Below are 68343 nucleotides of genomic sequence, written 5' to 3'. Positions count from 1 at the left end.
GGGGGTGGGCAGGTTCACAACTAGCTGTGGGGGTGATTCTGAGGCTAGAGTGCCCCAACCTCCAATTCTCTCAGATCCCTCTGACTCCCCCAAACCACACCCTTGCCTTTGGCTTAGTGTCTGTCTTCACTCTGCCTTCTCCCCCTGAAGTAGGAGCAGCCCTCACAGCCCCCTTCTCCGTCCCCCACTCACCCTCAGGACTCTTGGAAATTAGGGTGCTTCCAAGAGGTATTAATATATTTGCATATGTGTCCAGAGAATTCCTGAAAGAAGAAACTGGGGTCAGGTCTATACCAGGAACCCCACAGTGAACACAGTTTAGGGAAAAGCAGAGATGAAAGCAGCCCAGCTTTGGGACCCAGAGCTGAGAAAAATCCAGTGAATGGCCATAACCATACTAGAAGCCCCCATCTGTGAACAGCAAGCTAAGTGCTGGTACTTCTTCCCCCTCCCCTAACCACCCAGACAAGCCCATGCCGTTGCTATCTCTGTGCCCTTGGTAGTGCAGGGAACATTACATCCCAGAGGACCCGCAGCCAGTGCTCTGCAGAGCTGGAAATCAGACCAAGGCCACTCAAAGTGAAAGCCAAACCCCTTGCTGGACCTCTCTGGAAATGCTTCTCAGCTCTGAGGACTGTTTTCATGGACAGGCAGCAGCCCCGGGGCTGTGCCCCTCCCTCAGATTCACAGTGGGGGCTCAAGCCAGACTGTGAGCCAGGTCAAGCTCAAACTTCATGTGTCTCCTGGGACCAGTACATTTTGAAGGCCCTATGTGACCTTGAGCACCTCTCCTTGCCTGGTCCTCAGTCCCCCCACCTCTATTGGGGAGGGGTTAGGGATCTAGTTAATTGATTGCCAGGGTCCCAGCTCTGACAATGTGCAGGATTCTATAAGTCTAATGTTGGGTTCCACAGTTTGCCCTGCTCAGCACCTAATAAGCCCATAACCTTCTCTCTGGGGTGACAGCAGGGACAGAAAACAACAGAGATAAGACCTCTTGGCAACACAGAGCTTGACTCAGGGTCTCTGGGGACAGGCCTTCCCTCTTGCCGGGGAGGCCATCCCAGGAGGCTGACTGCTCACAAAGGGCAACACTGCCTGCTCCTCCCCTCCTGCTTGGGTCCTGGCTCTGTCCACCACCCCCAAGCACACCATCAGAAGGTCAGTTAAGGAGGCCCTTGTCACGGGCTTAAATGCAGGGGTTGGGGGAAGGTGGGAAGCGGGAGAGGGAGGTGGAGTACTAATCAGGTGCTGAGTCATCATCACCCACCCAATATCCTGGGAATCCTGAAGCACAAAAGTGGATGATGAGAAGCAGAGCGGGACCAGAGAGAGAGAGGGAGAGAGAGAGAGGGGGGGGGGAGAGGAGGAGAGAGAGAAGAGAGGAGAGAGAAGGGAGAGAGAGAGAAGAAGAGAGGGGGAGAGGGAGAAAGAGAGAGACAGGGAAAGAGTGGGGAGAGGAGGAGAGAGAAAAGGAATGAGAGAGAAGAGAGGGGGAGAGGGGGAGAGAGAACGGAGAGGGAGAGAGAGGGAGCAAGGGACAGAGAAAGGGAGAGAAGGGTGAGGAGTGGGAGAGAGACACAGTCAGGAGATGCAACCTCCAAAAAAATAGATAGCAGGAGGGGAAATACTTGTATTTTGAAATATGCTCATTTTTCTTTGTTTTGTTTTTCTATCTTGATGAAAATTACGTTGTTGGGTTTTTTTTTTAACACTAGATACAGAGTAGAACAGTCTTCTCTTGGCTTTCAAAATTTCAGCAGTCCTGTCAGATTTCTGACTGTTACAAAACGCTCCCCACTCACCCTAGGAATTGGATGATGTAGCGGAAGGCTGGGGCTTTGGAGAAGAGGCCCAGGGGCTTCCCATCCTGACGTGAAGACAAGGAAGGATCAGAGGCTGGAGTCACAGGCACAGAACCCCAGGTCCTGGTGAGCTCCCCAGAACTGTGATCAAGTATGAATGCTGGCAGGACCTGGGGGATCCTCAGCCCAACCCGAAGTCCAGAGAGGGTTAGCTTCTAGCTCCAGGCCACACAGCACACCGCAGAGCTGAGGCCAGAACTCAGTTGTCCTGGTTCTCAGCCACATGCGGGCAGGTGGGGGAGACTGGCCAGGTGAGAGGAACCCGGCTCAGAGGAGCACCGGCAGGGTGGAAGGGACAGGGGCAGGCTGAGGACGGGGGTGGTCAGAGGAAAAGGGCCTCGCATCTAGGAAGGCATGCGGGATACAGAGGTTCCTATCAGCATTGGGGACTGCAGCTCCTCAGAGTCGGGGAGGAGGGGACAAAGTGGTGATAGAATCAGGCAGTTTTCTCTAGAATGGAGACAGCCTAGCCAGGCATGCTGGTCAGCATCACAGAGCTCAGCTGAGAGACCACTGATCTCAACCCCACTGCAGACCCAGAAGAAAACTGAGACCCAGATGTGAAGATACCAGGCCGTGGGTCCTAGTCAAGCCCAGACCCAGGTCTCCGGACTCCCAGCCACTGGTTCTCTTCATGTAACCTAGAATCCCCCCTTGTGGATTTCAGTGCCTCCTCCTTCCCCCTGGGACCTGGAGCCTGAGCAGAAGGAGAAGAAGATTGAGGACCCCACAGCTCCAGCACCAAGAGGTGGGAGCCTTCCTCTGCCCTCCCCTCCCCACCCACCCCAACCCCGGGGAACTGGAAAGAGCCTGCTTGGACCCCAGCTGCCCTTCCTCCAGGACACAGCCAGGTTGTGCCTGTGTACACCTGCCCCTCCCTTGCTGGTAACAGGGTTCGGAGGCAGCACCAGCCACAGCAAGAACACAGCCCAGCCTCGGCAGCTGCTGGAGCTGCAGGCATTCTCAGGCAAGTGAGAGCATTGAGACTGAGGGCCCTAATCTCTTGGCACTAGAGTGAGCCCTGGGACCTCAGGTGGCTTGGAGGTTTTAGAGTCATTCTTCCCAGAAAAGGGACTTCTGCCACCTTCATTCTCTGCAGGCTAAGCCCCTGGGCCTGCCTCTCCTGCCCATTGCATTTCACAGGGCAAGCCCCTCCCTGACCAAGATGCCAGAGCTACCAACCAGGAGCAGGGGCCCAGCAGCTCTTTTCCTGCTAGTGAGAGACAGGGAGAAACAGATAAAGGAAGGCTCCAGAAAAAGCACAGACAGGCTGAAGGTGTGTCATCTCACTGGTGTGGGGCTGTGGGTAGAGGTGTAGAGCGGCGGGTATAGACGTGGGCAAGCCTGGCTGAACCTGGAGTGGGCCCTGGCTCCATCTCCCACTCACTGATGACCCTGGACAGCTCCCTTCATTGCCACTTTAAGGGTCCTGCTCCTCATTGGCTCAGCAAGAGCAGATAGGCTAAGGTGCTAGTGTGAGGCAACTTCCCCAATACCCACCCTGCTTCCCTCTTCCTCTCTGGGGACCTTCCCTCCACCACACTCCCGGAAAGCCCTTTCCCACTTCCTTCATTCCATCATCAAAATCTACCCTCCTGTGTTTCTCAGTCACTGGCCTATGGTTTGAGATGCCTCTCCCTCCTGACCTATCCCCATTCATAACAGGCACCACTCTCAAAAGAGTAGCCTATGGTGGGTTTGCAGGCACCCCAACAAGCAATGAGGGAAAGGTTATGGGAGGATAGGAAGGGAGAGGGGACTTCTTACAACCCCATGTGGGCTGCACTACAGCTGTGACTGTGGGCACAGACCAGACCAGACATGGCAGTGGTTCCTGTTTACCAGGAAGGTCTGTCCTACTCTCGGGCCAGCCCTCACCAGCACCCCAGCATGGGCAAATAATGGCCACACACCATAGCCTTTCTGTTTGCAGGGCTTCCTCTGCAGGAGACAAAAAACAGCCCATAGAATGTCAGATTCAGAGCACGTGGACTACTGGGCTCCCCCATGGAGCAAGGTAAGCATGGATTTTGTTTTTTGGGTTTTTTTTTGCAGTTTTTGGCCGGGGCTGGGTTTGAACCCGCCGCCTCTGGCATATGGGGCTGGCGCCGTACTCCTTTGAGCCACAGGTGCCTCCCCGTGGATTTTGTTCTTAACACATCTTTTGGAATATTCTTCTCCCTGCCTCGAGCCCTCCTTTTCCTTCCTTCTGAAATCTTACCCATCCATCACATTCCACTCAAGGTAGGCTGTGCCAGTCATCTGGGTCCAACAGAATTCATTGCTCCTGTGCTTTCAAAGAAGGATGTTGGGTCTCCCACCACCACCAAGCATCTTCAGGCAGGGATCATGTCCTACCGTTCTTCCCACTGGGTGTACAAAGGGCCTCAGAAAATGTTTCCTGCCTGAAACTGGCTAATGTCAAGCTGGAATCATGAAACCATCCCTTCTCCAAGTCAGGAAGAATCTTAGAGACCAGACATAACTCCTCTCTAAAGACATTCAGATGAAAGCTGAGCCCTGCAAGACGAAACTGGCTGACCATCCCCGTAGGCAGATTTTGTGCAGGGAGAAACAGCAGAGACTGGAAGTCAGCAGCTGTTACTAGTTGGTGTAAGTCCTTCAGGCATTTTTGTTTACACGTAAACAAAATTTCTTTTTTTTTTTTTTGTAGAGACAGAGTCTCACTGTACCGCCCTTGGGTAGAGTGCTGTGGCGTCACACGGCTCACAGCAACCTCCAACTCTTGGGCTTAAGCGATTCTCTTGCCTCAGCCTCCCGAGCAGCTGGGACTACAGGCGCCCGCCACAATGCCCGGCTATTTTTTTGTTGCAGTTTGGCCGGGGCTGGGTTTGAACCCGCCACCCTCGGCATATGGGGCCGGCGCCCTACTCACTGAGCCACAGGCGCCGCCCAACAAAATTTCTTTTACAAAATATGATTTTTCCTTCAAATACTGTTTGTTCTTCATCTTTCTATGCATTCTATGGAGTAAATTCCTACGCGTGGAATTGTTTGTCAAAGGGTTTGCTCATTGGAAATGCATTGCTTTCCTAAATAAATTTTTTCTTCTAACATGTCATTGTGGAAAATATGTGAAATACAGTCAAGACATACAAAGTAAAAATCAGTCATCAGCCACTGTCCAGAGATCACCACTGCCAGCATTTTGGTGATGAGGTTTATAGTCTTTTTTCCACATGAGTGTATTTTACAAAAAAACAAAACACTCTACTATTTCTTGTTCCATAGCCTGTTTATTCCCCTCACTTCATAAAAGACTGTGAGCATTTCCCCACATTGTTAAATACTTTTCTACATCACCCATTTAATACGGCGTTTGACTTCAAGGTCCCCTAGAGCCTACTTTTTCTGACCCCCATTCTGAGTCTGGAACCTGCTGCCACAGGTGCCCAGAACTTGTTGCTCCAGGGTGTAACTTCTGCTGGCCACTTCCTTTCAGGAATAAACATCCTCCAAAAGGCCTTGAGCACCTGCCACCTTCACCCTTACTGAGCCAAAGTCCCAGTACCCCATGAAGGGTATGCAACCCCCCTGCAACTTCTCCAGTGCAGCCCACCGGTGCAGTAAGTAGACAGCCGCCCCTCTCCTCTGCTACTTCTCGGGACCCCTGAGTTGGGGGGGCGGTGCTTGGATGGTCCTGTGAGAAGGGGAGGGCCTCAAACTGGCCAGGGGGCAATGCCACCGGCCCTTCTACCTGAGTCAGCTTTCCTTGAGACGGCTGGGACTGGAGAAGGGGCAAGGCAGATGGGTATCAAGGGTGAGATAGGGAGCGGGCTGAGCCACTTTAATATTTTCTGGTTCCCAAAGCAAATACCCAACTTCTTGGCCCAAGCCCAGGCTCTGCCCAAGGTATTTACTAGCCAAAAAGTGTGCAGTTAAGTGAGATCTTGGGCAAGATCCCTGCTTATCTAGGGAGCACAGTCTCTTCATTGATTAGATTAGATTATGATTTTTTTTTTGGGGGGGGTGAGATTTATATATTACATAATCATATTACAGTAAATATTTTTATTTTATTTTATAGTAAATATGATTATATTATAGAATAGAATAGAATAGAAAGTATGGACCATGTGGTTCGTAAGATATCTTTGCAGCTCTGGGCTCTATAGCCCAAATGGAACCCACGTCTTCAAATGCTCTCTTTTCTCTCAAAGTCCCTGCACACCTGATTTGTTGAATCCAGTTATGGATCATATTTTGTTTAAGACATCATTAACATAAAAGTTATTAGCTGTCATCTCATTTAACCCTCACAGTAAGCCTAAGAGGAGATATCATTTTTATTCCCATTTCTTTCTTTCATTCTTTTTTTTTTTGGAGACAGAGTCTCACTATGTCACCCTGGGTAAAGCGCTGTGAAGTCATAGCTCACAGCAACCTCAAACTCTTGGGCTTAAGCTATTCTCTCGCCTCAGCCTCCTGAGTAGCTAGGACTACAGGTGCCCGCCACAACGCCTGGCTATTTTTGGTTGCAGTTGTCATTGTTTAGCAGGCCCAGGCTGGGCTCGAACCCACCATCCTTGGTGTATGGGCTGGCACCCTACTCACTGAGCTATAGGCACCAAGCCTTTATCCCCATTTTATAGATGAGAACACAAAGTCCAGAGAGTTAAAATGACTTTCCAATTAAGTGGTAGAACTCAAATTTGAACCCAGGGCTTTGTGATGCCCAAACCCATGCCTCTTCCAGTCCCCATACTACCCTGTGATGGATGTAGGAATAATGTTCCCCTTGCTATGGTTGAAGAAATCAAGGCCAGAGAGGAGAGATGACTGCCTCAAGGTCATACAGCAAGTTTGCAGCACAGCTGAGTGAATCCAGATTCTGTACCTCATGGCACTGGTTAGATTTCACATGGGGACACAGGTGAACCAGAAGCAGCACCTGGACTGGACAGGGTTGGGTGGTCAGGTGGGGGAGGCCATGTTTGTGCAGCCTAGCCCAGGGCTACCATCCCCCAGCTCAGTATGGAGAAGTGCTGGCTTTGAACAAGTCCCAAGAAAGAAAAGGTGACATTACCTACAGGGCTGGGGAGGGCTAGGGTATGGACCCTTATTCTCCACTTTCCTCTAAGATAGGCCCACTATGCTCTTTACACCCTCACCCCCTCATGCAATCACTTGCCAAAAAAACCTCTATTGAGTGCCTACTGTATGCCAGGAGTTAATGGTGACCAAGCAATCACAGTATGTATGCTGAATGCTCAGACAGGAGAAGAGGAGGGTCACAGGAACTCAGAGAGGACGGGGGGCACTCAGAACCTCCTAGAGGAGGTGCTACCGAACCTGAGACCTTAGGCTAAGTGATGGGCAAAGTGTCCCACGAAGAGGGGACGGAAGCCAGAAATGAGATCATGTGGCTGAGGGTGGCATATGAGGCAAAGGGGCAGAGTGATGAGGTTGGGGAGGAAAGCAGGCCGGGTCAGGCCATGCAGTGAGCCATCCCGAGGACAATGGGGAGCCACGGCAGGTTCTCAGCAGGAAGGAGAGCATGGTCATATTTGTGCAAAGCAGAGCAAAGCTGGAAACAGGTTGTCCAGAGTGAAAGCTATGAGGCTAGTGAGGCTGAAGCATGGGAGGGGGTGGAGGAAATGAAAGATGGAAGAGGTGAGGAGCTGGGAATTTCTCCCAGGAGCACTGGAGGCTGTTTCAAAGCTCCTCCTCACACCCCTATGAACAGGTACAGCAAGCTGATAGCTGCTGTGGGACAAGAACCCAGCGCCCCCACATGTGTTCCTGGAAGTTGATTCTTGGAATCCCTTAAACTAGTCTCCCTGGGTAAGCACATCTGTGGACAGGGAGCTCACCACCTGTGCAGCAGCCCATCCTGCTAGGTGACAGTAATTATTAGGATGTCTCTCCCTACATCTGTCCTCTGAGCACTCCCTCCACCAGATAAGAGTGGTCTCCTTTCTGGAGGACAGCCCTTTAAAGGTCTTCTGTTCACTCTTTTCCCAAGGGCTCCTTACTATTCAACTGAATAAATGGAGGCAGTAATATTGCAAACCTCTGCTCCCTAAGCACCTTAGCTGGCATGAGAACAGGGATTCAGCCTGTGTTTGAATCTTGGTCTTGCCACTTACCAGCCAAGTGACTTTAGGCAAGACACTTCGCCTTACTAGCCTCAGTTTTCCTATCTGGAAAATAGGAATAAAAATATCTACCCTTGCTGGGTTGCTGTGACCACCACATGAGTCAAAATAATAGTAATGCCTAATGACAGCCAGAATTTATTAAAGGCCTATCACACGCCAGGTGTTGTCCTCCTGGGCTGGCCACATGCCTAGCTCATGGTAAATGTTTGGGACATGCTCGTGGGGAAACACATGCATAGTGTAAAGCCCTGGCGCTTGCAGACTTAGGTCCAAATCCTGCCTCTGCCCCTTAGAAAAGTCTTAACCCCTGGGGCAGCGCCTGTGGCTCAAAGGGGTAGGGCGCTGACCCCATAACCCAGCCCTGGCCAAAACTGCAAAAAAAAAGAAAGAAAAGTCTTAACCCCAGAGAAGCCAGCCTCTGCCTCACAGCTTGCCTGGCTGGTAAGTGGTAACAGCAGAGGGAGTTTGCGGGGTTGAATAGGTGTGGACTATAATGCACCTGGTGTCGTCAGTATCCACAGACGTGTACTAAGAGCCTGCTAAGTTCCAGAAATGAAAGGACAACTGGCCACTTGCTCAAGGGCTCTCACTCTTTGCTCCTGCTCTCTTGCACCATGCCCCCGCTATGTGTGGCAGCCCAATGTCAGGTGGGCCACAGCTGAGGGCAGGGGCACGCCTGCCCCAGGGGAGTTCACTACCCCTGCCCTAACGCCCTATCCCTTTGGCCAGATATGGGTAGCCTGCAAGCTGCGGTGATCACCATCCCGGCCCTGCTCTCCTCATCCACTCTGCTGGTTGTCAGCTGCATCGTATGGAAGACGTACCGCCGGTGGTCGAGGGTCACCTGGCCCAGCCCTCCGTCCCCATGAGGGGCTCAGGTAAGCCACTGAAGCCAAAGTCAGAGAGGATCCATTTCTCTTTTAGTCTTTGTCTCCTCGTGCAAAATATTCAGGAAAAGCCCTGGGACATCTGTGTTGCCCAAAGGCGTGGCATTGCGGTGTAACATTAAGAGGGTAAACTCTCTTTTCTCTCTTGAACCAACAAAGATGATGAGCTCCACTGGGTAAAGCCACACAGAGGCCACAATTACAGTGCATGAACTCATAGCCGCCCCACCCTGGCCTGAGTTCTGTCAGATATTACTCACTAACTCCTTGGGTCAAGGAAGTTCATTCTGCTGCCCCTGCCCCATAACTATGGCCTTGAGTGTGGGCCAAGGCTGCCCTTGGCCACATGATGCCTCCTCCCCACCCCCCTGGGGTCTCCTGGGTCTAGGTGCAGAAATATCCTCCAGGCACTGGATGATCAAACTCCAGGTTTTAACCCAGCTGGGGTGAGGCTCTCACCTTATCTAGGGCTTGCAGTGCTTAGAATTTTCTACTTCTATCTTAAAGCATTACCTCTGCTTTACTGAAGGTTTCCGGAGGAGGCTCTCACACAGCTAATTAAAAGAAAAAAAAAACCCCAGAATTCTCACCACTCCCTAAGATCTTAGGATGTTAGTTCTTTCTAATTGTTGGCCAGCCACAAGGCTCATGACTTCTTCTGCTCATCTAATAACACCAAAGTGCGTACCAGGTGCCAGGCATGGCAGGTGCTGAGTTTGTAGCAATCGAGACCCAGAACTAGCACGCTAATGTTTAGAACGGAACAATGATGTCAGAGTATGAGATGTGCCTGGATGGGGTGCCGGGATTACTGGGAGCATAGAGAAGGGACAACTGGTTATGAGAGAAAGGTTAGAGAAAGCTTCTGATAGATGCCTAGGAGCCTGCTGGAAGGAAGGAGTAAAAGGATAGTCCAGCGCGAAGAAGAGGAGGCGAGAACGATTCCCGGACCGACCAAAGCTCGCGCGTCGCTGCATCCCCGCGTACAGCGCCTACGTCCCGCCGCCACTGCCACCATGCCCAAGAGAAAGGCTGAAGGGGAAGCTAAAGGAGATAAAGCCAAGGCCAAGGACGAGCCACAGAGAAGATCCGCAAGGTTGTCTGCTAAACCTGCTCCTCCAAAGCCAGAGCCCAAGCCTAAAAAGGCCCCTGCAAAGAAGGGAGAGAAGGTACCCAAAGGGAAAAAGGGAAAAGCTGACGCTGGCAAGGAGGGGAATATCCTGAAGAAAACGGAGATGCCAACACAGACCAGGCACAGAAAGCTGCAGGTGCTGGAGATGCCAAGTGAAGTGTGTGCATTTGTGATAACTGTGTACTTCTGGTGACTGTACAGTTTGAAATACTATTTTTTATCAAGTTTTATAAAAATGCAGAATTTTGTTTTACTTTTTTTTTTTTTAAGCTATGTTGTTAGCACACAGAACACTTCATTGTTTGGGGGGAAAGGGGCATATGTCACTAATAGAATGTCTCCAAAGCTAGATTGATGAGGGAAAATGTTTTTTCCCTCTAGTTTTGAGACTTCCTCTTGGCTCCCAAGAGGAGGGATTCCCTGATGTTGACACACAGCTACCTTGGCACAAATGCCTTGTGGCATGGAAAAACTAATTTGTTTTTATGTCCTATTCTCCCTCAGTCTTCAGCATAGTCTTAACTCCCTTAAACCCAGTCACCTCTTGGGACCTGACCCCCAATAATTGGTTACCAGTATATCAAGGAATCTGGACTTTTTCAGTAATACCATTGAGATGGCATCCCTCAAAAGAGCAGCGGTTCCCTTTGTAGATTGTTGGATCTTCAGATAAATTCTGCCATTTTCATTCCATTTCCTGAAAGTCCGGGTCAGCTTGTGAAAAGTTGTTAAACAACATGCTAAATGTGAAATGTCAACCCTCACTCTAAACTTCCCTGTTCAGAGCATCAAATGAAGACTTCATTGGGTTTTATAGTGGCTTTCTGATTTTTGGTAGAACATTGAAGAAGGGAGTTTGAAAGTTGTTGTATACTGTTAACGATCGTCTGCCCATGTCCTGCCTGAAATACCATGATTGTTTATGAAAAGTATCTTTAATAAAGCTGGATACAGTTTGGCTTGGAAAAAAAAGAAAGGATAGTCCAGGAACAGAGGAAACAGAAAATAGTGTAGGGGTTGGCAACCAATGGCCCCCTGCCTGATTTTGTAAATAAAGTTTTATTGAAATAGACCCATGTCCAATAATTCATGTATTGTCTCTGGCTGCTTTTCTTCTGCACAGCAGTTTACAGTAGTTGCAAGGGAAACACTACGGATTATAAAGGAAAAAAAAAAATGAATACAGTATTGACTATCCAGCCCTTGACAGAACAGGTCTGCTGACCCCTAGAGGTTAGAGAGCCACGCTGCCTTTTAGGAAACAGTGGATGGAGGGTAGGGGTGGGAAATAAGCAGGAGGCAGCTGGCAATGAGCTTTTCCTATAGCCAGAGTGGCTGATATGGAGTAGATGCACCTGATTTAAACTGAGTGGGGATGTCAGACCCAGAAATGGAGCTGAGTCACCTCAATGTCTGTGAACCCCTGTTGCCCAGGCCCCTTGAGCTGCCCTGCTCCTTCCCTTGACTGATGAGTCAACAATTCTTTTGATTCAGAAGACCCTTGCAACCAGTCCCTCTAACTTTTAATTTCCAATTCCCCTCAAAGTAATTTTCAGTTACGTTTAATTAGCTAAAATTAAAGGAATGAAGAGAGATGAAAGTAGAGGAATACAGGCTTAGTCAGCAAGGCCCAATATAAATACAATGCGAGATATGTATCATTTTAAACTTTCTACCCTGTTTCCCTGAAAATAAGACATCCTCCGAAAATAAGACCTACTTACAGGAAAGATAAGACGTCCCCTGAAAATAAGACCTAGTGCATCTTTGGGAGCACACCTTAAAATAAGACACTGTCATATTTTCGAGGAAACATGGTAGTAGCCACATTAAAAAGTAAAAAGAAATGAGTGAATGGGCAGTGCCTGTGGCTCAAAGGAGTAGGGCACCAGTCCCATATGAGGGAGGTGGTGGGTTCAAACCTAGCCCTGAACAAAAAAAAAAAGAAATGAGTGAAAATAATCCTAACGAAACTGGATAAAGGACTTAAATTTAAGGCATGAAACAATAAAAATCCTCAAAGAAAGCATAGGAAAAACACTGGAAGATATTGGCCTGGGGAAAGACTTCATGAAGAAGACTGCCATGGCAATTGCAACAACAACAAAAATAAACAAATGGGACCTCATTAAACTGAAAAGCTTCTGTACAGCTAAGGAGACAATAACCAAAGCAAAGAGACAACCTACACAATGGGAAAGGATATTTGCATATTTTCAATCAGACAAAAGCTTGATAACTAGGACCTATAGAGAACTCAAATTAATCCACATGAAAAAAGCCAACAATCCCATATATCAATGGGCAAGAGACACGAATAGAACTTTCTCTAAAGATGACAGACGAATGGCTAACAAACACATGAAAAAATGTTCATCATCTCTATATATTAGAGAAATGCAAATCAAAACAACCCTGAGATATCATCTAACCCCAGTGAGAATGGCCCACATCACAAAATCTCAAAACTGCAGATGCTGGCGTGGATGTGGAGAGAAGGGAACACTTTTACACTGCTGGTGGGACTGTAAACTAGTACAACCTTTCTGGAAGGAAGTATGGAGAAACCTCAAAGCATTCAAGCTAGACCTCCCATTTGATCCTGCAATCCCATTACTGGGCATCTACCCAGAAGGAAAAAAATCCTTTTATCATAAGGACACTTGTACTAGACTGTTTATTGCAGCTCAATTTACAATCACCAAAATGTGGAAGCAGCCTAAATGCCCACAAACCCAGGAATGGATTAACTGTACATATACCATAGCTGTGGTATATGTACACCATGGAATACTATTCAGCTATTAAAAAAAATGGAGACTTCACATCCTTTGTATTAACCTGGATGGAAGTGGAAGACATTATTCTTAGTAAAGCATCACAAGAATGGAGAAGCATGAATCCTATTTTGATATGAGGACAATTAATGACAATTAAGGTTATGGGGGGGAGGAAAAGCAGAAAGAGGGATGGAGGGAGGGGGGCTGGGGCCTTGGTGTGTGTCACACTTTATGGGGGCAAGACATGATTGCAAGAGAGACTTTACCTAACAATTGCAATCAGTGTAACCTGGCTTATTGTACCCTCAATGAATCCCCAACAATAAAAAAAAAAAAAGAAAGAAAACAACGGAAAAAAAAGAAAAAAGAAAAGAATCCTAACAATCCCCAGCAAGAAGTATCATTCCAGTCTTAGCAACAGTTTCTAATAAAAGAGAGATTCAATGCCGGAGGTGGCGGGTTCAAACCCAGCCCCGGCCAAATTAAAGAGAGATTCAACTAAAAAAAAAAAATCCTAACAATATATTATTTAAACTAATATATACAAAATATTATCATTTGGGTATGTAGTCAGCATTTGTAAAAATTTTTGATGAGATATTTTACGATATTTTGGGGGGAGTTACATCTTTGAAATCAGGGGTGTCTCTACAAAAAAAAAAAACTTAATTATTTAATCCTTAGAATAATGGTATAAGGTAGGTACTTATTAGCTCATTTTACAGGCGCAGAAACTGTGGTAGAGTAACCCGGTCCAGGATACACAGCTAATAAATGGAGAACCAGCATTCCAATATGGGTAGTGCAGGGTCGGAGTCTGTGTGGTAATATTCACCTCACAGGCCTGCGTGGATTCGATGAATGACGCGCGAAAGGGCGATGGCAGGGCCCGGCGGACAGCAGGCACTCTTGATCATCTCGAAAGCTAAAACTCCATGGCCTGATAATCAAGAATTCACTCGAGGGCACCTCATTTTCTACCTGAACTCAGCAGGTGTCTTCTCTTGGGTATGAAAGACGATTGAGAAGAACACAGAAGACAAGCCTTCCTTCATCCGTACAGCTCTCCGCTTCTTTTAGTACTTGGAACTTCCCTAAATAGAAGCGGAAGTAGCAGAAAGGCAAAGAAGCCCACTTCTGGCGTTACACTGAGCCTTTCTAGCCAGCAGAGGCCGGGCAGCTCACTTTCCAAGCAACCCGGGTCCGGGCTTCACCCGGAGGACGCCCCCAAGCCGCCTTAGTCCGGAGGGAGCCCCACCCCCGGTGAAGGTTCGGTTTTCTATTGGTGGAGTTTGGGGAGGTGGAGCTGCGTCTTTCCGTCTTTCAGCCAATGGACTCCACTGTTTCTTGTCACGGTTCGGTAAAGTCGGTACCTCCTCCGAGCCGGCAGAGGGTGTGAGAGTTCATGGCTCGTGCATGCGGAAGTGACGTCACGCCGCCGGAAGTCCACTGCCTCCGCGGCTAGGGGTTATGGTCGGAAATTCCGGAGGCTGGGAGCTGAGAAATCGTAGTTCCGCCAAGAAGTAGCTAAGAGCCTGGTTGCCACCTCTGACGGTCTCATATGCTCGGATGAGAAAACCGAGGCTCCCGGAGGAAGGGATTTCTCATCTTTGCTCATCGAGAAACAACCCCAGACCAGCGCGTTTCTCACACGACTTCCACAAAGCGGAAGAACGACCCTTTGGTGGGGGTTGCTCCTCTTGAAGAGTCCCTGGCAAGTCTCAGAAATATCTCCATTCCGGCTGGGCGCGGTGGCTCTCGCCTGTAATCCTAGCACTCTGGGAGGCCGAGGCGGGTGGATTGCTTGAGGTCACGAGTTCCAGACGAGCCTGAGCAAGAGTGAGACCCCACATCTCTACTAAAAAATGAAAAACTGAGGCACGAGGATCGCTTGAACCGAGGAGTTTGAGGTTGCTGTGAGCGGTGACGGCAGAGCACTCTACCAAGGACAACAAAGACATCTCCATTACACAGCTGGGGAAAATGAAACCCAGAGAGGGATATTCAGCTACAGGGACTTGCCAGAATAGGGCTGCTGGGTTTGGCAAGTAAAATGTAGAATGCCCAGTTAAAGTTGAATTTCAGATAAATAATGATTAACGTTTTAGTATAACAACATCCCAAATACTGGCTTGGCTCCCGTAGCACAGTGGTTACGGCGCCAGCCACATAACACTGAGGCTGGTGGGTTTGAACCCAGCCTGGGCCAGCTAAAATAACAATGACAACTGCAACAAAAAAAAAGCTGGGCGTTGTGGCGGGTGCCTGTAGTCCTAGCTACTGGGAAGGATGAGGCAAGAGAATAACTTAAGCCCAAGAGTTTAAGGTTGCTGTGAGCTGTGACAGCATAGCACTCTACCGAGGGCGACATAATAAGACTCTGGTCTCCAAAAAAAAAAATGTATATATATTCCAAATTAGGGAACATACGTATTCCAAAAAATTATCCTTTGTTTAAAATCAAATATAACTGGGTGTATTTTATCTGGCCATGGGACTCCAAGACCACCTAGTTGAGTGGAAGAGCAGAAAGAGCTATTGAGGCATCTTGTAGGCCTATATTTTTCCCCACCTAGGGCAAACTAGTGTTTCCCAAGTGCATCCCAGAGGTTATTTTCAAACACCGGTGAGTGATTTCTTTTCGGCAGGATCTAGGCCTGTTGATTTGAGAAGGGGCCAGATGTCCCCCACCCTCAAAGCTTAATTTATGCTAAAGACTGTTCCAAGCACAGACCCAGGCTCCAGATCACAGTAGAGCAGTGGTTCTCAACCTGTGGGTCACAACCTACAGGAACTGTATTAAAGGGTCGTGGCATTGGGAAGGTTGAAAACGACTGCACTACAGGGTAGGAAAAACACTCCCTGTCTTAGTGGAATTAACAGGATTAGATATGCAGAAAGATAAGTTTGTAGATAGAAAAATGACAGTGTACTTGGCCAGGCACAGTGGCTCTCATCTGCAATCCCAGCACTGTTGGAGGCCAAGGTGGGAGGATCACTTGACTCTGGAGTTTGAGAACAGCCTGAGTAAGAGTGAAACCTCATCTCTACTAAACAATAGAAAAATCAGCAGCGTGTTTGTGGCAGGAGCCTGTGGACCCAGCTCCTGGGGAGGTTGAGGCAAGAGGATCACTTGAACCCAGGAGTTTGAGGTTGCTGTGAGCTACAGTGATGCCACTGCACTCTACACAGGATGGCAGGATGAGACTCTGCCTCAAAAAAAAAAAAAATACAGTAATTATAATCAGTACTTATTTGAATAGGGGTAAATATGAGATGCATGGAATCACAGAGAAGGATGGGGGAAATCCCAGCAGAGCAATACCTAACCAAGGCATAGAGACATAGAAAGTAAGAGAAAAGGAAAAGACACTCTAGCTGAGACCTGAAAGATTCATTCTTTCATTCAACAATTTTTTTTTTTTTTTTTTTTTACTGGGCCTTGCTCTTTCGCCCACCCTGGAGTGCAGCAGCACAGTCATTGCTCACTGTAGCCTAAAACTGATGGGCCAAGTGATCCTTCTGTCTCAGTATAATAGGTGGTAATCTATGGAGGAAAAAAGTAAGGCTACAAAAGTGACTGTGGGATGCTGGGTGGGAATGGAAGGCCTGACTGAGAAGGTGACATTTGAGCAAAGATGAAGAGGTGAGAGAAGAGATCCATGTGGATATTTAGGATTCTAAGGAAGTGTGCCAGGTTATGGAAACAGAAAGGGGGTGTGGTACTAGCCTCCAATAGCTTTCTAAGAGGTTTTCAATGGTTGTTTTGACCATGTATTTGTTGCCTTAAATATTGTCTTTGGAACCTGTTCCTGAAATGTGACTCCACAGAACTAGGTGGGGGCTACTTTGAATAGGCTTTTCCGAAAAGGTCTTCATGAGAAGGCGACATTCAAGCTGAGGCCTTTAAGATGAGAATGAGCCAGTCCTGGAGAAGCTAAGGGAAAAGCAAGGGCAAAGGCTTGGGGGCAGGAGGCAAGTCAGGAAATGTGAGAACCTGAACCATGAGAGAAGAGTGGCACAAGATGAGGTCAGAGAGGTGGGCAGGGGTCTTAGGCCATTTGGCTTTTATTGGCATCCCAGTTGGTAATCAGCTGAAAGGTTTTCAGCAGGGGACTGACAGGCTTGGATTCATGTTTCAAAAAGATCCCTCTGACCACTAGCAGGCATATCGGATTATTTTACTGGTTGCATTGACGCAGACTTAGCTGTTTATCCCAGAGGAGCCAGGGACAGTTTAAAACGAAGCAAAAGAATAAATGAAACCTCTATCCTACTGTTTTCCCCTGAAGACTCTTTACAAGTGGAATGAGTTGTCTTGGGCATGTGGGTTTCCTAGGTGAGGGATGACTCCCACCCAGAAAGCCACTGTCTCCCTCCTGAATGGGTGGACAGAGATGACAATCTGTGTCTCTATGGCCCCCACTAGGCTCTCTGGCTTGCCCTGCCTTTCCCAGCTTGGAAGCAAAAGAAAATATGCAACCACGAGATCACCAGGTCTCCTTCTGCCCCTTTGGATATTCTTTTATTTATCTGCCCAAAGGTTCTGTCATGCTCTCTGTTCCTGAAGTATACAGGGCTCCCTACTGCCTATAGAATTTAGTTCAGACTCCTGGTTTTGTCATTAAGGCCCCTCTATGACCACACTGCACCATGAGCTCGTTAAGGACTCACCTCTGCATCATCACCAGCTACCACAGGGCATAGCCACAGTAAGTGCTCAAGAAATGCTCAAGGAATTCAAGGAATTACATTTGTGTCACTCATTGAGCATTTAATGATATGCAAGGCTCTGGACTGAGCCCTTTATACCCATTCTCTTCATAGTAACCCTCTGTAGGAAATATATTTAGTAGCCATATTTTACAAATGAGTAAACAGATGGAGACAAGTTAGGAGCTTGGTTTATTTATTTGCCCATTTTGCATATACTTTTTTGAGCACCAGCACCAACTTTGTTCTAGATGATGAAGACACAGCAGTGGAAAAATAAATAATAAGGTTCCTGATGCCAGAGAGCTCACATTCTAGAAGGGCTGACAGGTGATACACAGACAAACACTTATGGGAGTATGTTGAGTGGCGATTGGTACTATAAAGAAAAAGAAACCTAGTTAAGGGCAAAGTGATTGGGAAGTGCTGTTTTCCGAAGGGTGATGGGGAAGCCTTCATCTAAGGAAAACTTTTCTTTTTTGGAAACAGAGTTTCACTCGGTTGCCCAGACTAGAGTGTAGTGGCATCATTGTAGCTCATATAGCAACCTCAACTTCCCGGGTTCAAGGAGATCATCCTGCCTTAGCCTCCCAAGTAACTGGGACTATAGGCATATGCCACCACACCTGGTTATTTTTTCTATTTTTTTAGTAGAGACGGACGTCACGCTCTTGCTCAGGCTTTTCTCAAACTCCTGACCTCAAGCAATTCTCCCACCTTGGCCTCCCAGAGTACTAGGATTACAGGCATAAGCTCCTGCATCAGTCTTAAAGAAAACATTTGAGCAGAGCCTTAATGAAATTAGTGAGCCCCACAGATAACCTGGGAAGATCATTCTAGAGAGCAATGAAATATCCAGAATAAGCGAATTCATAGAGATGGAAAATAGATTAGTGTTGCCGGGAGCTGGGGAAAAGGGAAAGTGGAGAGTGACTGCTAATGGGCATGGGGTTTCTGGGGTCACAAATATGTTCTAGAATTGATAGTTGCACAATTCTGTGAATATACTAAAGGCCACACTTTACAAATGTTAATTGTATAGTGTGTGAGTTATATATCTTAAATTTTCTAAGTGCAGAAGAAAAATCTTTAGGGTTCCCTACAGCAGCTGGGAGAACTCTAAAATCTGACTTCTTTTGCTCAGCAGTTGACACATGATAGATCCATAGCTGGGGACCCAGTCAGTGTGAAGAAGCTTTTGTCCTGTCAAGCACTGGTGTCTGAGGGGACATCAGGACTGTCAACACTGGACACAGCAGTACTCTTCGGCCATCCCTTTCCAAAGGTCTCTGCCCATGTAAGCAAAACAGACCACCATGTGTTCACGTTACTCTTACCGTCTTGCCAACCTGAAGGACAGCCAAGATCCAGGATCTACTCAAAACCTCCCAGGCACCCTTCTCTTGGCCTTGGTGTGAATTTCCACATCTGTATCAAATATGCCATCGTCCTTCCTTTGGGCCACATCTTAGGTTGGGTGTTGGGTTCACACAGAGGCCACTCACCATGGTGAGCTACATGTAAAGAGGCAACTCTGCCCAGCTCAGCCCCTGAGAGCTCCCCCTTCCTGGTGGCTCCAGGCTGGAGGCCCATGAGGAGGAGAGATGAGTCTGAGAAGGCAGGTTCCATTGAGGGAAATTGGCACTACAATTAGGCAGTCAGGACTGAGGTGAGGATGCTGGCTCATTGTGCAGGACAGGGAAGTTCTGCCCCAGGCCTAGCCCAGGCTGCTTTGTATGGAACTGCTAGATGCCACTGGAGTATTAAAAAACCTAAATATTTATTTGCTTCATATTTACAAAGGTGGGAAGGAGACAGAGGGAGACCCCAAGAACACCCCCACACCTGGCTGGCCAGGCCCCTTGCGCTGCAGAGGAGGCAGACACGGCTGGAAGGGACAGGATTTATGTTGCATACTTGAACTACAGTGAGTGTAAGACTGGTCCTATTTACAGGGCAGAAACACTACAGGTGGAGCGTGGGAGCGGCAAGCCGGCACCGAAGTCCTGGCCAGAGGGTGCCCTTGCCTGCCGTCTTCCCCACCTCTCCCAGAGGCATCTCTGCGGCCCCGCTGGGGTTTTCCATGGGGGGACAGGGCACGCTCACATGATGCTCGCCGGGGTGAAGACAGGGCCCACGCACAGGGTGTCCGTGATCTCCCAGCCACAGGACAGAGGCTTGCACACGCCCTCAGCATCCTCATCCTGTTCTGCAGGCAGCAGCTGCCCTCGCAGTGCCTCCCTAGGGTGAGAGAGGGGTGCTGGAGGCAGCTGGATGGATCCTGCAGGCCTGGGCTTCTTGACGGCTCCTCTATCTGGACTGGCCCCAATCTTGCATAGGACTGTCACCTGAGCCTGAGCCCAGCGGAGGGCAGGAGCAGGGACAGGGCTGCTGACCCCCTTCCCCACTGCTCCCTGCATTGTGGTCCCCACCTCCATGAGGGAAAGGAACCCACATTTGTCGAGCACTTAACTACATCCCAGACATCACACTAGGCACTTTGCTTACATTATCTAATTGTATCCTCCCAAAAACACTATGAGAGAGGCATTATCATCCCCATTTCACTGATGAACAACAAGTTGAGACTCAGAAGTGTCCCTCCCAAGATTATACCCCTAGTGAGTGGTAAACCTAGGACTGATCCCAATTTTTGCACTCCATAGCCCACATTCTTCATACCCCAGGCTTCGGACTTTTAAAAATTCATGTCCTGCCCCTTCAAACAGTCCCACAAACTGTTTCTTCTCCTCTGTACCCATGTTTTTGTTTTTTGGATTTTTTTTTTTTTATTGTTTGGGATTCACCAAGGGTACAGAGGATTAGGTTACACTGATTGCATTTGTTAGGTAAAGTCCCCCTTATAATTGTGTCCTGCCCCCAAGAGGTGTGCCATACCTGTGCACCCATGTTGATAAATGGCTCCACCATCAGAGCAGCTGTTGTCATCACAGCTGGGAATCTTGTTCCTGTACCAGTCAATTCCTGCAGAGCCTGGCTCCTGGACATCCTTACGGAACCCACTTGTCTCCACTCCCACGTTCACCACCATCTCTTGCCAGGTGCCCTCCATCTCCCTGATATACTCTCACCTCTCCACATAGTTCTCAGCGCTGGCCCAGGTTCATCTTTCCAAAAGGCAAATCTCTGCTCTTGAGCTGCCAGCAGAGTCCCTCCCTCTCAGGCCCCACAAGATCTGGCCCTGCCTGCGTCTCCCACCAAGAGCCCAGCCTCACTCACCCACACCGGCTGGGTGCCAGCCACAAGGGCCATCTTTCAGGCTCTTACAGGCCTGTACACAGGCTTGCCTCTGCGTGTGTCCTCAACCCTGAGTAATTCCTCCTCAGTCTTCAGTTCTTGGCTTCAGTGATAAACTCAGGGAAGCCAGGACACAGCAGCATCAAGTGCACAGTGTAGCTCTCCTTGGTAACAATAAAGATTCCATATCTGCACCCTGAAGTTCCTTCAACAGCAGCAGAGCAGGGAATACATCTGAGCCCCTCGCTGCTGGTACTCTGCAGGAGGCAGCAGCTGGCAAGCACTTCCTTGGTGGGAAGGGAGGACACCGGGCAGGAGCACGGAGAAGGAGCACAGGACCCAGTATCCAGAGGCCTGCAGGGGCCATGCCAGCTTCTGCTCTGATTTTGTTGGAATCTGCTTCCCTACAAGACCCTTCCTCTCCTTCTATCCTTCTGGTGCCTTCCAGTCCCCCTCACTCCCTGCCTGTAGGAAGGCCTCCCTCTTTACTGATGTGAACAATTCAGTAGTCAGCATCTTATACAGAGCCAACCAGACTGGGCCCTTCCTTGGAGGAGTCTCTCTGGGGCAAGCACCCTCTAGCTAAGCCTCTGTCTCCTTGTTCTTAAAAATGGGTTGACCAGTTTCTTGAAAGACCTCAGTGGCTCTCACCTGCCTCAAGTTGAAGTCCAATGTGGACCTCCAATATCCTTCTGCATCTTGTAATCCCCACAGGCCACTCCTTGCACACAGAGCTATTTGCAGTTCTTTGAATAAGCCAGATTCATCTAAGCCTCTTCTCTGGGACAGACCACTGTCCTCTCAGCTTGCTTGGCCTTCCTGTGCCTGACTGACTCCTTGCCAGTCAGGCGGTGCTTCCTGAGAAACTGCCCTGACTGCCCCCCCCACCCCAGTTCCCTATCCTTCCCTCCCCAGTGGCCTTTTCACTCTGTGCTGGTGTCTGTGTACACATGTCTGCACCTCTGCCCACCGCACTGTCTCCTGTGCTCCTGTGGCCCCCCCCCTCCAGGAACTTGCATAGAACCAGGTGCTAAAGCAGAACACTCTGATGAGGGCTCTTGGAAATGGGGAATTTCTTGGCATGTCCATTTCCACACATCAGAATTTTTTATTCCTGGGGATAAGGGCAGCTGACTTTGCAAGCTTATCCACCTGTGCTTGTTGATGACAGAGCCAGGGATGGGGTGAAGAGGCCTGCATGGAGATGGGTTTTTTAAAGTTTGCTTTTCAGGCCTTGTCAAAACACCCCTGATGGCAAAATGGCTATATCAGCCTATTCCATGTCCCTGCATGGGGCATAAACAACAAATGTTTGTTGGATAGACAAGGGAAATATGACTTTCTGATACCCCATTGAGTCTGTGGCTTGGTGGCATTGTTCCTGGGGGCCCTCAAGCACCCAGCAGGTCCCTCAGGACAGAGGCTGCACTCACTCCTCAGGGCCCAGCATAACAGCCTTCCAAATGCCTGGTTTCTGCAGCTGTCTCCCCTCCCCCAGAGGGGGCCCTTGCCACTGACCAGCTATGTGACCTCAGAAGAATGGCCTCTTTCTTGGTGATAATACTGATCCTCACAGAGTTTTGTGTGTGTGAAAAGAAATAATTGCAAACTGCCTAAGGTCAAAGTCTGATGTCAGAGTTCAACAAGCATGGCTTTCTCCCCGTCTTGCACACCTCTTGCCTAACTGGGTGCCAGCCCTAGCCTGCTGAGGTAGGCAGGGCTACTGTCGCACCCATATTCTAGATGGGAAGACTGAGTCTCAGGAAGCAGGCAGACCCAAGTCTTTCCCAGAGCAGCCATTTGACTGGTCAGTAGTCTGCATCTGCCCTTGTCCTTCCTGATCCACACAGTAGTTAGAATGGTCTTTCCAAAGCACAAATCAGACCACACTACTCCCCTGCTCCAAACTGGTCCATGCTTCCCTCTGTTCTCCAAGTCCTTCACTCAGCCTTCAAGGCCTTCCCAGACCTAGCCCTGCCTCCCTCTACAGTCACAGCCAACCTCCACAGTGCCTTGAACACACATTACTCTCTATTCCTTCTGCCTTTTGCATCCTGCCCTGATTCCCACTTCCTCAAGGAGGCAGACCTGGTCTCAGGGAGGGCTCTGAGCTTCACTAGCCCAGTGTTATCATGAGTGCCGTCTACTTCTCTCTCTCTCATGGGGCTGTGAGCTCTTCAAGGGAAGCTCAGTCTCATTCATGGCCACAACCAGGCTACAAGCCAGAGGTGTTTGCCAAATTGGACAACATGGGGGCAGAGTCTCAAATCTCAGTTTTTCCTTGTTGCCTCTGTACAGCTCCCCCCACGCCCACATTTCCCAGCAGAGCCCCCTTACCAGGCCATCCGGGACATGGCATAGGTGATGCGGCAGGCCTGGGTGCCCCCGAGGAGGGAACCTGTGCCCACAGTGTAGGCACCCATGTTGTCAAAGACCAGCCAGTCCCCTACGTGTAGTTGCGGCAGCCACAGGCCCTCAGCCACACAGTCACAGCCATCAGCCGCTGGGCCCCACAGGCTGCTACTGTATAGTGGCTGCTCTGTGGATGATTTCTGTAGGAAAAAGGAGAAGCCATGTTAGCTCTCCGGGCATAGCACAGCCTTAGCATTCCCTCCCTCAAAAGCCTTCCATGACTCCCATGGCCAATAGGATAAAAACTGGCTGGTCTCCTAGCCCGACATTTAAAGCCTTCCTCACTTCTCTGCATCTGTTGCCTCTTCTGAAGCCACAGAGGTCTGAAATCCTGGATCCAACACTTGCTAGCTGAGTGACCTTGGGCAAGATACTTAATCTCTCTCCATACCTCTGCCTGCTCACTTATAGAGATAATAATAGTGCCTACCTCATAGGAGGACTGAGAAAACAAGTGAGTTAGTATACAGGTAGCATTTAGAACAATGTCTGGCACATGCGAAGGTCCAGTAAGTTAGCACTATTATCACTGTCATTATTGAGGTTGTTGGTGTCATCTCTGTGCTCCGGCCTTCACTGGCCACCTTCCAGACCTTGGTGTATCTATACCTCCACAGCCCTTCCCCCACCCTCAACTCCAGCCTGTCTTTGAGGGGTTCCCTCTTTTGTGAAGGCCCCCAGATCCCCTCAATCCATGTCAGACCCAGTAACAGCAGCCAGAAGTACCCAGGTGAGTTAGACCTACCCTTCCCTGGGCTCTTAGTCCAGCGAGGGAAGACAGGCCTCCAAGAGGCAGTCGGTCACAGACAACCCCCCGCAGTAAACATGATTATTCCCATTTCAAGGAAACTGAGGCTCTGAGAGGTTACGTGTCTTGCCCAAAGACACAACTACCAGTGACATCAATTTTTTAATGTTTTTCTTAAATAACTCCAAATTCAGGAAAGAAATCTGTAACACAAACCATTTTCAGGCAACAAGACAGGTCGTGGAGGAGGAATCACAGAAAGGTGGGTCCTGACTGGGGCCTTCTGGAGGCCCCTGGTTCCACCTTCCTCTGTACTCACTGCGTTCAAGTTACTTCAGTTGCTCTGGCTCCCCCAGGCAAATCCTGCTTCTCTCCCTACCTCCTCTGTTCCCTCACATGGTTCCCTGAGCCCCCAAATCTGCTGACTCCTGTTTTTCCTTCGACTCCAGCTAAAATGGCCTCAGGGAAGACTTTCCTAAAGCTCCCTGCTCCCCCAGCCCCCACTCCTTCCTATCACTCCACCCCCCGTTGCCTGCATAGTATTTGCTGTAATTCACAGTAGAGCATTGGTGAGCTACCGTCCTAGCTCCGTCTCCCTAACAGACTATAAACTCCACCAGCCCAGGCGTCTTGCAGGTCTTCTTCATCCCCATATCCTCCTCCACCTAGTAGACTGGCATATAATATGCTTAACTGAATAATATTTTTTAAAAGAAATGAATTGATGAATAGGGTATCCAGGAGTGATGAGGAGTAAGAAAGAAAGAAAAGAGAAAATAGCACTAAAAAGCCACCCAAGGAGCATTGAAGGAGGCAATGAAGAAGACCAATGGGAAAAAAAGAAAGGCATTTCAGTACTTTAGCCAGGGGCAGGAATGAGTAAAATTGAGAAAGTGAAGTCACAGTTCCCATAAGCAGCAATAACATTCACGTATTTGACAAAAAATTAATAAGCTATTAGTCCCATTAATGAAGAAAATATGCACATCATTTAAATCAAGAATCAGAACTATGATACATTTATTAATTCATTCATTCAGTGGGTACTTACTGAGTACCTACTATGTGCCAAGCTCTTATCTAGGAACTGTAGTCAGCCCCCCACCATACACACACAAAAGTTCCTGTGCTCATAAAGCTCACTTTCTTAGAAAGGGAAGACAAATAAATATATCCCTGTTCATACAACTTAACATTCTTCTTCACAAGCTTTTTGTAATGAATAAAATTAATCTCAATTACTCTGAATTCTTTATCTTAGCGCTAATAATTTAAAAAGCTAACTTTTAAGGATTTGGGTGTTTGGAGGGAGCTGCTTTATAAACATAAGCACAGGGATCTTTGAAAAAATAAGTTTTAAAGTTCATTGGTTCTGTGCAGTGGCTCAGGCCTGTAATCCCAGCACTCTGACAGGCCAAGGTGGATGAATTGCTTGAACTCAGGAGTTCAAGACCAGCCTGAGCAACAGCAGAAAAAAAATTTGTTTTTAGCATCTCTAAAAATAATAATAATAGAATTGCCAAGGGGTAATAGTAATTGTGGCGGGCACCTGTAGTCCCAGCTACTGCGGAGGCTGAGGCAAGAAGATCACTTGAGTCCAAGAGTTTGAGGTTGCTATGAGCTATGACACTACAGCACTCTACTGGGGCAAGAAAGTGAGACTCTGTCTCCAAATATATAAATAAAGTTCATTCACAGTAAAGAGAAAAAGCATCTTTGGGTTACAAAAAGCTAGCATTGTTTCACATCTTATTAGTGGTGTAAGTAAAAAAAAAAAAAAAAAACTTTAACACTTCACAGGAAATAATGCAAAGCCACTCTTATAGTTTAAAAAAAAAATTCGCAAAATATTCTGAAAGCATGTGGCAACGAGCTTGGAAATCTCAGCTCTGTCCACAAGTCTGATAACTGAGTGGAAATGGACAAATATCTGTAAAAATCCAAGATGCCAGGTGGCACCTGTGGCTCAGTGAGTAGGGTGCCGGCTCCATATACCGAGAGTGGCAGGTTCAAACCTGGCCCTAGCCAAACTACAACACAAAAATAGCCAGGCATTGTGGCAGGCGCCTATAGTCCCAGCTACTGAAGAGTCTGAGGCAAGAGAATCACCTAAGCCCAAGAGCTGAAGGCTGCTGTGAGCTGTGATGCCACGGTACTCTATCAAGGGTGACAAAGTGAAATTCTGTCTCTAAAAATAAAATAAAATAAAATAAAAATCCAAGATGCCCAGTCTGCTGGCCATAAGAGCCCTCTATGAGAGAGGGCAGGGGGTTCCTCACTTGCAAAGCATGCCACGCTACTTCACATCTCATCTGGGAGGCAGGTGATACACCTGCAATTCCCATTTTGCAGATGAGAAGACTCAAAGAGGGGATGGGACCTGCCCTGGGTTCTGGAGGGAATGAGTAGCAGACCTCTGAGCACTTCCAGACAAGGGACCTCTTAGAGCCCAACCTGTGAGCGGATGCACAAAAGAACCAGGCCAAACCCTGAAAAAGGCACATGGCCCTTGTGAAGTTGCTAAATAATGCTAAAAAAATTTAAAAAATAAATTCCTATGCTACATAAGGTGTAGAAAAATATTTTAAAAGAAAAAATCAGATAAACAAGGGCAATACACAAAAGGGGGGGATAAAAATATCACTTGTAAACAGAAGCAAAAATCTGTCATGAAATCTTAGCTAATCAAATTTAGACTCGTATTCAAAGAGTCATCTTCAAGGATTAGATCATTTATCTCTAACATGAAAGACAGAGACGAGAACAGTCAGTCGCTGGCTTCATAATAGGGAAACTACAGATCTACAATTCAAATTAATTTTCCTGATGCGTGTCAACATGGCATTCAATAGCCAGCACATTTATTCTTGATTAAAACTACTGACAAAACAAAGCCCCACAGTGGAAAGAGACTTTTAAATAAGGAGCCAACTCTAACTTTGTAGAAATAGGCTAGAAGTCCTCCTTTCAGAACCAGAAGCAAACTTGGTCAGTAAATGAAGAAACTAGAGAAGCCAAGCTCAGAGAGATAAAGCCACTTGCCTAAGGTTACTCAGCTACTTTATGGCAGCGCCAGGTCTCAAACCCATGTCTTCCGACTGCAAGTCTGAAGTTTGGGGTACTCATTCCTATTTTATATATCATGAGAAATGCTGGCAATAGCTATCAGGAAAAAAAAAAAGAAAAAGGTGTAATGTATTGAAAATGAAAAAATAAAATATTTCATTGCAGATAACATATTTATTTGTCCACCTGGAAAATCCAAAGTGGGCAGGCACAATTACTAGGGGAAATCAGTGAGTTTTAACATGCAAGCCAGTGTTTCAGCTCAAAAAGAAAGGGAAAAGTTTCCACACACAAAAAGTAATAAAAGCATTAAGTTAAATTCTTGGAGGAGCTTGGGCCACAATAATACTTTTTCAAGGAAAATTTTAAAAACCTTGATGGGGAAAGTAAAATATATAAGCTCTACCTTCTCCTAGCTGGAAAAACTTAGTAAAGCAAACAAGAGAATTCTCTGTAATTCAATTAATAGATTAAATAAACTATTACTCATTAAAATCCTCAAGATATTTTTCTAAATGTTAGAAACTGTGTGATAAAAGGATAAATGTGAGATTAACAAAGAATATGAATAAAGCAAAAACACACAATTTTTGCTATTTAATTCATACAAATTAATATATCATGTATAACAGATAAAGAATAACAATAAAATAACTATCTGTGTACCTATCACCCAGTTAAAGAAATACAAAATTTCTATTCTCCTTGAAACCCCCTGTATGGCTCACTTCAAGTTGTCTCCCTTCCCTAACCTCTTCAGAAGTAACCACTATCTTCAGTTTTGTGTTCATTTTCTTTTGTTTTCCAGAGTGTAACTAACCCTCAACAATACATTGTTTCATTTTGCATGTTTTTGATATAAATGTTGTTGATTCCCAAGATCCACTGAATTAATGCACATACCCATAGTTCACAATAGCCTGCATAGAATTCATTGTATGGAATACACTGATTTATTTATCTTTATTACCCTGCAAGCAAACCTCAAGGTGTTTCCAGTGTTTTATACTATAAAGATTGCTCTTGTGAACATTCTGATATACTCCTCAAACACACATGCCAAGAGTTTCTTTACAATATAGACCTACGAACTTGCTGGAACATAGGGCATATGTATGTTTAAATTTATCTAAACAATGCCTTCTTGTTTCTGAAAGTAAATATACCATATCCAACTATACCATATCCTCACCAACATTTGGACATTATCATGCATTTAATTTTATTCTAATCTAGTTGTTATAAAATGGTCTTTTCTTTTCTTTCTTTCTTTTTTTTTGAGACAGAGTCTCAAGCTGTCGCCCTTGGTAGAATGCCATGGCATCATCAAAGCTCACAGCAACCTCCAACTCTTGGGTTCAAGTGGTCTTCTTGCCTCAGTTTCTTCTATTTTTACTAGAAACAGGGTCTTGCTCTTGCTCAGGCTGGTCTCAAACTCGTGAGCTCAAGTAATCCAGCCACCTTGGCCTCCCAGAAGAGCTAGGATTACAGGGGTGAACCACTGCACCTAGCTAAAAGTGACAACTCTTTATATTAAGATTTCTCTGTTTAAATTACTGGTGTGGTTTCTGTTATCCTGAAACAATCTCTTCCTGAGGTTGTGATTGAATGTTACACCTTGTCTATCCACCACTTTCTTAGCCTTTCCTATTTTCTATCTTTTTGTCTCCTTGTGACACATTTGGATAGTTTCTTCAGCTCTGTCTTCCCATTCTCTAATTATCTCTTCTGTTGTCTCTAACATGCTGCTCATGCTGCCAGTTTTCATATTTGTCATTTCTGGAAGTTCTATCTAGTCTTTAATTATTATTGTTGTCGTTGTTGTTTTTAAAAGACAGTCTTGGTGTGTTGCCCAGGCTGATCTTGAATTCCTGGCCTCAAGTAATCCTCCTGCCTCAGTCTCCCAAGTTGCTATGGTTATAGGTGTAAGCCACTATAGGAGGCCTATTTAGTCCTTTTTAAAATATCTTAGATCATATTCATATTTGCAGTCTCTTATTTCTTTAAACTGTAAAAAAAAAATTTTTAGCATCTGATGAGTCTAATATATAACGTAACTGTAGGTCTGATTCTGCTGTCTGCTGTTTCTGTGGTCCCCTCATGGTCATTTGTTTCTTTGCATTTTGTGATTTTGGACGGTGAGCTCATATATCTTGAAATCTTATCTGTGAGAATTCTTAAAATCCTGGGTTGAAGATTCATTCTCCAGAGGAATCCGTTTGTTCTGCCAGATGAAATTAATTCTAGGCTTGAGATTTGTCAGACCACACAGTTAATGTGAATTTGGGGTCACTACTGGTTGCAAAATCTCAAGTTTTGCTCTCTTCCAATTACTACCAAGGTCAAAGCAGACAAGTTTCCCTTTTGTCCTCTGTAGGATGGGAGTCTTTTCCTAGTTGACTCTTACACTAAAGATGCATTTTTTGGGGGGAGGTGTTTCCAGCTTTATATAAGGTTATCTTATGGATTCTCCATCTTAACTAGGAGCACACAGATATCAAAACTAAACATTGATGCTGTAAGGATTCAACATATACCCCCAAAGAGAGAGCCAGTTTCAAAGTTAGGTTGTCCCTTAACACATTTGTTTTATGTGCTTGAGATACCAGTGAACAAAATAGACAAAGATCCTTGTCCTCATGGGGTTTATAGTCTAGCAGGGGGAAGGCAAACAACAAAATAAGTAAATTATAGAGTATATCAGCAGTCAATAAGTCCTACCGAAAAAAGGAAAAAATATATAATACTAAAGGCATGATCTATTAAAAAAAGAATTGGTAAGCTGGACCTTGTTAAAATTTAAAACTTCTGTTCTTCAAAAGACAATGTCAAGGAAAAAAAAGAAAGCTGAAGCTGAGGCAGGTGGAATGACTGAGCTCAGGAGTTTGAGACCAACCCAAGCAAGAATGAGACCCCATCTCTAAAAAAGAAGATAGCCGGGCCTTCTGGCAGGCACCTGTAGTCCCAGCTACTCAGGAAGCTGAGGCAACAGAATCTCTTTGAGCCCAAGAGTTTGAGGTTGCTGTGAGCTGTGACGCCATGGCACTCTACTGAGGGTGACAAAGTAACACTCTGTCTCAAAAAAAAAAAAAAAAAAGACAATGTCAAGAGAATAAGACAAGCCACAGAGTGGGAGAAAAATATTTGCAAAAGATACATCTGATAAAGAACTATTACCAAAATATACCAAGAATTCTTAAAACTAAGCAATAAAACAACCCAACTTATAAATAGTCCAAAGACCTTACCAGAAACTTAACCAAAGAAGAGCTACCTAACCAAAGAAGATGGTAAATAATCAGATGAAAAAATGTCCCACATCATATATCATAAGGGAAATGTAAATTAAAGCAATAATCCAATACCACTACACATCTGTTAGAATGGCCCAAATCCAGAACACTGACAACACCAAATGCTGGTGAGGATGTGGAGCAACAGGAACTCCCATTCATTGTTAGTGGGAATGCAAAATGGTGCTTCCACTTCAGAAGACACCTTGGCAGTTTTTTTCAAAACTAAACATACTCTTAGAATATAATTCAGCAATTGTACTCTGTGATATTTACCCAAAGGAGTTAAAAAATTTATGTCACACCAAAAGCTACACATGGATGTATGCAGCTTTATTCATAATTGCCAAAACTTGGAAGCAACCGAGATACCCTTAAGTAGGTGAGTGGCTAACCTATTGTACATTCAGACAACAGAATGTTTCTCTGTGCTAAAAAGAAATAAGCAATCAAGCTATGAAAAGACATGGAGGAAACTTAAATACATAATACCAAATGAAGTCAATCTGAAAGGCTACATATTGTACAATTCCAACTATATAACATTCTAGAAAAGGCAAAACTATGAAAATGGCAAAAAGATTAGTGGTTATGGAGATAGAGGAGGGACGGGATGAACAGGCAGAGCATGGAGGATTTTTAGGGCAGTGAAATTGCTTTGTATGACATTGTAATCATAGATAATGTGTCCAACCCCACAGAATGTACAGCGCCAGAAGCGGACCCTAATGTAAACTATGGACTTTGGGTGATTATGATGTGTCAGCACAGATTCATCACTGGTAACAAATGCACCACTCTGGTGGGGGATATTCCACATGTCGGGTCTGGGGGTATCTAGGAAATCTCTATACCTTCCTCTCACTTGGGCTGTGAACCTAACTAAAATGGCTCTTAAAAAAATTAGATCCAGGCTCGGCACCCATAGCAGTGGTTAGGGCACTGGCCACATGCACCAAGTGTGGCGGGTTCAAACCTGACCCGGGCCAGCTAAACAACAATGACAACTCCACAAAAAAATGGCTGGGCATTGTGGCGGGCGCCTGTAGTCCCAGCTTGGGACAATTCTCTTGCCTTGGAAGGCCACAATTCTCTTGCCTTGGGAGGCCGAGGCAAGAGAATCGCTTAAGCCCAAGAGTTTGAGGTTGTTGTGAGCTGTGATGCCATGGCACTCTACCAAGGGTGACATAGTGAGACTCTGTTTCAAAAAAAAAGAATTCGGTCCAGGCAGCACCCGTAGCTCAGTGGGTAGGGTGCCGGCCACATACACCGAGGCTGGCAGGTTTGAACCCAGTCTGGGCCAGCTAAAACAATACCAACTGCAGCAACAACAACAAAAAATAGCCAGACGTTGTGGCAGGCACCTGTAGTCCCAGCTACTTGGGAGGCTGAGGCAAGAGAATCGCTTAAGCCCAAGAGTTTGACATTGCTGTGAGCTGTGATGCTACAGCACTGTACCCAGGACGACATAGTGAGACTCTGTCTCAAAAAACAAAAAAGAGCAAGGGGAGGGACAGGTTGTAGTATTAAATAAATTGTAAGGTATCAAGGTAAGCTTCATTGAAAAGATGACCTTTCAGCAGATCCTAAAGAGGCTACATATTGTATGAGGAAGGAATGAGTCAACGTGGTACCTGGAAAAATGACTCAGGCAGAAGGAAAACTAGTGCAAAGATGCCAAGGCAGGAACTTGCCTAGGTGAGTTCACAGAACAGCAAGAAGGCCAGTGTGGCTGGAGTGGGGTGAGCAAAGGGACCGGGGCAGTGGTGAGGGATAAGGTCAGAGAAGGAGCAGGGACAGATCATAAAAGGCTTGGAAGCCACTGTAAGGTCTTTGGCTTTAACTTGGAGTGAGACAAGAAGGAGCCAGAGCAAGGTTTCAGGTAAAGGAAAGACATGATTCAACTTACATTTTAAAGGATCCCACTGGCTGTTGAGTTGGGAATAGACTGACTTTTACTCTAAGTGAAGTAGAGATTCTTGCTCTCACTTGATTTTTGACCTCTGAAGATTCCTTGCTCTCTTCTAAGCTTGGAATATGTTTTTCTTTGTTTTCAGTGGGGAGGCTGCTGAGAATTTCTAGTCTACCATGTTGCCGGGAATGGAAGTCACCCTAACAGCTTTCTAAGCAAAGCACAACACTGTTGTCAAAATAGTGTGGAATAGGCTGAACAAGGAGCAGGGAGAGGGATGTCAAAAAGCAGAATAAGACTAGAAATAGTTATAAAAATAATCCTAATGTATAGTGCAGTGATTTTCAAACAGTATACACACTGTTGTATATTGAGAGGATCTTAGGTGTGCCATGAAAATTTTTAAAGATAATTAAATTACTTTTGAAAGAAGTTCAAAGTATCATAAGTATATTCTTTTATTTCCACTCTTTTATTTTTATATCAATACCATGCGCTAAGCAATTACGCCACAGGAGCACTTCCACTCTTTTATTTTTGATTAACACAATTTAAATGTGTCATGGAAGTTTAACTATAGGCTCAAGTGTGCGTGAGACAAGAAAGGTTGAACAACAGTGGTATAGCGTAACAAAATAAAAATACAACAAAGGATTAGAAATCATAATTTAATAATTTTTTTTTGAGACAGAGTCTCACTATGTTACCCTGGGTAGAGTGCTGTGGTGTACCAGCTCACAGCAACCTCAAACTCCTGGGCTTAAGTGATTCTCTTGCCTCAGCCTCCCAAGTAGCTGGGACTATAGGCGCCTGCCACAACACCCAGCTATTTTTTTGTTGCAGTTGTCATTGTTGTTTTAGGTGGCCCAGGCTGGGTTTGAACCCACCAGCCTCAGTGCGTGTGGCTGGCACTGTAACCACTGTACTATGGGCACCGAGCCTATTTAAGAATTTTTAAGACAAGAACGAGCCCTGGCTCATGCCTATAACCCTAGCACTTTGGGAGGCTGAGGCAGGTGGATTGCCTGAGCTCACAGGTTCAAGACCAGCCTAAGCCAGAGTGAGACCTCGTCTCTAAAAATAACCAGGCATTGTGGTGGGTACCTGTAGTCCCAGTACTTAGGAGGCTGAGGCAGGAGAATCGCTTAAGCCCAAGAGTTTGAGGTTGCTGTGAACTGTGACATCACAGCACTCTACAGAGGGCTACAAAGTGAGACTCTGTGTCAAAAAAAAAAAAAAAAAGAAGAGAAGAACTAACCAGTTCCACATTTTGTGGGGGGATAATTATGTTGCCTGATTTTTCTCCCAGCTTTTTAAAAGTATAATTGACAAATAAAAATTGTATGTTTTTTTTTTTTTTTTTGAGACAGAGCCTCAAGCTGTCGCCCTGGGTAGAGTGCTGTGACATCACCACTCACAGCAACCTCCAACTCCTGGGCTCAAGTGATTCTCCTGCCTCCACCTCCCAAGTAGCTGGTCCCACCACAACGTCTGGCTGTTTTTTCTTTTTGGTTGCAGCTGTCCTTGTTGTTTGGCGGGCCCAGGCTGGATTTGAACCCGCCAGCTCGGGTGTATGTGGCTGGTGCCTTAGCCGCTTAAGCCACAGGGAGCCAAAATTATATGTATTTACAGTATATAATTTAATGTTTATATATTATACAAAGAAAAATTATTAAATCAAGCTAATTAACATTTACCATCTCACAGATCATTTTTAATGGAGAGAATATTTAAAATATGCTCTCTTCATAATTTTTCAGTGTATAATAATTATGATTAACTATAGCCACCATGCTGTGCAAGAGATCTCCAGAATTTATTCCTAACTGAAACTTTGTACCTTTTGACTGACATCTTCCCATCCCCCTTCTGCACCTCCAGGCATCATTCTACCCTCTGCTTCTATAAGCTGTTTGGGATTCCTCATATGGTCACCAGATGGCCACGGGGAGTACTTCAAAGGTGACCACAGTGATAGTCAGCAATGAGGTATGTAGCACTTTTTTCTAGAATGAATTCACAAACTTAATTGTTTGAACTCATATATGTATACCACAGTGTTGTGCGTGGTATGTGCATGTGCAAATGTGTACACACACCATATTTTCTTTACCATTTATCCATCAATAGACACTTGGATTGCTTCCGTATCTTGGCTATTGTGTATAATGCTGCCATAAACAGGTGGAAGTGCAGCTATCTCTTCAACATACTGATTCCAGTTCCTGTGGTTATATACCCAGAAGAGGGATTTCTGGTCATATTACAGTTTAATATTTTTTTGAGGAATCTCCATACTGTTTTCTATAATGGCTGTACCAATTTACATTCCCACCAACAGTGTACAAGGTTTCTCTTTTCTCCACATCCTCATCAACTTGCTGTCTTTATGTTTTTGATAACAGCCATTCTAACGTGTGAGATGATATCTCACTGTGGTTTTAATTTGCATTTCCCTGATGTTTAGTGATGTTAAGCATTTTTGCATATATCTGTTGGACATTTGTATGTCTTCTTTGGAGAAATATCCAGCCCATTTGTACCTTTTGACTGATATCTGATTTTTTTTTTTTTTTTAGTTTTTGGCCAGGGCCGAGTTTGAACCCACCACCTCCGGCATATGGGGCCAGCGCCCTACTCCTTGAGCCACAGGCACTGCCCTTGATATCTGATATTTGAGTACAAATATCCTGCCCATTTTAAAATTTTGATTTCTTTTCTTGTGTTTGAGTTGTTTGCGTTCCTTACATATTTAAATAAATAAATATATATATATATATTTTTTTTTTAATTGAGACAGAGTCTCTGTTGCCGTAGGTAGAATGCTGTATTGTCATAGCTCACAGCAACCACAAACTCTCAAGCAATTCTCTTGCCTCAGCCTCCCAAGTAGCTTAGACTATAGGCACCCACCACAACCTCCACATAGGTGTTTTGTTTATTTCTATTTTTAGTAGAGACAAGGGTCTCACTCTTGCTCATGCTGGTCTTGAACTCCTGAGTTCAAGCAATCCACCGGTCTCAGACTCCCAGGATGCTGAGATTATAGGTGTGAGCCATCACACCCAGCCAATATATTTTGGATATTAATCCCTTATCAGATGTATAGTTTGCAAATATTCTCTCCCATTCCGTAGGTTATCTCTCCATTCTGTTGTTTCCCTTGCTATGCAGAAGGTTTTTACTTTAATGCAATCCCATATGTCTATTTTTGTTTGTTACCTGTGCCTTTTTTTTCTTCTTTTAGAGGCAAGGTCTCGCTCTGTCACCCAGGCTGGACTGCAGGGGCATGATCATAGTTCACTGCAGCCTTCGACTCCAGGGTTCAAGCAATCCTCCCATCTCAGCCTGTCAAATACCTGGGACCACAAGCATGTGCCACCATGCTCAGGCTGGTCCCAAACTCCTGTTCTCAAGCAATCCTCCCACCACCTTGGCTCGGAAAGTGCTAAGATTATAGGCATTTGGGATGGGGAACTTGCAGCCTTAAGGCCACATACGACCTTCCAGGTCATTAAGTGGAGCCTTTGACTAAATCCAAATTTTACAGGAAAAAAATCCTTTTATTTAAAGGAGTGTAGCAGAGAAAGCAGGAGGTTTTCTTGCCTCCTTTGGTGCTTAGAAAAGAACTATCTTGAAATCACAAAGCCGCAGTTTCCCCACCCTATTGATTTTTGTATGAAAAAAGTTTGGTGTGAGATAAGGGTCCAATTTTATTCTTCTGTATGTGGATACCCAATTTTCCCAACACCACTTGTTGAAGTGACTATGCTTTCCCTATTGTATGTCCTGGCACCTTTGTTGAAGATCAATTGACCATAAATACATGGATTTATTTCTGGGTTCTATTCTTTTCCATTGGTCTATATGTCTTTTTTTTTTAAAATCCTGGTACCATGCTATTTTGATTACTATAGCTTTGTAGTGTACACTTTGAAATGAGATAGAATAGTGCTTCCAAATTTCTTCTTTTTTTCCCAAGATTGCTTTAGTTATTCAGGGTCTTTTGTGGTTCTCTACAAATTTTAGGATTTTTTTTATATTTGTGTGAAAGATGTCATTGGGATTTTGATAGGGACTACATTAACTCTATAGATTTCTTTGGGTAATATGGACATTTTAACAATATTAATTCTTCTAATCCATAAACACATGATATCATTCCATTTGTGTCGTGATTTCTGTCATCGAAGTTTCATAGTTTTCAGTGCACGGATTTTTCACCTCCTTAGTTACATTTCCTAAGTACTTTTGATATGTTTGATGCCATTGTGAATGAGATTTTTTTCTTGATTTCTTTTTCAGATAGTTAGTGTATAGAAGTATTGTTTGTTAGTTTTGTGTCTTCCAATTTTGTTGAATTCATTTATTAATTCTAGATTTAAATGGAGTCTTTAAGGTTTCTTATATGTAAGATAATGTCATCTGCAAACAGAGACAATTTTATGTCTTCCTTTCCAATTTGGATGCCTTTATATCTTTTCTAACATCTCTAGCTAAGGCTTCCAGTACTATATTAAGTACAAGTGGTGAGAGTGAGCATCTTTGTACCGGGTCTTCGGAGGCTATAGGCTTGTCATACATGGATGGCCTCTATTATGTTAAGGTAGATTCTTTCCATACCTAATCTGCTGAGATTTTTTATCACGAAAGGATGCTGAATTTTGTCAAATGCTTTTTCTCCATGGATTGAGATGATCATAAGATTTTTTTTCCTTCTTTCTATGAAAGCAGCCTGAGCAACATTTAGTGGTTTGCATATGCTGGAAAATGCCCCCAGGGATAAATCCCACTTGATCATGGTGTATGCTTCTTTTAATGGGCTGTTAAATTTGGTTTGCTAGTATTTTGTTGAATATTTTCACATCTATGTTCATCAGGGATATTGGCCTATAATTTTCCTCCTTTGTAGTGTCTTTGTCTATCTTTGGTATCGAGGTAAAGCTGGCCTAGTAAAATGAGTATGGAAGTGTTCTCTTCTGTTTTTTGGAAGAGTTTGAGAATTGACACCAGTCCTTCTTTACGTGTTTGGTAGAATTCACCAGTGAAGCCTGTTTTTAAATAAGGTCTCGTTCTGCTGCCTGGGCTGTAGTGCAGTGTTAGCATCATAGTTCACTGAGACCCCAAACTCCTGAACTTAAGTGACCCTCCTGCCTCAGCCTCCTTAGTAGCTGGGACTCCAGGTGCCATGACACCTGGCTAATTTCTTATTTTTTTCTTGAGATGGGGTCTTACTATGTTGTCCAGCTTGGTCTCAAACTCCTGGCCTCAAGTGGTCCTCCCTCTTCAGCCTCCCAAAATTCTAAGATTACAGGCGTGAGCCACTGCATCCAGCTAAAAATTTTTAATAAAGTCATAGTCTTTAAATCATGGCGCTAGACCAGGAAGAGATAGTGATAGAACAGAACACTCTGCTGGGAGGATTTTGAGGGCTGATTTAATCTCCTTAATTCTTTACTGGTCTCTTCATATTTCATATTTCATCATGATTCAGTCTTGGTAGCTGACTTTAGTCTTGGTATGTCTTTAGGAATTTATGTTTTGTCTAGGTTATCCAATTTGTTGGTATATAATTGTTCTTAGTAGTCTCTTATTATATGATCCCTTGTATTTCTGTGATATCACTTGTCTCCTTTTACGTTTATACTCTTATTTATTAGAGTCTTCTCTCTTCTAAATCTAGATCCACACTTGATAAGTGTTGTTGCAATAAATTCCAGACAGGTTCACATTTTTAAAACTATAAACAATTAGAATAAAATAAAATGGCAAGGAAGAAAGTTCAGTCCTGGAAATAGAAGGAGGGTCTCTCCATGTGGAGAGGGGTGACTGGAAATCATACTCTGAATTTTGCCCTGTAAGATTTTCATAATTTCCATGCTACTTACTCTCCCTGGGTCTCTCCCTACACCCAACCATACATTGCATTTATAAAGGGCATTTGTTGAATTGCATCTTTACACCTAAAATACAGGGTGTCCATAAAATAGTACTATTTTAAATTGCACACAAAGTTTATGGATGTCCTGTATACGTCATGTTAGAAAACAGAATGGACAGTTAACATGTTTATATATAAGTCCACCTAACATGCCAGTGTTTAAAGAAAACCACATGCTCATGTATATTTATTTATTATTAGTGTATATTTATTAAATATACACTATGACACTTAAAAAAAGAAGACATTGACATACATAAATTTTGGCAATTGTCATTACCTCTGAGTGGTAAGATTAGCAAAATATTTTATTTTACTATTTGTGCTAAATTTTCTATATAAAGATTCTAGTTCTATAAGTGAAAAATCTTACATGTAAAATAAAGATGGACCAGGAGCAATGGCTCACATCTATAATCCTGACACTTTGGGAGACCAAGATGGAGGGATCACTTGAGGCCAAGAGTTCAAGACCACCCTGAGCAACATAGCAAGACCCTGTTTCTATAAAAAAAAAAATTAAAAATTAGCCAGGCATGATGCTATGCACCTGTAGTCCTAGCTATCCTAGCTACTTGGGCAGTAGGATTGCTTCAGCCCAGGAATTTGAGGTTGCTGTGAACTATGATGACATCATTGCACCCTAGCCTAGGCAACAGAGCAAGACTCTATCTCAAAAATAAAATAAAATAAAAGTAATCTATAACTCCAAGAACAGAAAAAGAAAGAGACATATTTCATTACTATAAATTATAGCACACTTGGTGATAGTGTATTGAAAGTTCTATGAAAGAACAACAAACAATCACAAAATTGGAATAATAAATTCCAATCCCAGATTGGAAAAAACATCTCTATCAAACTCACATTAAATACATGCATGCATGCACATGCAAGCTCATCTCTATTTGTCAAAAAAAAAAAAAAAAAAAAAAAAACAACTCAGGCTCTGGGCCCGTAGCTCACATGCACAGGGGCTGGTGGATTGGAACCCAGCCCAGGCCTGCTAAACAACAACAACAACAAAAATATAGCTGGGTGTTGTGGCAGGTACCTGTAGTCCCAGCTACTTGGGAGGCTGAGGGAAGAGAATTGCCCAAGAGTTTAAGGTTGCTGTGAGTTGTGATGCCACCGTACTCTCCCGAGGGCAACACAGGGAGACTCTGTCTCAAGAAAAAAAACAAAACCAACAAACTTCAAGACCTTCCAAATTAGGTGAACAGAGGATATAAAAATGCATTAACAACAAAGGTAATAAAACAATAAAAACAAAATGCTTTATCCTTGTCAAAGACACAATAATGGAAGAAATACTGAAGTGTACCATTTCAGATAAATTAGCCAACAAGAAAAAGATCATAATAGGCAATGCCTGTAAGCTTATCGTGAAATGGACACAACTGGTAAAAATACTTACTAGTCCAGGCTGTAATACTTGAGGTTGCAGTGAGCTACAATGACACTACTGCACTCTAGCCCAGTGACAGAGTAAGACTCTGTCTTCAAAAAAAAAAAAAAAACAGAAGAAGTGTAGGTGTACTGCATGTGGGAAGAGAGAGAAAGCAGGAATCAAAAATAATACCAACTTTTTTTAACTTAAAGACTTGGCTAGCAGCAGTGCTCTTTACTGAGAGAAGAAGTTTTGGGTTGGAAACCAAGAGTTCAGTTCTGAAAAGTTAAATTTGAGGTGCCTGTGAGATCCCAGTAGAAATGTCAAGTGGGTAGTTGGATATATAAGTCTGGAGCTCAGGCATGCAATCCAGGATAGAGAGATAAATTTGGAAGTGATGAAAGTAAGGAAGATATGGAAAGCCTCCGTCTGGAAGCATTCCCCTAGGAAGTGCGTGTAGACAGAGAAGATCAAGGGTGGAGGCCTACCAGGCAACACTTGGAGGATGAGAGGTAGAAGAAATGGCCGGAAGACAAGGTGTACACAACAGGGGAGCAGGCAAAGTGCAGGATGTTGCCACAGAAGCCAAGACAGGTGAGCCAGAAGACGGAGGGGGACTGGCTGCTGAGGACGCAAGAGCCACGTGGAAGTGCCAGCAGCATGGAAGGGACTTTTAAGAGCATCTTCTGTGGAGTCACGGGACAGATGCCAGATTGGAGAGGGTGGAAGGGCAAAGAGAGCTGTGTGAGCAGGGGCAGTGATCGAGGACACTTGTGAATAAGTCTGGGTGTGAAGGTCAGAGGTCAACTTACAAAGTTCCCAGAAGAAGAGCAAATGTGTATGGCAGGAAATATACCAAGAGATGATCCAACTTTGCTTAGTCAGGAGGGAAATACAAGTCAAGACACAATGAGATACCACTTGACATTGATTCCATTGGGAAACTGTTTTAAGTCTGACATACCGAGTACTGGGGCAAATGAAGATCCCCCAGGTCTCCTACTCATCGTGGGGGTGGGGAGGAGCTATCGGTACAACCACTTCAGAAAATGGTCCAGCACTGTCTCATGAAGCTGAACATTCACATGCCCCGTGCCCAGCCATTCCTCTCCATGCTGAGCATCACAGAGGTGGAAACAAGAATTCACAGTGGCAGTATTCACGCTAGCAAAACCCGAGACAATCCAAATGCCTTGAGAGAAAGATGGGCAAATAAACTGTGACATACTCACCAAAAGAGTGTTATACGGCAGTGAAATGAATGGACTCTAGAGACATGCAGCAGTGTTGGTGAACATTAGACTGTGATATTAAAGGAGAAAAAGCCCATAATGGTTACATATATAAAATACCTTTTTTATATTACATAAAGCAAAAAACAAGTACAATAAATTATAAGTACATTTTAAGAATAGGCTTGGATGTGATGGATTTATATTTTACAAAAGAAAGTAAGAAGGCAGGGTGCAGTGGCTCATGCCTATAATCCTGGCACTCTGGGAGGCAGAGGCGGGTGGACTGCCTGAGCTCAGGAGCTCAAGACCAGCCTGAGCAAGAGTCAGACCCCATCTCCACTAAAAATAGAAAAACTAGCTGGGTGTTGTGGTGGGCGACTGTAGTGTCAGCTACTCAAGAGGCTGAGGCAAGAAGATCGCTTGAGCCCAAGAGACGGAGGTTGCTGTGAGCTATGACACCATGGCACTCAACGCAGGGTGACAGAGTGAAACTCTGTCAAAAAAAAAAATTATTGGGCGGCGCCTGTGGCTCAGTGAGTAGGGTGCCGGCCCCATATGCCAAGGGTGGCGGGTTCAAACCCAGCCCCGGCCAAACTGCAACAACAACAAAAAAAAAAATAGCCGAGCATCGTGGCAGGCGCCTGTAGTCCCAGCTGCTCGGGAGGCTGAGGCAAGAGAATCGCGTAACCCCAAGAGTTAGAGGTTGCTGTGAGCCATGTGACGCCACGGCACTCTACCCGAGGGCGGTACAGTGAAACTCTGTCTCTACAAAAAAAAAAAAAAAAAATTATTTTTGAAAGAAGTTCAAAGCACAGTATGTATCTTTTTTTTTTTTTTTTTACAAAAAATAAAAAGAAAGCAAGAGATAATAATTCATAACTCAAGAGAGTGGTCTCTTTGCACGGGAAATAACAGAGATAAGATGGTAAAAGGATAATGATACTCATTATCCTAAAAAGAAAGCATTGAAAACACCTCCCAAGGAGTATTTTTATTCCAGAACTGAGAATCTATTCAAATTACCAAACCTACTTCATTTCAAAAAGATATACTGGACACAAAGAAACATGTTCTAGAACACCAAAAGGAAATTTACCAATCAGGAAAATTTAGAATGCAGGAAACTCCACAGGACAAATAATTGAGTTTCATCAACAAATAAGTTACAAAAAAAAAAAATTAAAAAGAGGGTGGGGAAACCAGTAGCTTAAGAGAGACACGCCAACTTAGTATACTTTGTGGGCCTTTTTTGGCTCCTGATTTCAGCAAATCAAATATAAAAATCACTTCTGAGATAACAGGGGATATCTGAGCACTGATGATGGGGGATGCTATGGAATTGTTAATTTCTTAATTTGATAATGGAGTTTTAGTTGTTTCCAAAGTCTTTATCTTTTAGAAATACATACAGTACTAAAATATTCTTGAAAAAAATTTCCAGTATTTTTGTTTTGAACTTTTCTTATGACATGATTGTAGCTTGAATACTGATCTCTGTCTCTTTCTCTCTCACACACACACAAACGCACACGTTTATATCCACCAGAACTATATTTCCAAGACACTAACAATTCTCACTCACCAACTATCCTCTGCAGGCCTCAGCATGATGCTTTCTGTATTGAGGGCACTCAAATATTTGTTGATTTACAACAATACAAACAAAAAAGAGCCAAGTGTGGTGTAATGTTAAGAAGTATACCTTGAGCTAAGGATTATGCTTAGTACAACTTTTTATACCTGAGATCTTAAAAACAAAGTCCCTGGGAGGGAAGAGCAGGGATGCAAAACTACCATAACCGCTTGTGCGGGGAACCTTCCTTGGGGAAAAAGGTGTGACAGAGCTGAATCCCCCAGCCCCAGCCAGGCCGAATCCCTCTGACACGTACTCCCAGTGTAACTGGAGCTAACTTATTATTGTGCTGTCATTTATGCAATGTCTGTCTCCACCACCAGATGATGGGCCCCACCCTGGTTGTATGTATGTTGCCAGACTTGGAAGGTGGTTGAGAGCATAGAGGGGGAAACCACAGCATCATCCTAGGGGAACAGCATGGAGCACAGGGAGTCATGAACTTGTTGGTGCCCGGGTCAGGATGCTAACTGGAGGGAAGGCGGAGCACAGACTCTGTGTGCGTGTGGTGGCGGTGGGCTGGGCCCATAGTCCTCCTCTTCTGAGTAACTAAGGAAAGGCAGGCAACAGGAAGTGGAGAAGGAAGCGCGAAGCAGCTGCCATCTGCTCTGTAACCTGGGCTTGGCTGGCACCACCAGCCTGGTCCCTTCTCCACACAGTAGGACATGTGGTACCACAAGAATGCAGGCCATGCTAGTGTGTCAGAGCAGAAAACTCTGAACTTCTCAGCACATCGGGGAGGTGTACTCAGCCTGGCAGGCGTAACCTCACTTCACTATGGAATGAGGCCTTCGAGGTGTCCGCAAGGCCTGGGTGCCTGGGGGAGGGCACGGGTTCCCACAAGGGGCAGGCAGGGCCACAAAGAGGAGCTAACTTTCCAGACCCATCTGATCAGGTTTTGGAAAACTGGGCGGGAAGGGAAGGAAAGAACATCCTGAGCACTGACAAGGGTCTAGCTAGGTCAGTGATTTTCAACCGGTGTGCCATGGCACACTGGGGTCCCGTGAGAGGATCTCAGGTGTGCCGCAGACATTTTTAAAGATCATTACTTAAATTATTTTCAGAAGAAGTTGAAAGCACAGTTAAGTATATTCTTTTTTTTTTTTTTTTTTTACTCTCTTTTTTGATCAACATAATTTAAGTGTGCTGAGGAAGTTCGAGTGAGCCGTGAGATAAAAAAGGTTGAAAACCACTGGTCTAGGTGCTGGCTAGGCACTTTGAAGAAAGTTTCCTTCCAGGAAGAAAAGCCACACAAAGAGCTAGAGATGGGGAAATACAGAGGCCCATCTGGGTTTCTTTCTCCTCTTAAAGATGTCCTTTAAAGCTGCTGGAGGCCCTGGGCTGGGTTCCATTCCTAGGAGGAAATATTTTATCTATTCCTATTCCTGTTAATGTACAAAACCTCATTACAGATGAGCTGTTTATTTTTACTTCTAGGAATTTACCCCAGAGCAGTCACCAGAAATGTATATCAACATACACATCCTGCTCAAAAACAGGAAACCAAATGACCAACCACTAGAGTTAGATGGGTTAAAATACTACGTAGTCATCAAAAAGCAAGTTGCTGAAAATTAGTTAATGGCACGGAAATAGCTACACCCAATATAAATGAAAAAAATAGGTTATAAAACAGTATGCTCCCAACTTTATGAAAAAAAAAATAATAATATGGTGGGGCACGGTGGCTCATGTCCATAATCCTAGCATTCTGGGAGGCAGAGGCAGGTGGATTACTTAAGCTCAGGAGTTTAAGATCAGCCTGAGCAAGAGTGAGACCCTGTCTCTACTTAAAAAATGAAAAACTAAGGCAAAAGGATTGCTTGAGCCCAAGAGTTTGAGGTTGCTATGAGCTATGACACTGCGGCATAGGGTGACAAAGTAAGACTCTGTCTCAAAAAAAGAAAAATACATTTCTAAAAGCATGAAAACAAAAACAATGTTCAAGAGCCTATCTCTGGGTAGTGGGATTATGGGAGGTAACCTTCTTCATCCTTGCCTCTGTTCTACAAGGTGAAGGTGTTTTGCTGTTTAAAAGTTAAATACAAACACAACAAATGTTATTGAAATAAACACACAATTAAAAACAGACCCACGTGGGGTAGGCTCACCTTCTGCAGGGTGGGGGTCGGGCAGATGTCATCAAACAGGACTGAGTTGAAGATCCCATACACGCCCTCATCAAGGTGGTACATGATGGTCTTGGGGGCAGAACTGTTTTCCTCTGCAGGGAGGGGAGGGGTCAGGGCAGCACAAGCAGCAGTGTGAGGAGGTGGGAGTGGGGAGCTGGCATGACAGTGAGCTCAGCAAGGGTGACAGATCTATGAAGCAAAAGGGCTGTCCCTTTCTCAGCCATGGGGTGGGCCCTGTAGCAGGAGCCACCTGCTACAGTCATCCTCCTAATGACATGGGTTCACTGCCATGTTAGGAACACTCATCCTTGCGTCTGAGCAACCCTGCCCAGGACCCACTACCCTGCCTGCTTCTGAACCCCTAGATGCCCCCAGCAAAGGCAGAAGAGCAGCCCACCCAAAGTCAAGACCCCAAGAGGTTAAGCCACTTGCTCAGAGGAATATGATAGGGCACTGGATGAGCTGGAATGAGAAGTCAGGTCTCCTGGCTAGACTAGAGGGGACGATCCCCCAGGTCTATAAAGGAAGCCAAAAGAATGCCATTCCCCACACACATACACACAACACACACATGCATGGGGGACACTCTTCCTGAGGCCTCCACCCCTCCACATGAGTTATCTCTGGAGAGGACCATGCAGTCCTGAGGCCCTCCTGCATGAGGGTCCTGGGATCAGAGTCCCCCACACCTGTCACTCACAGGGATACTGGAAACACTGATCTACCTAGAAGGGCAGGGAAGAGCTTTGATGTTGGCAGTGTGGGCCCAGAAGCTCTAAGCCAAGTCAGCAAGACCTGAATTTGAATTCCAGCACTGCACCTTATCAGCTGTATGACCTCGGGCTAGTGACTCAACCTCCCCCCCCCCCCCCCCCCCGCCTATGTTCTATGATCTGTAAATTAGACTTCAACAACCTTAAGTTGTCGTTAATGATTTTCATTACATTATGAGGAGCAGTAGGTGAATAAGAGCCTGTACTTCGGAGACACACATGGGGTCAAATGCAGGTTTTACTTCTTACTACCCTGTTTCCCCGAAAATAAGACAGTGTCTTATTTTAAGGTGTGCTCCCAAAGATGCGCTAGGTCTTATTTTCAGGGGACGTCTTATCTTTCCTGTAAGTAGGTCTTATTTTCGGAGGATGTCTTATTTTCGGGGAAACAGGGTAGGTATTAAGTAATTCACTTGTATTCTCCTCAGCTTTCAGTTTCCTCATCTGTAAAATAGGGTCAATAAAGTATCTGTTCTCCCTGAGGTTTTTTTTTTTTTTAATCTCAACCATCACAAAATATGAGCACACCTAGGAAAACAGATTCTAAATAAGTGTCTTGGGGTGAGGGGAATTGATTTTTAAGTCTCACTAAAGCAAAGACCCACTCTCCAGCTTCTCTCAATCCCTGCTACTGAATATAAAACCAGACCCTAGTCAGCCAGCAACTGTCCCCAGCTTCAGGGGAGATGGGTTCTGCTGCCCATCTGGTACCTACCCTCCCTGCCAGGCTGATCCAGAAGAATCTCCTTCTTGGCAACAATGCTGACTGCCACAGTGAAGGCCGAGGTCACATAGTAGCGCCCCAGCTCGGCAAGGATGTCCACGCCACAGCCCTCTGGGAAGTACAGGTCCAAGGCTGAGTTGATCACAGAAGCAATCTGGTGGGAGGGGAATGAAGGACAATTATGTGTTTGAAATGCAGGGATTATGCTGAAGACTTGCTACAGCTCCAAGTCTATCTTAAAAGTGTCTTTGATTTCAGGAAGTAGGACTTGGCAGCTGCAGCTGCTAAAGCCCCAGCTGGTAACTGCAGACAACTGACCAAGAAGGTAGGAGGGAGGCAGAGCTGGGTGAAGAGCCTCATGTTTGTGTACATCACCCTCCTCAGTGCCCCCGCAGTGGGAAGGGGCACGCTTCATATGACACTGGGTACTGAGATTCCAGAAGCCCTGATGTAGATCTTTCTTTCTTTCTTTCTTTTTTAAGACAAAGTCTCACTTTGTTACCTTTGGCAGAGTGCTGTGGTGTCATAGCTCACAGCCACCTCAAACTCTTGGGCTCCTGTGATCCTCTAGCGTCAGCCTCCCTAGTAGCTGGAACTACAGGCACCCGCCACAACGCCTGGCTACTTTTTTAGAGACGGGGGTTTGCTCTTGTCAGGCTGTCTCAAACTCTTGAGCTCAAGCAATGCACCTGCCTTGGCCTCCCAGAGTGCTAGGATTACAGGCATGAGCCACCGCACCTGGCCCGGATCTTTCTTTCATAAACAACCAATTTGTTAAATACGATTAACCCTTGAACAACACAACTTTGTACTGTGTAAGCCTATACACTTATACACAAATTTTTTTTCTACCTCTGCCACCCGCGAAAGCAAAATCAACCCCTCTTCTTCCTTCTCCTCAGACTAGGTGTGAAGGTGACCAGGATGAAGACCTCTTTGATGATCCACTTCAACTTAATGAACTGAAAATGTACTTTCTCTTCCTTATGATTTTCTCACTATTTTCTTTTCTCTAATTTGTTGTGAGAATACAGTATATAATACATACAACATAAAATTTGTGTTAATCAACTGTTTATGTTATTGGTAAGGCTTCTAGTCAACAGTAAGGTACTAGTAGTCAAGTCTTCAGGAAGCCAAAGTTACATGCAGATTTTTGGTTGCATTGGGGGTGCAACCAAAAACAACACTAAGTCCCACAGTGTTCAAGAGGCAACTGTAATACTTTGGTTAACAGAAAATTCAGAAAACACAGAAAAGGAGAAAGAACCTAAAAGTGATCACTAATTCTATCATCCAGATGAACCTAATCTTTGCTAACTATTTGGAGTAACTCTTTTAATTATTTTTTTATACAAACAAACACTATTTTTATTATAAACACATTAAGTCTCCATATATGTTTTTATAAACTGTTTTACACAATAGATTGTAAACGACTTCCCCACCTGAGTGTTTCCATCACAAGAATATATCATAATCCTGAGGAGACGCAGGTGGACTCAGGGAAGTCACTGGACTTCTGTTATTAAAGTCGCAACAACCATCTTTGAGGCAAATTCTTGGGGTCCATCTCCGATTATTTCCTTAGGGTCAATTCCTAGATGAGACTATTCCAAGAGGCTCTTTCTACGGAGAAGCGGCCTCTAGTGGTTTGAGTCGGAATTGCTGGGACACATTTTTTCTTGACTTCGTCTCTCAAGGTGGGAAGGACACAGAACGGAAGGAATGAATTGGGAGTAGACCCATGTTCGTTTTTCCTTCCCCTTCCTTTCCGCCTGATTTGTCATAAGCCCACCGGAGGGTGAATAGACTCAGACCCTTAAAGGGCCTTATGACTTATGCAAATATATCCTGGCAGAGGCTCAAATCAAGCCAGGTGTGCAGCCGGCTCTGCTGTGGACTCAGGAAGTGATGTAGCCGCTGTGAGCCTCAGCCTGCTCAGCAGCAGTGGAGGGAAAGGGCCAAGCACGACACATGGTACATGGGATCCACTCCCAGTGGGCATCCTATCAGCATTACACCCACACCCCTTACCCCTACACACACACACACTCACACACACTCACAAAGCACACTACTCCTGGCTCCAGAGTTACCTCTTCGAATCTCACTTTGTCCCCCTCCATGCCAGGGAAGCCACCACCAAGGTCCAGGATGTGCATCCTGTGGCCCAGCTCGGTGCCCATTTCAAACACAAGCCGGGCATCTGCGATGGACTGAGCGTACGCTTGAGGGTCTGGACAGCCACTGCCAATGTGAAAACTGGGAAGGGAGAAAGAGCCTTAGCTTACACGCAGGACCCCAGGTGCTACCACCTCAGCCACTGCCAGGAGTGACCTTGGGCAGGCACATGGCACACTGTGCCCATTTTACAGATGCAGTAACGAGGACATAAACCTTTAAATGGATTTTCAAGGGCCACACGGCCAGTGAGGAGTAGACAGGAGGCTAGATCCAAGGTCTCTCAGCACGTGGTGCCCCTCCCACCCCTCCATGCTGCCCCAGAGATGAGTTTTGTAGAATGAGAGCCAGGGCCCAAAAGTTGGCCAGATCTGGATAGGCCTCTCAGTCAGCAGTGAGGCCTTAGCAAACTACTCAGCCTGCCTTACAATGTGAGGGTAAGGACCCGTGACACACAAGGGTCATGCAATAAGATAGCACAAATGAAATACTTGGCACAGCGCCAGACATATCCTGAATGGAGAAGAAGTGAGGCTATATATTCGATTACTATTATTCTTCCAAAACCCCTCAAGAAAAGAGGTACATCAAGGGCATGGCAGCACAACCTTTGTCCTACAGGCTGGGAAAACTCCCTGGAAGCCAGGTCCCTGGGTAGAACTTCTTGGGATAAGAACTGCTGAGGACTGTGGGGCTGGGGGCCCTTCTAAACTTTTTTTCCAAGAAGAGGAAATTTTCAAATGGTGGAATTGCAGGCCCAAAGGCAGGCCCTCTTGGAGGCCCTGGGGAAGGTCTCATACAGAACTGATTAATTCCCGGGAAACAGGCAGTGAGCCTGCCGTGGGTGGGAATGACAGGTGTTCCCAGAGCTTACCTCACACCCACCACCTCCATGTGGCTCCTCTTAGCATTTTCAAGCAGGTGTCTGCAGGATTTCAGTGACGCTCCAAACTTCAGGCTCAGGCGGCTCAGGGAGTGGGAGTCATCGGTGGCAATGCTCAGAACCATCCTGATGAGACATGCAGTGCACCTCTCCTGGATGAACCTGCCTCCCTGCACCAACCCCATCCTCTCTGAACCAAGGGCTATGAACTGCGTGCCCCAAAGCCACCAAATCCACAGTTCCCCGGCCCCCTCCTCTCCCTGCACAGTCAATCAACCTCCAAGTCCTGTCCAATCCATTCCTTAAATGGCTCTGGGCCCTGCCCTGGTCTGGACCTCACCAACTCTCCCCTGGGTAGCTCCAATCCCTCCAAATCAGCCTATATACCAGTCAAAGTTTTCAACTCTTTGTGTATTAGAGGAACCATTTTTAAACAAAGTCTTAAGGAAAACACCAATATCACGATTGAAGCTGCTTTGGGTGAACCTGAGTGGCCCCCCACCTGGCCTCCTGTTCACCCCAAGGCCCCTCCCTGAAATCCTTATGGTGTCCAGTAACTGTGTAGAAGCCATACCCAGAGAAAAACATCCAGCCCTGACCCCTTCCAATGTCCCTGCCCCCTGACCAGTGTCATTCACTGTCTCCTTCACTCCTTACACAAGACACTTTCTACCCACACCAAATTTCTGCTTATCCCTTGAACATCCCATGCTATTGCCAATATCCCTGTGTTTGCTTACACGGGTCATTATTTATGTCCCTCCTCCTCCAAATCTATTCCTTTCTCAAGGCATGCAACCTCCTCCATGAAGCTTTCCTGACCACTTCCACTGGCTCTCCCAAGCCTGTGACTTTGGCCTCCATCATACCATAAGCTTCCCTCTGCCTGGGGCTTAAACCAGGTATTTCTGCCTTTGTTCTAGCCAGGCCTCTACATCCTGGGACTAGTCCAGGAGTACCTACCCCAACCTCTTGAGACTGTGGCTGGGTTCATGATAGGATCCTCTGACCCAGCCCCATCCCTCCACCCCCTTCACCCTCACCCACCAGCCCAGCCTCCCCACCTGAGTAGTTCTCAGCTTACTTGGCACTGGGGTGGCTCTTGACCACTTTTGCCAGCTCCATCTCATTGTCAAAGCTCAGCAGCCGGATCCCATGTTTGGCAGCATATTTGATCTGTACGATTTGCTTACAGGGATTGGTGTAGATGATCTTACTGGCAGGGACACCAATACGCTGGACCAACTCCATCTCTACCTACGGGGTCCCAAAGGTGGTGGTAAGTAGGCACCAGGGCCTCTGGTGAGTAAAGGCCCCTGCCTCTCTTATTCTAACAAAATCAGTATATTGATTATAACAATTAGTGTTGTAAGGAAGGGGTACATTTTCTAATTCCCACGAAGGCACTACATGGGCTCATGGTAGCCCTGACAACAGACTTCTGAAACATTTTCCTCACAGATTTAAATGTTTAAAGAATATTACTTGGAGAACAGTATGGAGGCTCCTCAAAAAACTAAAAATAGAACTACCATATGATCCAGCAATCCCATACTGGGTATATGTCCAAAGGAAATAAAATCAGTGTGGAGAAGATATATCTGCACCGCCATGTTCACTGCAGCGTTATTGACAAGAGCCAAGATGAATGGATAAAGAAAATGCGGTATATACACAATGGGATATTAGTCCACCTTTAAAAGAGGGAAATCCTGTCATTTGTGAAAACATGGATGGACCTGGAGGACATTATGTTAAGTGAAAGGCACAGAAAGACACTTATATGTGGAATCTAAACAATTCGAACTTAAAGAAGCAGAGAGTAAGATGGTGGTTACCAGGGCTGGGGAAGGGGAAAGTGGGAAGATGTCGGTCGAAGGACACAAAGTTTTAGTGAGGAGGGTTAAGTTCAAGAGATCTATTGTACATCCCAGTGACTACAGTTGATAACGATGTAAATTGTATACTTGGAAATTGCTAAGAGAGGAGGTTTTAGGTGTTCTCCTCACACACACACAAAAGATATGTGAGGCAGCACCCGTAGCTCAGTTGGCAGGGCGCCAGCCACATACACCTAGGGTGGCAGGTTTGAACCCGGCCCAGGACTGCTAAGCAACAATGACAACTGCAACCAAAAAATAGCTGGGCATTGTGGCAGGCACCTATAGTCCCAGCTACTTGGGAGGCTGAGGTAAGAGAATTGCTTAAGCCCAAGAGATTGAGGTTGCTGTGAGCTGTGATGCCACAGCACTCTACCCAGGGCAACACAGTGAGACTCTGTCTCACAAAAAATAAAAAAAAAAGATACGTGAGTATGTCAATTAGTTTGATTTAACCATTCCGAAACATCATGTTGCACACCATAAATATATATAATTTTTATCTGCCAACTCAATAAATAAGGAAATAAGAATATTAGTGATATATTAGAAAGTCTACCAGACTAAGGGTCATTTTGACAGGGATGACCCAACTCCAAAGGCCAAATCTGGGTGTGGCCCTGTGCTGGGTGTGCTGGCTCACCCCCGTTCCCCTCTGGGCCTCCTCTTGCTCACCTCTATAGAGCATGGATCCACCTGATTGCTGCATTGATGACACAGACTAATTTTTTAATTTTTTACAGGGATGGGGGTTGCCCTATGTCATTGCTAAGACTGGTCACGAACTCCTGGCCTCTAGAGATCCTTTTGCCTCAGCCTCCCAAAGTGCTAGGATTACAGGCATGAGCCACTGCACCCAGCCTGCCAACTCCTGATTTAGATTCATTATTTTATTGACAATACCCCATTCAGTTGGCTATTAGCTCTATTCTAATCAGGAAACTGATGCTCTAAGAGCAAGTAGATGGAGAATCAACTTTCAAATTCAAGTCTGACTCTGTGAATAGGGAAAAAAAGTCACGAGAGCCAGTTTTGGAAGATGGTAGAAGACTTAAGAGCCATTTTTAGCCATCCTGAGTTTGTAATAAGACTCTAATTTTAATTTAGAAACTTTTCAGCATTAGCTATTTTTATGCATCATTTCATATAATCTCTGTAACTATGGTATGTATTGGCCACATTTTATGAAGGGCGAAATTAAGTCCAGAGAGGTCCACCCAGCTGTGGTGATGGAGCCACGCAGAGTGGGACTTGCTGCCATCACAGCTGGCTTCCCAGAGGCATATGTGCCCTCACCCCAAATTTGAGTGGATGTGAAAATGTGGTTTTGCTCCTTGCTGCCCCACATGAGGTGACAGGAAGAAGCAATGGTAGCATGTTGGGAGACCAGTGATTTAGCTAAATAAGTGCAGCCAGTCACTGAAGGCTTATCCTATGCTGGCCACTCTATTAAATATTTTATATACGTTCTCACTTAATCTTCATGACAATCTTATGAGGTAGGAAACAGAGGCTCAGAGAGGTTAAGTGACTTGCCCCAAGTCACACAGCTTCTAAGTGGCACAGCTTGGGATTCTGTTAGACTCTTAACCTCAGTGCTCCGAGGGGGAATACAACCTCAGTGCTCTGCTGACAGGCATCACTTGAGCATCTATTAGGTTGCCAGGGTCTGGGGTAGATATTAGTGAAAAGAAGTGGTGACCAAAGCAGACAGGGTCTCTGACCCCATGGAGCTTTTGGGCTGGTGGGGAAGACAGGCAGTCCCAAATGAACACTGAATAATGATGGAATTACAAATGGTTACAAGCCAAGAAGAAAAAACAGGTTGCAAGAGAACATGGGCCAAGGAGACCTGGGAGTGAGGGACAAAGGACAGCCTTTCTAATGGTCAGACTCAGAAATTTAGCCGAGGCCCACAGGGCCAAGGGGCGAGAAAAGAATGTAAGACCATTCCCAGGAGAGAAAGCAGCCTGTGCAGAGGTCCTGAGGCCAGAAGTTGCTCAGCCTGACCAAGGAACAGAGAATGCTGAGTGGCTGGAGCAGGGTCAGTGCAGTGGGGAAGATGAGGCCAGAGGGAGGGATCAGAGCCACCCAGGAAACCAGGAAGGCTGCATGTGATGGGAAAGAATGCGAAGGGTTTCAGCAAGGGAAACAACACGGCCAGATTTACATTTTATATACAAGGTCTACACGCCTGTCTGGACACCCGAAGGAGTGCCTGATAGGACTCTGGTCACCAGTGTGTGGCTGTCACAATCATCCTGGGAAAGATGACACAGCCAGCTCTAGAAAGGTAGGGAGATGAGTTCTGGAGGCAGGGCTGGCAAGCTGGGGATGAGGCGAGAGGATGTTGAAGGGCACCCCCATGCCTAGCAGATGGAGGGGCCCTTCATGAGGGGAAGGGGAGAGCAAGTGTACATTCGAATACCCTGGGTTCCAAGCATCTTCTAGTATCATGTCAACTGGATATACAGGTCTGGGCTGGAGGTTAACTCGTGGGAGGTGGCAGCATATTGATGGTATTTAAAGCCATGGAGAGATGAAATTCCCTAATAAGAAAGATTTACAAGAGAGGGAAGCCTACAATAGAATCCAGAGGAATGCTACCATTTAGAGAGCAGTAGAAGGCAGGAAGAGCCGGCTCCCAGGACCTATAGAGGTGAGGAGGGAGAACGTCTCCAGTAGAGGGAGAAAAACAGGCTGATTGTGTCATTCCTGTAAAAGCAAACCCTGCCTTCATCTTGCACCAGGATGGAAGGAGCTGCCTCAATTGTCACAAGTGCCCGATGGGGGTGTGGCAGGTAGACCAGCGTTGGCTTTCATCTTATATACTTTCAAAGACTTTAAAAGTAGGAATGTATGGGGCGGCGCCTGTGGCTCAGTGAGTAGGGCGCCGGCCCCATATGCCGAGGGTGGCGGGTTCAAACCCGGCCCCGGCCAAACTGCAACCAAAAAATAGCCGGGCGTTGTGGCGGGCGCCTGTAGTCCCAGCTGCTCGGGAGGCTGAGGCAAGAGAATCGCGTAAGCCCAAGAGTTAAGAGGTTGCTGTGAGCCGTGTGACGCCACGGCACTCTACCTGAGGGCGGTACAGTGAGACTCTGTCTCTACAAAAAAAAAAAAAAAAAAAAAAAAAAAACCGACAAAAGTAGGAATGTATGTTATTGTTGAGTATTTTTTAAAAAGAATATGTTGCTGTGCTGAATGTTGTTGAGGGGTCAGATAATAAGATGTATGAAGTGTCCGCCAGAAGAGGTCTCATTGCATCGACACAGATCTTTAAAATCTGCTGAGTTTAAAGCTACTGTGAAACAGTACATGCCGCATAAATGTCTTTTATATTCTGTTACAAAATCATCAAATGTTTATATATCATCTGTGATCATTTACGTAAGTATCTTTTAAACACTATATATGCTTCTCTAGCACTCTCTCCATTATCTATGGGGACATAAAGCTAATGCCTTATTTCTTTTGGGGTCAATGGATCAATGTATTATTTGAATAATTCATAATTCATGTTTAAAGCAAAGTGCTCATTGGCCCCTGAAGATCACTGGAGACCTTGGTAAGAGGAAATTCTTAGAAGCAGAAGTGGAGGCAGGGAAGCAATGGCTTCAGGAAAAAGTGCCGAGGGAAGCGATAATGAGGGCGGACAGGCAGGTGTAGTCTACACTGTTGAGTTTAGCCATGAAGTGGGAGAGAGGGATTGTGCTGGAAGTTAGGATGTGGTATCCAGGGGAGGCTTTTTAAGATGGAAGGATGTTGAGGAAGACAAAGAGAGGGGAAGGGAAGAGATAGGGGGTGGAGGGATGACACAAGGTCCTTGGAAAGGTGGCAGGATGGTCTGTGCCCCTGGCCATGGTGCTGTCCAACATGCATCTGTCCGTACCTCCAGCCCTAGCTCGTGCTGGGACCTACTTCAGTGTGCCCTAAGGCAGGGTGCTGTTAGGCATGGCCGCCCATTATGGCTGACCAGAAGAGGGCAGCCTCGACCTTCTGAGAAAAGCTGTCGGTGCTGGGAGCCACCTCTCCATAAGAACACTGGAGGGTCTGCTTGATCCCACCCAGGGAAGGGGCATGGGCTGTCTGCCCCTGCAGTTAGCTGAGGGCATTCACATTCACCTGGGAGTTCCAGCTCAGCCACCTGCCTCTGGGAGGAATGGAAAAGACTACAGCAGCGATAGAGGGTGAGACCAGACTCACCCCCCAGCAAGACCCTGGTGCACAAGTCTGTGCTTCGTTTCCTTGTTTGTTAGATGTGTCCTCTCCAGGCAATTGTCAGAATTCCAGAAAAAAAATTACCTTACATAAAATGAGCTCATGTATGGAACACGCTTGGCAAAGCACCTGGTATGACCGATGCACTCAATGGTAGGTGTCTCTCCAGTTTTGTGTCTTCAAGGTCTTCCTGAGCCCTAACACCCCACAACTCTGCCCTGGGAGGTCAGCCCCTAAGGCTAGGGGGTCAAGGACCTCCCTCCCAGGTTTTCTGAAGCAGAGGACTCTCTGGGGTGGGGGTGGTCCTGTCCTTTATCCCTAGACCCAGGGCATGGAGAAGGATCCTGCTTCTTCTCACCCACATGGAGCCCAGGCCTGCTGCAGGAGCAGCAAGGAGGTGAGAATCCTGGCTCTGCCACCCACAACCGCATGCAGTGGGACCCTCAGGTTCCTCAACCGCAAAGTGGCAACATTTCCCCCTATGTACCTCACAAGGCCTTGTGTAAGACATGCACACAATGAGGTGTGCAGAGCAAGGACGCAAAGACAAGAGAGAGTGTCTCATCTACTACACTGTTGACATTTGGTCTCTGTTCTGGTTCATCTGCTCAATGTGACCATCCCCCCAGTGCACACCTCTCCTCCACCTGGAATGACTCCAGCCTTGTCATGTGTCCTGACTAGCTCTCCTTTCTCCTCCAGGAACCTTTTCTAGAACTCTCTCACAACATCCAGCCATATTGCTGATGAAGATTTAAAAGGCATTCCCTTCAAAACACCCATTACTAACCACCAAGAAAATTATGGTAATCACAATATTACAAACTAACATCCACCAGGCTTGCTCCGACCTCCGGGCCTTTGCACTTGCTGTTCCCTCTGCCTGAAATGCTCTTCCTGGTTATCAACCTGGCTTGATCTCTCGGCTCCTTCAGGTCTGTATTAAAATCTCAGCAAAGCCTTCCCTGGCCAAACTATTTACAAGTGAAATCCTCTCTCCCAACATTTCCTACTTCCCTTTCCTGCTTTTTCTCCACAGAACTTACCACATCTAAAATACTACATATTTTCAGTGCTTAATTTGTTTATTTTTTTGAAAGCAACCTCCATGGAGGAAGAGCGTTGTTGTTTTATTTTGTTCCCTGCTAAATCACTGCCAGGAATAGTACTTGACCTGAGAGGAAGTACTTAATAAATATTTGCTGAGTGAATAAATGAAGTAGATTCAAAGCTCCACTCTGAGGAAACTTTCTAGCTTAAAGGCTTTTATCTAGTAAGGACAGAATGCCAATTGATGAGCTAAGCATTCAACTCAAGGGCAACAGCATCTGCCTTGATCAAGGCTGTATTACCAGTTAGCACAGTCGTATTGTAGGAGTTCAGTGAATGCTGAAGGATGGTATATAAGCAAAGTTAACCCAAAGAGAGCAGGAGGGAATTAAGGCAACAGCAAAAATCAGATTAGAAAGACAGAATTGGCAGCAACAACAAAACTCTTAAAAGGATTAGTTAGGAAAATGCGCAGACATACAATATTAAGATTATAAAAGAAAAAAATAATAAAACCAACAATATGAAAGTGTTCTGTTTTCTTTTAATTAAAGGGTGACCCATCTACCCAGTAACACATAAGTTTCCAATCTGGAACTTCGAAGCTGACAAATTCCAGGGTCATTTCTCCCTCCCTCACCTCCCTTGAGCCCTCTCCTGAGGAGATGGCTGTCCCAGCTGAGGGCCAGCTGCAGGTCACTCCTGCTCCCAGACCCCACCCTGCACCAGCCCCGCCACATGTATTCAGTAGGCATCAAGGGTCAGTGTAGGGGCTCACCTTGTTGGCACAGCTGAAGCCCAGTCCCAGCTCGGCCAGGACCTTCAGCACTCCCGGGCTGCTGTTGCACTTGACAGCGTAAAAGGGCCGGACTCGAGGCAGGCACTTCAGAAAGCAGAAGTGCTTCCTCACGACAGCACCGAGGTCTGCCACGAAGAAGGCGGCGACCTTGCCCTGTGTGACAAGAGGTTGATGACTGTGAGACCCCACCCGGCTCCTTTCCTGTGAGTAAAGTCCCCCTGTCCTTCCAAGTGCCTGCCCCAGCTCAGCTGTGGCCACAAAGCTACCAGGCTATAAAGTTCCCGGTGCCCCCCAGGCCTCTGGAACAGAAGGCAAACTCCTTGGCCTGGCATCCAAGGCTCTGAGTCCCAGCTCCAGTCTCCCCTTAAGACCCCAGCTGTAGTCTGGATTGGGTTTTTCCCCCCTCCATGCTTTTGTTTACTCCCACCACACCCTCTATATAAAATACCCTTCCCCCACTGTGTCTGGCAAAATCCTAATCTACTGTCATGTTTCAGCTCAAAAGACACCTTCCCTTAGGAAGAATTTTACATGTGCCTCCAAAGTATAATAACTATGTATACATCTGTCCAGTCCAGAAAAGGAGAAAGTCCTTGAGGCAGAAGCTATGGTCTACAGCCCCCTCCTGTCACGTACAGGTGCTCAATGAAGCCTTAAGGAAGTCCCACTGTCGCTGCAACCTATGCCTGAGGACAACTGGACATCAGATTTGCTGAAAGCTGAACATGTATGGGGCTGTGGGTGAGGCCATATTGCTTAAACCTTCCCTGTCACTGCAACCTATGCCTGAGGACAACTGGACATCAGATTTGCTGAAAGCTGAACATGTATGGGGCTGTGGGTGAGGCCATATTGCTTAAACCTTCCCTGGGACTCAGTTTCCCTCTTATGCACCATTTTTTACTGATGCCCACTTGGTGGCAAACATCACACTATGGAACAGAGATGACCAAACAAGGCTCTAGTCTTGAAAGGGTTTGGGTCTGGAAGAGAATGAACTCCTTAAGTAATTTCATGCAGGAAATGCTAGATGGGTGTTTCTACAAAGTACAGCAAGAGGTGCAAGGAGAAAGAAAATTCAAAATCTGCCTGGGGCAATCAGGAAAAGGCAACACTGATAAGAAGGAACAACTAGTAATAAGGAAAGGTTGAGACAACAATGTTCCAGGCAGAGAGAAGAGCACAGACAAAGGCATGATAATAGAGCATGTGGCACAGATATCATTGGGAAATCTGGATAGAGTAGTTCAGCTCCGGTGGAGCATAATCCATACTGTGCAAAAAGCTGGAAATGGAGCTATGGAGGCAGGGAAGTTCTGACTTGGTCCCACAGGCAATGGGAATTGCCAAAGAATTCTGATTTTGAGCAGGACTGTGACAGAGTTGGAGGGCGTGGGGGGCCTTTAGAGAGATGAAGACTGAACTACAAAGTGAGGTTCTACATGAGCACGCAAGAAGCTCATATATGGAGGCAGAATTCATAGATTGAGGTGGGCTGAAATGTAGGAGGTGAGGGAGAGGGGGCAGGAGGCCGACTCCAAGGTTCTGACCTGGAAGGCTGGGTAGAGGATGGTGGTGCCGTTCATCAAGGCAGAGAACATAGCAGAGGCAGGTGTGGGGGCAAGAACCAGGAACTGGGCATAAAATGAGGCTGTCTCTTGCAAATAACAAGGACTTCATACCAAATAAGTGAAAAGTGTAAGAGGAGGCAGCTGGGCCTGCACAGGGGACAAGGGACCCACCCACACTCCCAGACCCTCACCGTGGTGGCCTGTGAGGCCCCCAAAGTGAGCTCCTCCAGCAGGTCTCGGGTGCTGAAGCCCTCCTCCACCATCACAAAGTCGGATTCACTCAGGTAGCCAGCCATGCCTCGGAGGAGGAGCTGATGGGCTGGATGGAGCCGCTGCTGAAGCCGCCGCTTACAAAGTATGCAACACACTGCGGGGGAGATGAAGGGGACCGCTGGCCGGCCAGACCTGCTACGCCCCTCACCGCCCCAGGCCCATCCCCCAGCACAAGCCTGGGAGCTTGGGTTCACTGGGAAGTGTGGAGAAGGTCATTAATCCTGGACTCTAGACTGGGACAAAGCATTGTATGCCCAGATGTCAGCGCCCGTCCAAGTCTCAGATGTCCCATCTGTAAAATGGACGGGTTGTTTTGGAGATCTTTCTCAGTCCTGAAATTCTGAGTTTTAGGGAAAAGGGAAAGAATGAGAGAGGGGTGCAGGAAATCTGAGAAGCTTGGGTGGGGAAGTTTCCAGAGCGCCCCCCAGTCCTGACTGACCACAGCCACCCAGAGAGGTTGCTTGTGACCACGTCAAGAGGTCTCAGGCCGAGAGCAAGAGCTAAAGTTCAAGTCTGCTCTGTGCTGCGTGACCTTGGTTACACTCCAACCCCTCTCGAAGCCTCAGTTTCTCCGTTTGTAAACGGGAGCCGGTCTAGCCCTGACATGCTGGAATTCTAAGCGTGCACGGGGACGCCACATGGTGCGTGGGGGCGGGCGGCTCCCCGGAGAGAACAGAATACTGAGATTCTTTCTATCTGGGTGACCCCCTCCCGAGTGCATGGCCAAAGTCCCTCCCACCAGGTCCCCTTACCAAGCCCCGTCCTCCTTCGCGGGGGCCAGAGCCAGGCGTGCTGCTAGGGGGGGTCGCCGGTGACCTCGAAACTTGTGCAACACCCCGAGGAGGAGTGGCAGTTGCGGAGCCGAGGCTCCTGCTGAGAGGAGGCAAGAGGAGCCAGGGGGCGGGTCAGTACCGGAGCCCAGGGCGACCGCTCGCCAGGGCTCCCCAGGCCACTCCCCACACTCGCCTTAAAACGCATTTACACGGCTTCGGCCCATAGGTCTCCCAAGCGAGTGAATCGGATCCTCGGCACCTCCGCTCGCTCGCTCCCCCCGGCTTGGGCCCCGCGGCCTGCGCCCCGCCCGCCCAGCAGCCACCGACCCCACGCCCCGCCTTCCTCCCGCGGCCCGCTTATATAAGCCCCGCCCAATCCCCGCCCCCGATGCCTAGGCCCCGCCCCCGCTCGGCCGCCTTCTCTGTAGCCCTGACAACCGAGTGCCGCCGTCCCATTGGTCGACTCCGACATAAAGCATTCAGCTCTGCGGGCTCCGCAAACCTGCGCTGCAGCCCTCACTGCGGAGCCCTCGAGGTGGGACCCTTAGATCTGTCTCCTTCTACAAGAAGCTTTCTCTGACTTCCTCAACTCAAAATATTTCTTCTCTTCTGCACCAACAAGCATCTTCATCCATCAAAGTCCAGTATAAGGTCACCTCCTCTGTTGAGCCTCCCGTAACTGTCCTAGCCCCACGGAATGATGGAAGTGGCAGCACTTAAAAGTCTATCTGAACTCCTCACTCCTCTGGTTCTTGTTACCCAGAGCGAAAGATTCCTGTTGGTGCTGTACACTGTTTGCTTCGTGACACATATTACCTAATTTGTGAGCTCCCAAGGCAAAGGACTGAGTGAGTGCTTGGCTTCTCAGAGTACCCAGTGCCTGGTATGAACAAGAGTGCTCAAGAAGATTCAAGGTGTTATACACACATAAAACTAATACAAAAGTTCATGTGGAACAGTCAAGACATTCTTGGAAAAGAAGAGGACTTCCTCTACCAGATATCAAAAGTTTTTTGTTGTTCGTTTGTGCCTGTGGGATTTAAAAAAAAATTGTTTTGTTTTGTTTTGTTTTGTTTGAGACAGAGTCTTGCTCTGTTGCCTGGGCTTGACTGTGGTGGTGTCATCATAGTTTATTGCAACCTCAAACTCCTGGGCTCAAGGGATCTTCTTTCCCCAGCCTTACAAGTACCTAGGACTACAGGTGTGCCACCACTTCTGGCTAATTTTATTTTCCTTTTATTTTTTTTTTAGAAATGGGGGTCTCCCTATGTTGCTCAGGCCGGTCTTGAACTCCTGGCCTCAAGCGATCCTCCTACCTCAGCCTCTCAAAGTGCTAGGATTAGAGGTGTGAGCCATTACACCCAGCCAAACAGTTTAAATAAAGCTATAGTCTTTAAATTGTGGTGCTGAAACAGGAAGAGACAGTGGCAGAACAGAGTCTAGAACAGTTTTTGTACACATTGGAGAATTTAGCACATCAGTAGAGCAGCATTTCAAATCAGTGGGGCCCAAGGTCTTTTGGTCTACCACAGGTCTTCATGACACATGCCACACTGTCGGCATTTTGAAAGCCAGAGGCACTTCTTTTCCTGCCTCAGTATCTTCATAGGACACTGCGCAACGTAGTCAGAACATGCTGAGTACACAGAGGATGCAGGGCAGTGATAATGGATCCAAGGAGAGCCATTTTTGCTCCCCACCCAGCCAGTCCACATGACTGCAGAATGTTTGTGGCTGAGTCACCTTGCTTGGACCTAGATCACTTCTGCCTAGCTTGACTTTCCCATGTGAACTGAGAGGGTTCAGACTGAATTCTCTGGGCCCTTCTGCCTGGAATCATCTTTCTTTCTTTCTTTCTTTTTTTTTTTGAGACAGTCTCACTATGTCACCCTCAGTAGACAGCTACAGCAACCTCAAACTCTTGGGCTTAAGCAATTCTCTTGCCTCAGCCTCCCAAGTAGCTGGGGAGGTGCCCGCCACAATGCCCAGCTATTTTTTGTTGCAGTTATTCTTGTTTAGAATAACTGAGGCTGGGCCAGGATCAAACCTGCCAGCCTCAGTGTATGTGGTGGGTACCATAATCTCTGTGCTTTCTATACATATAAACAGCCTTTCAGAAAGCACCTTTATAGGAGCATCATTTGCAGGTCCATGCTTTAAAAGATGAGTAGTAAATTGCACCATAGTATGAGAATAAGAATACTTATCTTCTCATCAGGAACAAGATCCTCTTGAGAATAGGCATCTACTGACTGGGAGAAAGATGAGGACAGCCTTGACAGAAGCCTTGAAAGATAAAACTAAGAGGAGGGGAGGAGGAGCACCAAAATAATTTTGGTTCTACTATATTTTTTCTTTTTTTTTGAGACAGAGTCTCACTCTGCCACCCTGGCTCAAGTGATCCCCTTGCCTCAGCCTTCTGAATAGCTGGGACTACAGGCACCCACCACAACACCTGGCTAGTTTTTCTATTTTTAGTAGAGATGGGGTCTCGTTCTTGCTCAGGTTGGTCTTGAACTCCTGAGCTCAAGAGATCCTCCTGTCTTGGCCTCCCAGAGTGCTAGGATTACAGGTATGAGCCACTGTGCCCAGCCCTTGGCTCTACTTTTTTGCTTAATCATACTTTGATCTGGCTGCACTTGGATGCCATGGTGTTGGGTCTGCCTCACCAGCTTTCTTCATCACCTAGGACATAGTAGGCACCTAATAGGTACATTTAGTATGTTTACTGAAGGAATTAATAGAGAAGGACTGAACAAGAATCTGGTCTGTCCATTTGTAATCTGTCAAGGATAAGTAATCAGAGCAGAAAAATCTACATCCTGGGCTGGGTACAGATGGGCTGTAGCTTTATCTTTTTGCTTACTGGGTATGTGATATCATTGAATCTCTATGACAACACTATGTCATAGGAGCTATAACTGTTCCCATTTTACAGATGAGGAATCTGAAGGTCAGAGAAGTTCAGTACCTTGGCCAGGACCACACAACAAGTAAGAGTAGAACCCAGATTTAAACCCAAGTCTGTCCTGACCCTTAACCTCTACGCTTGACTGCCAACCAGTTGGCTCATAGGTGTTATCACAGCAATCACAGGGCCATCATCTCCCAGTGTCCTCACATCCTCATTTCTCTGTGATGATGTCTTTCTCCATGCCCAAATTTTCTCCAAGGGATAAGGACACTGGCCATATTGGATTAGGGTCTGCCTTAATAACCTCATTTTAACTCAGTTACCTCTGCAAAGTCCCTGTTTCCAAATAAAGTCACATTCTGTAGTACTAAGGGTTAGGACTTAAACATAATTTGGGGAGGAGATACAATCTTTTTGATCATTAGCCAAAACATTGATCCATGGTGATGTCCAGTTATGGAGGAAGTGGGAAGACATAGTCTTTTTTTTTTTTTTTTTATAGTTAGCAGTGGGTTTTTTTTTTTTTTATTGTTGGGGATTCATTGAGGGTACAATAAGCCAGGTTACACTGATTGCAATTGTTAGGTAAAGTCCCTCTTGCAATCAGGGAAGACATAGTCTTTAATTGGTAAAGTCTTTAATTGTTCCTCCTAACCCCAAATAAAGTCAGCATACTAAAGAAGACAAAGAAAGTGGGTCTGTACAACAACAGGCAGCCTCCACCACGTGTTGGGAAGATTACATCCTCCCCTTTTTCTTTTCTTTTTTTTGAGACAGAGCCTCAAGCTGTCGCCCTGGGTAGAGTGCTGTGGCATCGCAGCTCACAGCAATCTCTAACTCCTGGGCTCAAGCGATTCTCCTACCTCCACCTCCCAAGTAGACAGGAGTACAGGGGCCCACCACAACACCCAGCTATTTTTTGGTTGCAGCCGTCATTGTTGTTTGGCGGCCCCAGGCTGGATTCGAACCCACCAGCTCAGGTGTATGTGGCTGGCACCTTAGCCGCTTGAGCCACAGGTGCCCCTACATCTTCCCTTTTAAGGTCAGTATACCAGTTGCTATGATTTGAATGTGTACCTCAAAAAGCATGTGTTGGAAACTTAATCTCCAATGCAACAGTATTAGGAAGTGAGGCCTAATGGGAGATGTTTAGGTCATGAGGGCCCCACCCTCCTGAGAGTATTAATGCTGATTATAAAAGGAGCTGAGGCCGTGTGTTCAATATTTTGCTCTCTCTTGCCCTCCCTTCATCCACCATGGGATGGTGCAGCAAGAAGGCCCTCACCAGACGTGACCCCATGATCTCAGACTTCCCAGCCTCCAGAACTTTAAGCCAAATACATTTTGTTTATTATAAATTATGAAGTTTCAGATATTATGTTATAGCAGCACAAAATGAACTAAGACACCAGTTTAGAGTGCTTATTGGATAGAAAGAGGTAAATATGAAAAAAAAATTTTTGAGCATCTATTGTGTAACAGGCACTTTGGTAAGTGTTTACAAACATGTAAAGACTGTTTGATCTTTAGACAACCCTGCAAGACAGGCATTTTAGTCCCCTTTTACAGATGTGAAAATTGGGGTTAAGTCCTTGTCTAAGATTACACAGCTGGTGAATTATAAAGGAGGAACTCAACTCTGGTCTGTCTGACTTTATGGCAGTGAGATGGGCCCTGGGAATAGGGCATGAAACCAGAACAAAGAATGCTGAGACCAAGCCAGGAGCACATAGCAGGAGACCTGAGCAGTGGCTGGAACACAGGGTCAGACATCACGTGAACTAGAAGAAAGGGCACTGACTCAAATTTGGTCAGCACTGCAAACTTCTTGAAGGCATCATTGAGATGGAGACCCTGAAGGAACCAGAAACATAAAAGCAGGCTTAGGACTGTGTGAGGTTGGAGCTGTCTGCAGGTTGAGGATGGAAACTACTAATAACCGTAGCCACTAATTATGGAGCATCTACTAGTAATAACAGCAGCTAACATTCCTGGAGTCCTTACTGTCATGCAGCTTTATTTTAAGATTTAAACAGCCTGAAATTCACTGGTAACCCATGTTACAAGAGAGGAAACAAGCATATTGAGAGGCTAACTAACTTGCTCAATCAGGATCGCACAGCTAATAGGCTAAATTCACTTTCCCCATCTTCACAAAAAGGCTGCAAGGTAGGAATTATTACTCTCATTTCACAGTGGAGGCATCTGAGGCCCAGAGAAGCCAACTAACTTTCCCAAGATTACACAGCAAGTAAGTGACAGAGCCTGGACTCAAACTCAGGGCTGTGCATTGGTGAAGAATTTGAATTAATGAGTCCCAGGGTCATATTGGAACAAAGCCTTGGGCCTCAATGCTTGAAACCCTGAATTCTAAGTCTTAGAGGTGTTTGTGTGCCCTGAAACAGGGACAGGCAGGCAGAGGCCCTGTCTGTGCCTCAGAACCCAGCCCAGGATGAGGCATTGAGAAGGCAAAGCTCCAGTGTGTTGACTGAATTTGCGGATTATAGTCATAACCCTTCCCTAGTCAGACAAGATGCTAAGATGCCAAACTCAGTAGTTTGGATGTGTTTGTGGTTTTTTAATTCTCTTTTTAACTACATACAAATGTGAAAAAAAAAAATCATAACAGTATGGGACAATTAAAGAATTCACACACTTTCAAGCCAGACCTGAGTCATTTCTAACAAATGTGATGAGAAAACAAGTATTTTTTTAAATGCTCAGCTGAAAATTCTCACCGTCTCCTGCTACTGTCTTCAGAGCCACCTGGGAGCGGAATGGGAAAGGCTGTTGCTTGCAGCTCTCTTCTGTGGCATGAGTCAGAAGCACCCAGAGGACTTGTTAAAACACGCAGATTTCTGGGTCCCACCCCAGAGATTCTGATTCAGTAGGTCTGGGGTGGCCTTGAAGATACCTGCTCCTGACAAGTTCCCAGGTGATGCTGATTCTGCCAGTCTAAGGATCTCACACTCAACAACTTGAAGTACAATAGGCAAAAGCCATCAAAGATGTGTGTCTTTGGAAGATGGCACTGGATTCTGTCCCACAACCCCCCCAGGCAGGAAGTTAGGGTAGTCCAAAACCCAGCCTGGGCTGGGAGGCTGCACTGTCTCTAAACAATAAGAGTTCAGAGATTTATTAGCTTTGGTCCTCCCAGGGCACCTCTCACTGGCCATGTGACCTTGGCAAAGTTAACTTCTCTTCTGTGAGCCTCGTTTTTTTTCTTTTTAACTACTGGTGCTTTATTTATTTATTTATTTATTTATTTTGCAGTTTTGGGCCAGGGCTGGGTTTGAACCTGCTACCTCTATTATATGGGGGTAGCGCCCTACTCCTTTGAGCCACAGCAGCCGCCCTCATTTTATTCATCTGTAAAACAGGCATAACGAGAGTGCCTCCTTCCTAGGGTTGCTATAAGGAGTTTGTGAACTGTAACATCTCTTGCCTGATGTCCAGCACATACATTTGTAAATAATCTAAGCAGTCACTGTTAATATTATTACCCTGAACCAGCGTGCATGGGGCCACAGGAGAAAATCCAGAATGTGTCAGAGGATGCAGCTGGGGCAGGATGGGAGAAATATCACCAGAGGGAGGTTTGGGGTCTGAGCTGAGGAATGCCCAGCGGGGGGCTGTGTGAGGGGTGGGTGGTGGAATGCCTTTCTGTGCCCTGGGGTTTTCACAGGGGCAGGGGGGATGTGCTAAGCCCTGAGCCATGCGAGCCTGACCCAAGCTGGGCCTCTTTTGACATTGCTGCAGTAGTCACGTCCTCACAGTAGTCACGTCCTCTCAGGAAGGGTGGGCCCTGGCAGCCACATCTGTACCTCAGAACTCTCTGCTCCCCTGTCCCACTGCTGACTGACTCACACTTGGGCACCTCTATGCCTCCAGGGACTATAGTCAGTGGACAGGGTCAGACCTAGGGTCTGTAGAATGTTTGTCTTGGTGTCTGAGCCTTCCAGCCACACCGGGTATTCAAAAGAGACTCTAGGTCCTCTGTACACTCCCTTCACAGAGGCAGCATAGTGGAGTCCCCAGTCACAAGGACACAGGAGTTGGACTTCCTGCCCTCGAGTCCTGACTCTACTGTTTATCTAGGGGTATGACCCCGGGAAAGTTACCTAGCCTCTCTGTGCCTCATTTTCCTCTTCTGTAGAATGGGGACAATAAGACTACCTACTTCGTGGGGTTATGTGGTGAGCAAAGAGGTAACCATGAGCTGTGGCTTAATGTTGGATTCTTGTCCTTACATAGAAGAGGCTTCAGAGAGCTCCCTTGAGTCTTCCACCAAGTCAGGACCCCACAATAGGGAATCATCTCTGAAGCAGAGAACAGGCCCTCACCAGTCACCGAATCTGCTGGCACCTTGATCTTGGATTTCCCAGCCTCCAGAACCATAAGCAGTAAGTTTCTCTTATTTATTAACAGAAATCTGTTAAATTACCCAGTCTAAGGTATGTTTTATAAGCATCCCAAACAGATTAAGACACCCTGTAAAATGATTGGAAGGTACATGGTCAACACTCAGCATTGCCATTGTCACTGTCATTCACTGCCTCTGGCTTGGTGGGGTTTTGTTCCTTGTAATCAGTGTTCATACTTGGACACTAGCTCAGGGTCCTGCCTGGCCAAGTCGCTTCACAGAGTTGTTACGAATATGACATGAATCATCCCAGGCATGTCAAACTAACACGTCCAAGGTCTCACCATCTTACTCTCCAATGTGCTCCCTTCTCGTTTCCCAGCTTATGTTCAAGCCAGAAAGCTTAGCATCATCCACTGAGCCCCTTTTCCTCCATCTCCAAACCTCCTTTATGTTCCTTGCACAGTTCCCACATCTGCCTTAGAGTTAACTAGGGCTGTGTGACTAATCACCCCAAAACTCAGTGGCTTACAAAAAACCTACTGTTTTTCATTGTTCACAATTCTAAGGGTTGACCCATCTCTATTGGGAAGTTTTTCTGCTGATCTCCTGTGGGGCCTCCTATGGCAGGAATGTATGTATTGCTTCAAAATTTATATATTGGAACTTAATCCCCAGGGTGATGGCATTAAGAGGTGTGGCCTTGGAAGGTGATTGGACCAGGAGGACTCTACCCTCATGGTTGGGATTAATGTTCTTACCAAAGAGGCCTTAGAGAGCTGCCCTTCCCCTTCCAGCCCCTCTACCATGTAAGAATACTAACTAGCACCAGCTATGAGGAACATGACTTCACCAAACACCAAACCTGCTGATGCTTTGATCTTGGGCTTCCCAGCCCCCAGAACCATGAGAAATAATTTTCTGTTCTTCATAAATTACCCAGTCTCAGGTATTTTGTTATAGCAGCACAAATGGATGAAGACAGGAGGTTCTCCTATGTGGTTGTAATCAGAGGACAGCTGGGAGTAGAGTCACCTATAGGCTGGTCTGGGACACTGGGAGAGCTGGGCCTCTCTCCACATATGTCAGGGATTTGTTATAGGACTTCCACATGGTCTCACGGCATGGGAGTTAGACCCTACCTGGTGGAGCAGGGCTTCTAAAAGCTAAAAAGCAGAGGGTGCCAGGTCTTCTTAAAGCCTGGCAGGGGTCTTCGAACTTTTTAAACAGGGGGCCAGTTCACTGTCCCTCAGACTGTTAGAGGGCCAGACTATAGTTTAAAACAAAAACTATGAACAAATTCCTATGCACACTGCACGTATCTTATTTTGAAGTAAAAAAACAAAACGGGAACAAATACAAACACACTGTCGCATGTGGCCTGCGGGCCGTAGTTTGAGGACCCCTGGCTTAGGAGTA

The 68343-nt window shown here is 46.0% G+C and overlaps 1 protein-coding gene, 1 long non-coding RNA gene and 1 pseudogene across 5 annotated transcripts; 2 read left to right on the top strand and 1 right to left on the bottom strand.

Annotated features, from left to right (window-relative positions):
• The first annotated feature begins 3795 nt into the window (after positions 1-3795).
• LOC128575037 (non-histone chromosomal protein HMG-17-like) lies at positions 3796-10978 on the top strand (annotated as a pseudogene). Its single transcript, XR_008376903.1, has 4 exons — positions 3796-3882; positions 5329-5452; positions 8717-8865; positions 9747-10978. The product of XR_008376903.1 is annotated as a non-histone chromosomal protein HMG-17-like (transcript).
• An 8280-nt stretch (positions 10979-19258) lies between these two features.
• Positions 19259-59984, bottom strand: AZIN2 (antizyme inhibitor 2). Of its 3 annotated transcripts, none has more exons than XM_053576283.1 (11): positions 59841-59984; positions 59627-59747; positions 58793-58968; positions 57010-57183; positions 50168-50340; positions 49075-49209; positions 48116-48281; positions 46008-46170; positions 44499-44611; positions 23095-23309; positions 19259-19740 (listed from the first exon to the last, which is right to left on the bottom strand). In XM_053576283.1, exons 3-11 carry the CDS (start codon positions 58895-58897, stop codon positions 19602-19604), a joined length of 1383 nt encoding a protein of 460 aa, XP_053432258.1. In that variant the 5' UTR covers positions 58898-58968; positions 59627-59747; positions 59841-59984; the 3' UTR covers positions 19259-19601. The 3 variants fall into 3 exon arrangements, with proteins under 3 accessions (XP_053432258.1, XP_053432260.1, XP_053432259.1); XM_053576285.1 differs by lacking the exon at positions 19259-19740 and adding an exon at positions 40752-40821 and having other exon boundaries at positions 23184-23309; XM_053576284.1 differs by lacking the exons at positions 19259-19740; positions 23095-23309 and adding exons at positions 39197-39292; positions 40752-40821.
• On the top strand, positions 30463-34913 carry LOC128575038 (uncharacterized). The gene is made up of 3 exons (XR_008376904.1): positions 30463-30658; positions 34070-34177; positions 34768-34913. It is a non-coding gene; the product is annotated as an uncharacterized LOC128575038 (long non-coding RNA).
• Positions 59985-68343: the final 8359 nt, after the last annotated feature.

The sequence above is a fragment of the Nycticebus coucang genome, chromosome 22 (assembly GCF_027406575.1).
Source record: "Nycticebus coucang isolate mNycCou1 chromosome 22, mNycCou1.pri, whole genome shotgun sequence".
Taxonomy (NCBI): Eukaryota; Metazoa; Chordata; class Mammalia; order Primates; family Lorisidae; genus Nycticebus; species Nycticebus coucang.
The sequence above is the reverse complement of the archived record's forward strand: the minus strand, read 5'-3'. Positions and strand labels throughout refer to the sequence as shown.

What these genes read in the sequence shown, in the direction of transcription:
- AZIN2 (XM_053576283.1), bottom strand. Translation starts at nt 58,897, where the DNA reads ATGGCTGGCTACCTGAGTGAATCCGACTTTGTGATGGTGGAGGAGGGC. An exon ending in GGATCAGCCTGGCAGGGAGG is followed by an intron (nt 44,612 to 46,007) that starts GTAGGTACCAGA and finishes CCCTCCCTGCAG; the next exon opens with AGGAAAACAGTTCTGCCCCC. An exon ending in CGACCCCCACCCTGCAGAAG is followed by an intron (nt 23,310 to 44,498) that starts GTGAGCCTACCC and finishes TTTTTCCTACAG; the next exon opens with AAATCATCCACAGAGCAGCC.